Source organism: Oncorhynchus kisutch, linkage group LG4 (assembly GCF_002021735.2).
Source record: "Oncorhynchus kisutch isolate 150728-3 linkage group LG4, Okis_V2, whole genome shotgun sequence".
NCBI lineage: Eukaryota > Metazoa > Chordata > Actinopteri > Salmoniformes > Salmonidae > Oncorhynchus > Oncorhynchus kisutch.
In genome coordinates this window covers 67273279-67345367 of record NC_034177.2, presented here as the reverse complement: position 1 = coordinate 67345367, position 72089 = coordinate 67273279, and the positions used below count along the sequence as shown (strand labels likewise).

Genomic DNA, 72089 nt, shown 5'->3' with positions numbered 1-72089 from the left:
ACGTTGAATTCATGTTAGTTGACAACTCAACCAAATATAAATAAAACTAGACGTTGAACTGACATCTGTGCCCAGTGGGTTTTCTTTAGTCAGAAGTTACATGTTGGATAAATGCAGGCGTGCCAAAACAAGAGACTGAACATAAATTCCCTACAAAAAAACTGAAAACGGATTGAAAGACATAGATAACAATTCATCAAACAGCACAGCGCGAAAACAGTACCCAGCACTCCGTTTGTCCGCCATTGTATTTTTATTATTTATAAAAATAAATGGTAAAAAAAGCACAACCATGCACGTAGCCGGGTACTCAATAGTCCCATGAAATCAAGTGCCACAACATGTATCAAGTCCCAAAACGAATTCAATAAACAGGTTACACTAATGTGATGACATAAAAAAGGTACAGATTTTTGACTTCCCTTTGTTGCCTCCCTGTGAAAATAGCAATAGACGTACCTGTGGGGTGAAAGAAATATCAGTTGCATTTTAGACCAAGCATATACGTTTGCTAAAATTGCTGACAACACAAATATATAATATGCTACATTTCTGGTAATGCTGTCATAACCTATTCAATATTATATATATATATATATATATATATATATATATATATATAGATAGAATAGGTTATGACAGCATTACCAGTAAAGCCATCACTTTAAGTAGCCTTACTTGAGAAGCAGAAATCGACAAGTGATTTTCCACAAAAATACCAGCCCTGTCTCCCCAACCCCTCCCTGACATTGAATTCGTGGCTGCATTTGGAGCCATGGGCAATTTTGGGGGCATGGGCAATGCTGGGGTGCCTATAGACTTCTAAAGCGAAGGCTACACCATTTCAACGTAGGGCGCTAGGTTATTTCATTAGACTTTCGCTTGTCTTTCTGAGATAGTTTTTTATTATGCGGCGCCTATTATGAATTTGGTGACTTAGGCCACTTGAAAAATGAATAGGACCTGTTTTTCGAATCGTCCAATATAGGCTATGAATCCTTGAGAATTATGCGCATTATAGGAAAAGCCTTTCAAGATATTGTTGAGAGGGTGGCGCGAGCAAGACTGTGTAGTCTATATTTATACAGTGAAGATCACCTGTTGTTCAGTTACATGCCACGTTACTTGACAGCTATTTTATTATTTTAATGTCATCCCTATAGGCTACAGCTCATCCCCAAAGAAATTATAGCAAATGTTATAGGCCTATGCGTCTGTGATTTTCAGGCCAACCCAAGATGGGTGGTTCATTTGCATTCACACGTTTTAATTGTTTAACTAATAATGTTAAACAGCTTGCCAGGGGTCTTGGTGAGGTCACATGGAAAAGTAGCGTTTCTACCTAATTAGTGCGTCTTTTCCCAACCTTAAGCCGCCAAATTCACACCCAAGGAGAGGTTGTCATCTTTAATTGCCCCTAACTGAAATACCCGCTCAGTCATGTTTTCAAACTTCACCAGGTGTTTTCTGAATTGGGTATTGATGGTCTTTAAACATGTTTTTTCCAATCTAATCTAATGTTTTGCTCTTAACAGAAAATAATATGCTACATTCTTGAAGCTGTATTGTGGAAAAACCTTCCTCAATTTCTTTCCAACTTGTAATAATTCTTTGTCGACAGTAAATGACTTTATATATATGTGTTTAAGTCGTTTACTGTCGACAAAGAATGATTATTATGAAATAATATTTGTAGCCTATATAGAGCATGTAGCCTAGACCTGGGCAGTTTAGTTCGAAGTCGGTAAAACAATAGGCATAGCTATATATTTACAAATGGTGCTAAGCAAAATGCCCAATACAGCACAAATTGGATGGTTGCTTGTGAATATTCAATAAAATAATACAATATTTTAACTAAGCAAATAAGTTGATTCTGCAATCTTACATGAAGAGAACATTTTAACAAGTGGGTAGTAAACGTTAATTGAATCCTTTAGCCGATCAAACATTTATTTAATAGGATGGTCACCCGAGTGGCGCAGTGGTCATCTCAGTGTAAGAGACAGCAGTCCCTGGTTCGAATCCAGGCTGCATTACATCCGACCGTGGTTGGTCGGCCCACAATTGGCCCAGCGTCTTACTGGTAATTGTAAATAAGATGTTGTTTTTAACTGACTTGCCTAGTTAAATTGTTTTTAAAAAATCTAACTCCATTAACCGAATTTGTTTTCTTTCAGTTCAACTCTTAAAATACAGGTAAAACTCAATGAAAAGGTTGTCATATGTTCAAGGACTTTGTATTTAATAGGCTGTTTGGCTACTTTGTTACTGATTTGATATGCCATCACATGGGACTTGTCACAACATTGACAGAATCCTTCAGCTGATCAAACCGTTTGTATAGGATGGTCACCTAACTCCATTAAAACAGTCTAAACAAAAATGTTTATCATTGCCAAAAGGTTAACTATTTCAAGTCCCTGAAAAAGCCTTGGATCCCATGTAACTGAAACGCATGTGCTAGTAAACTATAAAATGTTGAAGGACCTAGTTGTTTATCACATGATATTCGCCTTTCTATTGTCCTTGCCCCTTCCCCTATCCATTAGATTATGTTTGACAGCTATGCTACGGTGGAAAATGCATACTCATAGAGTGAAAAGGTTAAGAGTTTTGGGCATTTTCGTTAGCTCCAGACGATGACGCAGGAAGAAAGGACAAATATTTCAATATATAATCCTCAGACGTGTTCAGGTACCCGAGCAGAGCAGTTTATGTGTGCCATGTGCCTTTGCATAAAGGCAAATACATGGCCGACCTGTCCGTGAACCCTGTCTCAGTGGGCTTAGCAAAGTGATTTAAACAAGACCTAGCGAACTCATTAAGCCAAGTCTTAAGAGTGTACTTTAAACAAAACCGCCAATCTCCATGTTTTATACTTGCCAACAACAATTGTACTCTGAAACGACACTTGAACCACTGAACAATGTTTCTAATAAGTGTGTACAGTAGCTTGCAGACATCGATCAGTTCCTACATAAGTAGATGACGTGAAGAGAAAAGACATGGGTAGATGATATGGAGCAAGTCTGATTTAACTTATTGTATGGGCAATAATAGGCTATATTGTATAACACCAGGTGTCAAAGCGCCCAAATGACAACTTAATTTGCTTTAGGCTATGTCCAAATAGCATTCTCTTGTTGAAAAGACTTTAAACACGGACGGATAGCCTTTAGTATTGTATTACTTCCGATATCTATCTCGTTTAAGGATTTCAAAGGGAAAATAATTGTCAAAATATTATAGGCCAAATACCTTTGTCACAAAACGCAAGCTTGAAAAATACATAGAAATCCCACACACCATTGTTTACTTGGAAAAATACATAGAAATCCCACACACCATTGTTTACTTGGAAAAATACATAGTTCCATAATATCCATGAATTAAAACCTTGTATCGCTATATCAACACATACAATATGCAACACATATTGCACCATAAACTATCTGACTAATACGTCTATATTGCAAGTAGGCCTAAGTAGCCCAATTACATTATTGTAAAAACATTTTGGGCAACTTTATTGTTTCATATATTGAAGTTCTTTGCATGTTTTTCGTTTCGGCAATAGCATGCTTACTATTCTGAAAACATAACTTTGAAGAGCACATTTAATTCCTCTTTTTGAAGAACACATACTTCCTCTTAGATTTAGAGAACCTTCTCATCGTGCCAGTCATATAAAATAACACGAGATTTACAATCATATCTGGTTCATGTGTATTAGCCTTATCAAAAAAGTTGTGTTTATTCATTATTAATAGTTAAAGATAAGATTGGCAATTTGTACATAAATGAATAGAAATAATCGGACGTATTATTTATGCATAATTTAGCCTAAAAGGTTACATATGCCAAAAGCTGTGTGACAATGGTATAATGGACAGAGCCTGTTTAAATAATTGAACATGCACTGTAGTCATCTTATTCATTATTTTTGTTAGTTCCTAAATATAAGGCCTTGTCTCAAAATGCGAATTCAAGGTCTGTAGCCTATCTACAACAGAAAATAATGATTAGGAACCAAACAAAACAATTCATCCAACTTCTTTATCTTGTGTTACATTGTATTTGGAGTGATTGTGATAGTCACTGAATTCCCGTATCTCACTCAACCTGTTGAGTTGGTTTTACAACTGTAGGCGACAAATGACATTTAATGATATTCTCCACGCACTGTTTGTTTTCCCCTCCGTAGGCTAATTCAGGTAGTTATTATGTTACGCTCGTAAGAGAATGTGTTTCATGAATTTCTTGACCCTCCTGCAGGTGCTCGTTCTCCCATGAACACAGCGTGAGGACAAAAGTGCCCCAAATTTTGACCGTTTCTGCACCGACACTCCCCTCTTGTGGACTAGGGAAGTGGTGGTTTGGTTTCAGATCCATGCATCCAAATCAATGTCTCGTGACACGAGCATTATGCTAACAATTATCTAGAAAGCCTTCAAAGTTTCTGCATGAAACTATAACTTTTATAGCTATTTTGTAGTTTCCATGTGCTTCGGCATGGTAGGCTACTTTATTTCTCCCATTAATGTTATATGATAAGACTGTTTTCATTTTACCCAAACAAAGTTGTTGTCAATGGTATTACGTAATTATTATAGCCTACTGTTGATGTTTTAAAGATCCAGTAAAGCATTTATTTATATAAATTTGTACCAGCCCTGAAAGGCGTTTGTTGGTCATTTGTCACTGTCTGATGCAAAAAAAGAGGGGCCAATTCTTATTCATACAACACATAGATAGTGTAATACAATACAATACACTGGCCTTTACAGTTATCATTTCTAGTACATTTACTAATCCCAATTCAAGATAGTAGTAAATCGACCTAAATGGAAACAAAGAGGCAAGCTAATGGCAAAGAGCAGGCATGAATACAGTGCATCTGCAATCTGAGAAACAGAACCCTTCTTCCCAGTTGGATAATTAGTAGGGACATTTTGTGTTTACCATCCTTGAATATGACTTGTACTCCAGGATTTTGCAAGCATTTTCCAATTAGGCAGATATAAATTGATAATAATAATGCTGGAAGACTGCAACAAGAAACAATGCTCGTAAAATCATTTGTGGTGGAACATGAATCCAGCTAAACATAAAATGTTGCCTGATTCATCCAGGCCTTTATGCACTTTGTGAAAGGAGAGAAGGGCCCTTGTCCCCACAACCAATATACACTTTTAAGGCTCTTAAACCCCATCACAGTGTTTGCTCCTGTGCTAGCATCATTAATGGATGTTGTTTTTTCATTTCTTCTCCTTTAAAAAAGATAATTAACCTGGTTTTGGAGAAGCTCAACTGCATTGCACTGCACGCCTGTACTGTTTGTGCATGCCAGATCTGGGTTCAAATACTATTTATTGTATTTCAATTACTTTCACATACATTTTGAAGTATTTGGATATTTGTTCTTTGGAAAATACAAGAAGCTGAATATTGGAATGTATTTTGAAATATACTTGGAAAGTATTGGCATGTATTTGAAAATACTCCAACACACAGACACGAGTTTTTTCAAATAATGAAATACTCCATGCATTTAAGCCCAGGTTTGTTTGGTCCTATGGGTCTGGTGCATGCACAATGTATTGCTTGCCTTGGAAAATAAATGACAAATAACATCCAAACTTTTAGAAAATTCTTAAACTATGTTGGCTCTTTTCTGGTATGGTAATGGTTTCAATTATTTTACAGTTAAAATTAATGGACTATGGTGGGGGTGTTATGTGTGTTTATTATGTTGTCGTTTGGATGCTTGAGGAAGAACCAATAGTGGAGGTCTTGGCAGTTTTGAATTTGAAGGTAGTGACTGTGTTTGAGTGCATCAAAACTGTGATGCATCATGGGTAAATTGTAACTGACTGATCAAAAGATAGTATTAAGTCGTTATTTATGATGCAAGGTGATTTGTAGATCAGTCAGTTGGATGTCGCCTGCACTGTCGGCTGCAATGTTGAACAAGCCCATTGTATCTATGGCAGGGATTTGCCTTGCTGTGCATGATGATGTCATATTGCTGAGTACACATTCACACAATGTGAGTAAACAGATGACTCCTGATGAAATAACGTGGGACTGTTGTATAGTGTGTGCACTTAACCAGGCAGATAACTGAAATAATGCATTTTAATTAGAAAATAAGGAACTACACCACATTGTTTGCTTACCTCATGTCAGGGCCGGTTCCAGGCATAAGCCACATAAGCGGTCGCTTTTATTTTTAAGAACGCAGTCAGGGTCTCAACTTACTATTGAGAGTAAGAATAGTAAAACACGTTTTGTTGTGCATCAGCAGTTTCTCTGCTGTTATGTCAGTCACTGGCAGTCAATCAATTAGCCATGTCAGTTAACAATTTTTAGATTTGTAGGTAGTCTAGCCAGCTATCTAAACTTGTAGTAATCATGGCTGAATAACAACTGGGAACACAGGGCATGTGCCAAGGGGCCCTGGCCTCCAGGAGGCCCCCATTGGTTTTGTTAATTATATTCACTCAGATATTATATTAACCTGGCATATCATTACAAAATGTTTAGAATTGCAGGAAATTAGCTTTAAAACTACAAAAATGTCTCTCCTCCCCATGGTAAAATGGGTAGAATTAGCTGTGAAATTGCAATGTTTTCTCTCTGCCCCATGGCAAAGTAGCAGAAAACGTGCTTTGAAATGGCAACATTTTCTCTACGCCCCTTGGCAAAAAAGAAATAATAGCAGGAAATTAACTTAAAAACTAAAATGTTTCTCTCCACCATCAAGAGGGGGGAAACTAAAATGTTTTGCCCGCAAGGTGGGGGGCCTCCAACCAAATCTCACTTAGGGCCCCCAAAAGAATACAGCCAGCCCTACCGCATGTGCAATTATCGGTCCTCTGAACCAACATGTAGTACTAACATAATTGACTGACTACCATCATTGTGCTAGTTTGACCAATAATTATATATTGACAAGATAGTTGAATGACCACTCTAACAATGGAAATACATGAAAGGCAGGCGGGAGCTCAGGTGGGACCATTCTAACCAATGAGAGGGCAGATACGCGTGTGAACAACAGGCACAACTAAGTCATTTTTCTCAAAGTTGACGGAATGCCACGTGCCTCCACGTATATCAGTACATTTTTAACAGCCTAAGTAATAAGAAACGTATATTTGTTTAAATAAACCTCACATAATTCGACACTCTCGTAGAGCTCCATACAAAAAAGGTATTTTCTCAGGCGGAAAGATTTTGGGTGGAGTAAATCCACTCCCTTTGCCACTTCCTCTCTGGTTTGACTGTGAAAAAGTCACATAGTAAGTGACCACTAGATGGGGCAAGGAGCTGATAATTTGTGCACCACTGGCTAGGATGCTGTCGTGACCTGTCAAGGTTCTTTTCTCTCTTTTTTTCACCAGTTGCCACAGTAACTAAATATATTTGGATCCCTCTCAATGGGACAATAGTAGAGGGAAAATGTTTGATCTTTTTTTTACTAGGGGGTAGTTCTTCGTCTCTCAAATGACTCCACCTTTCCCGGCTTGAAAGAAGATTCGCCATTCGGCCTCTGATGTATGTGCTGCTTTGGCGTCTGGCTCTGCTCTGGCTGACTTCATTGGAAACTTGTGCTGCATCACTCCTCAGTGTAGCTCTTCTCCTTCCCTGGATGGTTAACATTCACAAGGCCACAGGGCCAGATGGACTACCAGGACGCGTACTCAGTGTATTCACTGACATTTTCAACCTCTCCCTGACCCAATGTATAATACCTACATGTTTCAAGCAGACCACCATTGTCCTTGTTACCAAAAGCTCCAAGGTAACCTGTCTAAATGACTAGCAGTGATAACTCACCAGAACTACCATCATTACGACCAACAATACGACTTCCATGGAGCAGATCCTTTGTTCACTCTCCCCAGAGCAATCAAACTTAATCCAGAGGCTGACCCAAATCATCACCGGCTCCACTCGATATTACTCGCTAATGTCTTTGGATAACAAAGTTGATGCGCTTCGAGCAAGGATTTCTTTCCAGAGAGACATAGGGGCCTGTAACATACTTTGTTTCACAGAACCATAGCTCTCTCGGGATACTCTATTGGAGTCAGTAAAGCCAGCAGGATTCTCAGTACATCGCGCAAATAAATATCTCCGGGAAGCAGAAGGGCAGAGGGGTGTAGAATAGCTCACAATTAAATGCAGACCACATTATCGCCCAAGAGAATTCTCCTCTGTCATCACCACGGCCGTTTACATCCCACCTCAAGCCAAAATCTCAATGGCCCTCAAAGAACTTCACTGGACTTTATGCAAACTAGAAACCACATATCCTGAGGCTGCATTTATTGTAGCTGGGGATTTTAACAAAGCAAATCTGAGGACTAGGCTGCCGAAATTTTATCAACATATTGACTGTCCTACTTGAGCTACTAAGACTTTCGACCATTGCTATTCAAACTTCCAGAACCGCCCTCCCCCGCCCTCCTTTCGGCAAATCTGACCATAAATCCATCTTGCTCCTCCCATCCTATAGGCAGAAACTCGAACAGGAAGTGCCCGTGCTTCATACTATTCAACGCTGGTCTTACCAATCGGAATCCACGCTTCAGGATTGTTTTGATCACGTGAACTGGGATATGTTCCAGGTAGAGTGCAAAAATAATCTAGACGCATAAACGGATACGGTGACTGAGTTCATAAGGAAGTGTATAGGAGATGTAGTACCCACTGTGACTATTGAAACCTATCCTAACCAGAACCCGTGGATAGATGGTAGCATTCGCGTGAAACTGAAAGCACGAACCACCGCATTTAACAATGGCAAGGCGACTGGTAATATGTCAGAATATAAACAGTGTAGTTATTCACTCCGCAAGGCAATCAAACATGCTAAACGTCATTCAATGGCTCAGACACAAGACGTATGTGGCAGGGACTTCAGACAATCACGGACTACAAAAGGAAAACCTGCCACAATGCCGAGAATGACGTCTTGCTTCCGGACAGGCTAAACACATTTTTCGCATGCTTTGAGTATAACACAGTGACACCGACGCGGCCTACTACCAAGGACTGTGGGCTCTCCTTCTCCGTGGCTGACGTGAGTAAAACATTTAAATGCGTTAACCCTCGCAAGGCTACCGGTCCAGACGGCATCCCTAGCTGCGTCCTCAGAGCATGCGCAGACCAACTGGCTGGTGTGTTTACGGGCATATTCAATCTCTCCTTATCCCAGTCTGCTGTCCCCGCATGCTTCAAGATGGCCACTATTGTTCCTGTACCCAAGAAGGCAAAGGTAACTGAACTTAATGACTTTCGCCCTGAAGCACTCACCTCTGACATCATGAAGTGCTTTGAGAGACTAGTCAAGGATCATATCACCTCTACCTTACCTGCCACCCTAGACCCATTTCAATTTGCTTACCACCCCAATAGATCCACAGACGATTGAATCGCCATCACTCTGCACACTGCTCTATCCCATCTGGACAAGAGGAATACCTATGTAAGAATGCTGTTTATTGACTATAGCTCAGCATTCAACACCATAGTACCCTCCAAGGCCCTGGGTCTGTACCCCGCCCTGTGTAACTGGGTCCTGGACTTCCTGACGGGCTGCCCCCAGGTGGCGAGGGTAGGAAACATCACCTCCACTCCGCTGATCCTCAACACTGGTGCCTCACAAGGGTGTGTGCTCAGCTTCCTCCTGTACTCCCTGTTCACCCATGACTGCGTGACCAAGCACACCTCCAACTCAATCATCAAGTTTGGAGATGACACAACAGTAGTAGGTTTGATTACCAACAATGACATGAGCCTATAGGGAGGAGGTGAGGCTCTGGGAGTGTGGTGCCTGGGAAACAACCTCTCACTCAACGTCAACAAAACAAAGAAGATGATCATGGACATCAGGAAACAGCAGAGGTTTTTACCCCCCTATCTACATCAACGGGAACACAGTGGAGAAGATGGAAAGCTTCAAATTCCTTGGCGTACACATCACTGACAAACTGAAATGGACCACCCACACAGACAGTGTTGTGAAGAAGGCGCAACAGAGCCTCTTCATCCTCAGGAGGTTAAAGAAAGTTGGCTTGTCACCTAAAACCCTCACACATTTTTACAGATGCTCAATTGAAAGCCTCCTGTCGGGCTGTATCACAGCCTGGTACAGCAACTGCACCGCCTTACAGCCACAAGGCTCTCCAGAGGGTGGTGCGGTCTGCCCAATGCATTAACGGGGGCAAACTACCTGCCCTCCAGGACACCTACAGCAACCGATGTCACAGGAAAGCCAAAAAGATCATCAAGGACATCAATCACCTGAGACACTGCCTGTTCACCCCGCTTTCATCCAGAAGGTGAGGTCAGTACAGGTGCATCAAAGCTGGGACCGAGAGACTGAAAAACAGCTTCTATCTCAAGGCCATCAGACTGTTAAACAGCCATCACAAGCACATTAGAGGCTGCTGCCCATAGGCATAGACTAGGAATCACTGGCCACTTTAAGGGATGGAACACCAGTCACTTTAATGTTTACATATCTTGCATTACTCATCTCATATGTATATACTGTATTCTATAATGTTTTATGGTATCTTAGTCACTAATGTTTACATATCTTGCATTTTTCATCTCATATATACTGTATTCTATACTATTCTACTGTATCTTAGTCCGTTCCGCTCTGACATCGATCGTCCATATGTATATAGTCTTAATTCATTCCTACTTAGATTTGTGTGTATTGGGTATATGTTGTGTAATTTGTTAGCTATTACTTGTTAGATATTAATGTACTGTCGGAGCTAGAAGCACAAGCATTTCGCTACACCCGCAATAACATCTGCAATTCACGTGTATGTGACCAATAACATTTGATTTGATCACCGCTTAGCACTCACATCTGTAGCCATGAAATGCTTTGAAATGGCTCACATTAACACCGTCATCCCAGACACCCTGAACCCACTCCAATTTGCATACCGCCCCAACAGATCCACAGAAGATGCAATCTCTATTGCACTCCATACTTCCCTTTCCCACCTGGACAAAAGGAAGGAATACCTACGTGAGAATGCTCTTCATTGACAACAGCTCAGCGTTCAGCACCATAGTACCCTCCAAGCTCATAACTAAGCTAAGGACCCTGGGACTGAACACCTCCCTCTGCAACTGGATCCCCCCAGGTGGTGAATGTAGGCAACAAAACATCCGCCACGCTGACCCTCAACACGGGGGCCCCTCAGTGGTGCGTGCTTATTCCCCTCCTATACTCCCTGTTCACCCATGATTGTGTGGCCACGCATGACTCCAACATCATTAAGTTTACTAACAACTGGGCCTCCCAAGTGGTGCAGTGATCTAAGGCACTGCATCGCAGTGCTAGCTGTACCACTAGAGGTTCTGGGTTCGAGTCCAGGCTCTGTTGCAGCTGGCCGCGACCGGGAGACCCATGGGGTGGTGCACAATTGGCCAGGGTCATCCGGGTTAGGGGAGGGTTTGCCGGCAGGGATGTCCTTGTCCCGTCATGCACTAGCGACTCCTGTGGCGGGCCGGGCACAGTGCACACTGTACAGTGTTTCCTCCGACACATTGGTGTGGCTGGTTTCCAGGTTAAGTGGGCATTGTATCAAGAAGCAGTGCGGCTTGGTTGGGTGGTGTTTCGGAGGACGAACGGCTCTCGACCTTCGCCTCTCCCGAGTCTGTACGGGAGTTGCAGCGATGAGACAAGACTGTAACTACCAGTTGGATACCACGAAATTGGGGAGAAAAAGTGGTAAAGAAATGTTTTTAAATTAAAAAGTTGGCCAACAACACAACGATGATAGGCCTGATGGTAGGGCACGACATTGCCTCTCCACAAAAAGATTTGGCATGGACCCTCAGATCCTCAAAGTTCTACAGGGGCACCATGGAGAGAATCTTGACTGGCTCCATCACTGGTTGGTATGGCAATTGCTTGGCATCCGATCGCAAGGCGCTACAGAGGGTAGTGCGTACGGCCCAGTACATCACTGGGGCCAAGCTTTCTGTCATCCAGGACCTCTATACCAGGCGGTGTCAGAGGAAGGCCCTAAAAATTCTCAGACTCCAGCCACCCAAGTCATAAACTCTTCTCTCTGCTACTGCATGGCAAGCATTACCGATGCACCAAGTCTGGAACCAACAGGACCCTGAAAAGCTTCTACCCCCAAGCCATAAGACTGTTAAAGACTGCCAAAGAGCTACCCTGTCTATCTGCATTGACCCTTTTTGCACTAACCTTTTTGACTGATCACATACACTGCTGCTACTGTTTACTATCTGTCACTTTATTTCTAGTTACAGTATATATACATACAGTTGAAGTCGGAAGTTTACATACACTTAGGTTGGAGTCCTTAAAACTCGTTTTTCAACCACTCCACAAATTTATTGTTAACAAACTATAGTTTTGGCAAGTCAGTTAGGACATCTACTTCGTGCATGACACAAGTCATTTTTCCAACAATTGTTTACAGAAACATTATTTCACTTATAATTCACTGTATCACAATTCCAGTGGGTCAGAAGTTTACATACACTAATTTGACTGTGCCTTTAACTTCTTACGGCTGAAATCCCGCTAACGGGATGGATATGACAACAGCCAGTGAAAGTGCAGGGCGCCAAATTCAAACAACAGAAATCTCATAATTAAAATTCCTCAAACATACAAGTATTTTACACCATTTTAAAGATAAACTTGTTGTTAATCCCACCACAGTGTCCAATTTCAAAAAGGCTTTACGACTAAAGTACACTAGTCACAGAAAAACACAGCCATTTTTTCCAGCCAAAGAGAAGAGTCACAAAAAGCAGAAATATAGATAAAATTAATCACTAACCTTTGATGACACTCATAGGACTTCATGTTACACAATACATGTATGTTTTGTTCGATAAAGTTCAAATTAATATCCAAAAATCTCAGTTTACATTGGCGCGTTACGTTCAGTAATGTTTTGCTTCCAAAACATCCAGTGATTTTGCAGAGAGCCACCTCAATTTACAGAAATACTCATAATAAACATTGATTAAAGATACAAGTGTTATGCATGGAACTTTAGAAACTTCTCCTTAATGCAGTCCTTCTCAAATAGTGGGGCGCGCCCCCCTGGGGGGGCTCGGAGCGATGCCAGGGGGGTGCTCGTGTGACCCCGGGGAACATGCTTTTCTTTGCCGCAGGGATTAGTTTTTTTTTGCACTGAACAAGAGCACACAGCACAGAGCAGGAGATATGAAGTGCAGATAACAAATCCTTAAGAGACACCATGGAAAAATATTTAACAGGGATGAAAAGAAAGGCGGAGAGAGACGGAGATAATGAGACAAACCTAAGTCTCCCGAAAGCTAAGACGAGGAAATATGAGGAAGCGTATGTAGCGCTTGGCTTCACTGTGACTACGGTGGGAGACGAGGAGATATGACGAAGCGTATGTAGCGCTTGGCTTCACTGTGACTACGGTGGGAGACGAGGAAATATGACGAAGCGTATGTAGCGCTTGGCTTCACTGTGACTACGGTGGGAGATGAGGAGATATGACGAAGCGTATGTAGCGCTTGGCTTCACTGTGACTACGGTGGGAGACGAGGAAATATGACGAAGCGTATGTAGCTTTTGGCTTCACTGTGACTACGGTGGGAGACGAGGAAAGACCAGTATGTTTACTGTGTCTAAAAATGTTGGCAGCGGACAGCATGAAGCCAAATTAATTAAGGCGTCACTTAAAGACATTACACCCCAATAACGCTGATAAGCCGCTTGAGTTTTTTCGGCGAAAACGTGCCGAATATTGCCAACAATCGTCCCGCTTTGTGAATTCTACTTCAGTAAACCAGCGAGCACTGTTAACATCATATAAGGTGGCATACCAAATTGCTCAGTGCAAAAAAAAAAATCCATAGCAGAGGAGCTGATGCTGCCTGCAGCATTAGACATGGTCTCTGTCATGCTGGATGACTCAAGTGCTGCAAAAATAAAAACTATCCCTCTGTCCAATGACACTGTCGCCAGACGTATACATGACATTGCTAAAGATCTTAAAGAAGAGCTGGTAGATAAACTCAAAGACAAACGTTTTGCCTTACAGTTCGATGAAGCAACTGACAGCAACAAAGACTGTTTGTTTATCGCTTATGTACGTTTTGACATGACAAACTCCCTGTATAAGGATCTAGTTTTTAAAAATATGTCAGAGACAGAGCCACAGCTGAAGACCTATTCAAAATGCTGGACTGCTTCCTGACTGAGAATGGGCTAGAGTGGGAGAACTGCATTGGTGTTTACAGTGATGGTGCCCAGACCATGGCAGGGATGAGAAAAGGACTTCGGGCACTCATCAAGAAGGCCTCACCTAATGCTGAGTGGACACACTGTGTTATACACAGAGAAGCACTGGCATCAAGGCACCTTTCCTCTGAATTAAGTGAGGTTATGACTGACATTGTAGGTGTAGTCAATTTTATAAAGACCAGACCACTAAAAACAAGAGTCTTCTCTGCTATCTGTGAGGAGATGGGAGCTGAACATCAAGCTATGTTGTTTCACAGTGAAGCAAGGTGGCTGTCACGTGGAAAAGTCTTGTCCCGAGTTTTTGAGCTCAGAAAACAGATAATGTTTTTGGAGCAGGAGCAAAAGTATGACCTCGCAGAAAAATTTAGTGATGAGAACTTCCTGGCAAAACTGGCTTACCTGAGTGACATATTTGGAAAGCTAAATGAGCTAAATCTACAGCTTCAAGGGAAAGATAAACACCTCCCTCAGGTCAAAGACAAGATCAGCTCTTTCACTCGAAAGCTTGCAATGTGGGGCAGGCGACTTGATGAAGGAAGTACTGATTCATTCGAGAACCTGCATGAATTTGTTGACACTACTGACTATGATGCCACCTCAGGGATTCCATATATTAAGGAGCATATTCCATCACTGATGGGATTCTTTAAAAAGTACTTCCCTGAAAACAGTTCCCAATATGACTGGGTGAGAGATCCTTTCAATGCACCAGCTCCAACTGGTTTCAGCTCTGCAGAGGAGGACCAATTCCTTGATATGATGTCTGACTCCACATTGAGACTGAGGTTCACATCACAGACACTGAGTGAATTCTAACTGAGTGTAGAGAGGCAGTATCCACTCTTAGGGCAGAGGGCCATGGGCATTCTTCTTCCTTTTGCAACATCTTATCTTTGTGAGACTGGCTTCTCTGCTGTTGCTGCACTGAAGACCAAATACATGTCCCAGCTAAACATTGAGCATGAGTTGAGAGTTGCAGTATCATGCTTCAAAGTTCGAAAAGCTGTGCTTTGCAAAACGTGCTCATTGTAGCCATTAATCCTGACTTCCTCATTTTGATAAAAATAAATCAGCACAAATTGTTTTATTAATTTTTGTTTTATAGGTGTTTCATATATTGTGCTCCTGAGTTAATGTTGCTGATCAATTTGAATGTATTATTTATTTATTTATTATATTTTATTTTTCAGTATCAAATGGTCAAAAAATGTTTACAGTTTAAATAAGTGTTGATTTTTTAAATTTAAATTTCAGGCAAATTGATGCACTTTAAGTCTTTTCTGTTACAGACTAAAAAACAATGTTAATAAAGTTGTTCTTTGTTGTAAGTTGATCTATATTTCTTTCTTTTTTCTTTTTTTGTTATCTTTAATGTTAATAAGGATACAATGTTATGCAGAGGTGTACTTCTAACAATTTTATAGACAAATGATACTATTTACAGTCGCGGCAGAGAGTTGGGGGGCGTGAAATGTTTACTTCTTCCTAGGGGGGGGGCGTAACAGAAAATAATTGAGAAGCACTGCCTTAATGCAACCGCTGTGTCAGATTTCAAAAAAGGTTTACTGAAAAAGCACACCATGCTATAATCTGAGTACAGCGCTCAGAGACCAAAACAAGCCATACAGATATCCGCCATGTTGTGGAGTCAACAGAAGTCAGAAATAGCATTATAAATATTAACTTACCTTTGATGATCTTCATCAGAATGCACTCCCAGGAATCCCAGTTCCACAATAAATGTTTGTTTTGTTCGATAAAGTCCATAATTTATGTCCAAATACCTCCTTTTTGTTTGCGCCTTTAGTTCACAAATCCAAATTCAAGACGTGCATGCCAGACGAAAAGTCAAAAAATTACATTACAGTTCATAGAAACATGTCAAACGATGTATAGAATCAATCTTTAGGATGTTTTAAACATAAATCTTCAATAATGTTTCAACCCGGAGAATTCCTTTGTCTTTAGAAATGTAATGGAACGCAGCTACCTCTCACGGGAGCGCGCCTGAATGAGCTCATGGCACTCTACCAGACCTCTTACTCAATCAGCTCTCATTCTCTCCTCCTTCACAGTAGAAGCCCCAAACAAGGTTCTAAAGACTGTTGACATCTAGTGGAAGCCTTAGGAAGTGCAATCGGACCAAATTTACACTGTATCTTGGGTAGGGTAGGCAAAGAGTTGAAAATCTACGAGATTTCCCACTTCCTGGTTGGATTCATTCTCAGGTTTTTGCCTGCCATATGAGCTCTGTTATACTCACAGACATCATTCAAACAGTTTTAGAAACATCCGAGTGTTTTCTATCCAAATATACTAACAATATGCATATCTTAGCTTCTGGGCCTGAGTAGCAGGCAGTTTACTCTGGGCACCTTATTCATCCAAGCTACTCAATACTGCCCCCAAGCCATTTAAACAGCTTGGAAAATTCCTGAAAATTATGTAATGGCTTTAGAAGCTTCTGATAGGCTAATTGGCATCATTTGAGTCAATTGGAGGTTAACCTGTGGATGTATTTCAAGGCCTACCTTCAAACTCAATGCCTCTTTGCTTGACATCATGGGAAAATCAAAAGAACTCAGCCAAGACCTCAGAAAAAAAATTGAAGACCTCCACAAGTTTGGTTCATCCTTGGGAGCAATTTCCTAACGCCTGAAGGTACCACGTTCATCTGTACAATCAATAATTCGCAAGTATAAACATCATGGGACCACGCAGCCGTCATACCACTCAGGAATGAGACGCGTTCTGTCACCTAGACATGAACGTACTTTGGTGTGAAAAATGCAAATCAATCCCAAAACAACAGCAAAGGACCTTGTGAAGATGCTGGAGGAAACAGGTACAAATGTATCTATATCCACAGTAAAACGGGTCCTATATCGGCATAACCTGAAAGGCCGCTCAGCAAAGAAGAAGCCACTGCTCCACAACCGCCATAAAAAAGCCAGACTACGGTTTGCAACTACACATAGGGACAAATATCTTACTTTTTGAAGAAATGTCCTCTGGTCTGATGAAACAAAAATAGAACTGTTTGGCCATAATGACCATCGTTAAGTTTGGAGGAAAAAGGGGGAGGATTGCAAGCCGAAGAACACCATCCAAACCATGATGCACGGGGCTGGCAGCATCATGTTGTGGAGATGCTTTGCTGCAGGAGGGACTGGTGCACTTCACAAAATAGTTGGCATCATGAGGCAGGAAAATTATGTGGATATATTGAAGCCACATCTTAAGACATCAGTCAGAAAGTTAAAGCTTGGTTGCAAATGGGTCTTCCAAATGGACAATGACCCCAAGAATACTTCCAAAGTTGTGGCAATATGGCTTAAGGACAACAAAGTCAAGGTATTGAAGTGGCCATCACAAGCCCTGACCTCAATCCCATAGAAAATTTGTGGGCAGAACTGAAAAAGCATGTTCGAGCAAGGAGGTCTACAAACCTGACTCAGTTACACCAGCTTTGTCAGGAGGAATGGGTCAAAATTCACCCAACTTATTTTGGAAAGCTATCTGAAATGTTTGACCCAAGTTAAACAATTTAAAGGCAATGCTACCAAATACTAATTGAGTGTATGTAAACTTCTGACCCACTGGGAATGCGATGAAAGAAATAAAAAGCTCAAATAAATCATTCTCTCAACTATTATTCTGACATTTCACATTCTTAAAATAAAGTGGTGATCCTAACTGAACCAAGACAGGGAATTTTTACTAGGATTAAATGTCAGGAATTGTGAAAAACTGAGTTTAAATGTATTTGGCTAAGGTGTATGTAAACTTTCAACATCAACTGTACATATATATACACATATATATATATATATACACAGTGCCTTGCGAAAGTATTCGGCCCCCTTGAACTTTGCGACCTTTTGCCACATTTCAGGCTTCAAACATAAAGATATAAAACTATTTTTTTGTGAAGAATCAACAACAAGTGGGACACAATCATGAAGTGGAACGACATTTATTGGATATTTCAAACTTTTTTAACAAATCAAAAACTGAAAAATTGGGCGTGCAAAATTATTCAGCCCCCTTAAGTTAATACTTTGTAGCGCCACCGTTTGCTGCGATTACAGCTGTAAGTCGCTTGGGGTATGTCTCTATCAGTTTTGCACATCGAGAGACTGAAATTTTTTCCCATTCCTCCTTGCAAAACAGCTCGAGCTCAGTGAGGTTGGATGGAGAGCATTTGTGAACAGCGGTTTTCAGTTCATTCCACAGATTCTCGATTGGATTCAGGTCTGGACTTTGACTTGGCCATTCTAACACCTGGATATGTTTATTTTTGAACCATTCCATTGTAGATTTTGCTTTATGTTTTGGATCATTGTCTTGTTGGAAGACAAATCTCCGTCCCAGTCTCAGGTCTTTTGCAGACTCCATCAGGTTTTCTTCCAGAATGGTCCTGTATTTGGCTACATCCATCTTCCCATCAATTTTAACCATCTTCCCTGTCCCTGCTGAAGAAAAGCAGGCCCAAACCATGATGCTGCCACCACCATGTTTGACAGTGGGGATGGTGTGTTCAGCTGTGTTGCTTTTACGCCAAACATAAAGTTTTGCATTGTTGCCAAAAAGTTCAATTTTGGTTTCATCTGACCAGAGCACCTTCTTCCACATGTTTGGTGTGTCTCCCAGGTGGCTTGTGGCAAACTTTAAACACCACTTTTTATGGATATCTTTAAGAAATGGCTTTCTTCTTGCCACTCTTCCATAAAGGCCAGATTTGTGCAATATACGACTGATTGTTGTCCTATGGACAGAGTCTCCCACCTCAGCTGTAGATCTCTGCAGTTCATCCAGAGTGATCATGGGCCTCTTGGCTGCATCTCTGATCAGTCTTCTCCTTGTATGAGCTGAAAGTTTAGAGGGAAGGCCAGGTCTTGGTAGATTTGCAGTGGTCTGATACTCCTTCCATTTCAATATTATCGCTTGCACAGTGCTCCTTGGGATGTTTAAAGCTTGGGAAATCTTTTGTATCCAAATCCGGCTTTAAACTTCTTCACAACAGTATCTCGGACCTGCCTGGTGTGTTCCTTGTTCTTCATGATGCTCTCTGCGCTTTTAACGGACCTCTGAGACTATCACCATGCAGGTGCATTTATACGGAGACTTGATTACACACAGGTGGATTGTATTTATCATCATTAGTCATTTAGGTCAACATTGGATCATTCGGAGATCCTCACTGAACTTCTGGAGAGAGTTTGCTGCACTGAAAGTAAAGGGGCTGAATAATTTTGCACGCCCAATTTTTCAGTTTTTGATTTGTTAAAAAAGTTTGAAATATCCAATAAATGTCGTTCCACTTCATGATTGTGTCCCACTTGTTGTTGATTCTTCACAAAAAAATACAGTTTTATATCTTTATGTTTGAAGCCTGAAATGTGGCAAAAGGTCGCAAAGTTCAAGGGGGCCGAATACTTTCGCAAGGCACTGTATATATGTGAGTATGTGTATACATACATACACACACACATACATACATGTACTGATAACAAGTTCAAACAGGTGCCATTAATACAGGTAGAGTGGAGGACAGAGGAGCCTCTTAAAGAAGAAGTTACAGGTCTGTGAGAGCCAGAAATCTTGCTCGTTTGAAGGTGACCAAATACTTATTTTCCACCATAATTTGCAAATAAATTAATTAAACATCCTACAATGTGATTTTCTAGATTTTTTTTTTCTCATCTTGTCTGTCATAGTTGAAGTGTACCTATGATGAAAATTACAGGCCTCTCATCTTTTTAAGTGGGAGAACTTGCACAATTGGTGGCTGACTAAATACTTTTTTGTCCCACTGTATATAGACTTATTTTCTACTGTATTATTGACTGTATGTTTGTTTTACTCCATGTGTAACTCAGGTCGCAATTGTAAATGAGAACTTGTTCTTAACTTGCCTACCTGGTTAAATAATGGTGAAATATTTTATTTTTATAAAAATTGAAGACTCATCTCTTCAGTAGGTCCTATGATTGAGTGTAGTCTGGCCCAGGAGAGTGAAGGTGAACGGAATGGCACTGGAGCAATGAACCGCCCTTGCTGTCTCTGCCTGGCCGGTTCCCCTCTCTCCAGTGGAATTCTCTGCTACTAACCCTCAGGGGCTGAGTCACTGGCTTACTGGTGCTCTTCCATGCTGTCCCTAGGAGGGGTGCGTCACTTGAGTGGGTTGAGTCACTGACGTGGTCTTCCTGTCTGGGTTGGCAGCCCCCCCCCCCCCCCTGGGTTGTGCCGTGGCGGAGATCTTTGTGGGCTATACTCTGGCTTGTCTCAGGATGGTAAGTTGGTGGTTGAAGATATCACTCTAGGGGTGTGGGGGCTGTGCTTTGGCAAATTGGGTGGTGTTATATCCTGCCTGTTTGGCCCTGTCTGGGGGTATCATCGGATGGGGCCACAGTGTCTCCTGGCCCCTCCTGTCTCAGCCTCCAGTATTTATGCTCTCAGCCTGTTATATCTGGAGTATTTCTCCTGTCTTATCTGGTGTCCTGTGGGAATTTAAGTATGCTCTCTCTAATTCTCTCTCTCTCTTTTTTTCTCTCTCTCGGAGGACCTGAGCCCTAGGACCATGCCTCAGGACTACCTGGCATGATGACTCCTTGTTGTCCCCAGTCCACCTGGCCATGCTGCTGCTCCAGTTTCAACTGTTCTGCCTGCGGCTATGGAACCTGTTCACTGTGATTACTATTATTTGAGCATGCTGGTCATTTATGAACATTTAAACATCTTGGCCATGTTCTGTTAAAATCTCCACCCGGCACAGCCAGAAGAGGACTGGCCACCCCTCTTAGCCTGGTTCCTCTCTAGGTTTCCTCCTAGGTTTTGGCCTTTCTCTGGAGTTTTTCCTAGCCACCGTGCTTCTACACCTGCATTGCTTGCTCTTTGGGGTTTTAGGCTGGGTTTCTGTACAGCACTTTGATATATCAGCTGATGTAAGAAGGGCTATACAAATACATTTGATTTGATTTATGATGGTGAAAGTCACTGAGCTCTCCAGCAAAGGCCATTCTACTGCCAATGTTTGTCTATGGAGATTGCATGGGCATATGCTCGATTTTATACACCTGTCAGCAACGGGTGTGGCTGAAATAGCTGAATCCGCTCATTTGAAGGGGTGTCCACATACTTTTGTATATACAGTATCTTTCAAAAGTTTGGACACACCTACTCATTCAAGGGTTTTTCTTTATTTGACTATTTTCTACATTGTAGAATAATAGTGAAGACATCGAAACTATGAAATAACACATGGAATCATGTATTTTTAACAAATCTAAATATATTTCATATTTGAGATTCTTCAAAGTAGCCACCCTTTGCCTTGACAGCTTTGCACACTCTTGGCATTCTCTCAACCTGCTTGAGGTAGTCAAGCATTTAAATTAACAGTTGTGCCTTGTTAAAAGTAATTTTGTGAAATTTCTTTCCCTAATTAATGCGTTTGAGCCATTCGGTTGTGCTATACAGAAGATAGCTTATTTGGTAAAAGACCAAGTCCATAGTACAGTTGCAAAAAACTTCAATTGCTATGATGAAACTGGCTCCCATGAGGAGGAAAGAAAGACACAGAGTTACCTCTGCTGCAGAGGATAAGGTCATTAGAGTTAACTGCACCTCAGATTGCAGCCCAAATTAATGCTTCAAGAAACAGACACATCTCAACATTAACTGTTCAGAGGAGATTGCGTGAATCAGGCCTTCATGGTCGAATTGCTACAAAGAAACCACTACTAAAGGACACCAATAAAAAGAAGAGACTAACTTGGGCCAGGAAACATGAGCAATGGACATTAGACTGGTGGAAATCTGTCCTTTAGTCTGATAAATCCAAATTTGAGATTTTGGGTTCCATCCACAGTGTCTTTGTGAGACGCAGAGTAGGTGAACGGATGATCTCCGCATGTGTGGTTCCCACCATGAAGCATAGAGAAGGAGGTGTGATGGTGTGGCGGTGCTTTGCTGGTGACACTGTCTGTGATTTATTTAGAATTCAAGGCACATTTAACCAGCATGGCTACGATAGCATTCTGCAGCAATACGCCATCCCATCTGGTTTGCGCTTAGTGGGACTATCATTTGTTTTTCAACAGGACAATGACCAAAACACACCTCCAGGCTGCGTAAGGGCTATTTGACCAAGAAGGAGAGTGATGGAGTGCTGCATCTGATGTCCTGGCCTCCACAATCACCCGAGCTCAACCCAATTGAAATGGTGTGGGATGAGTTGGACCGCAGAGTGAAGGAAAAGGAGGCAACAAGTGCTCTGCATATGTGGGAACTCCTTCAAGACTGTTGGATAGGCATTCCTCATGAAGTTGGTTGATATAATGCCAAGTGTGCAAAGCTGTCATCAAGACAAAGGGTGGCTACTTTGAAGAAGAACATAAAATATATTTAGATTTGTTTAACACTCTTTTGCTTACTACATGATTCCATATGTGTTATTTCATAGTTTTGATGTCTTCACTATTATTCCACAATGTAGAAAATAGCTCAAATAAAGAAAAACCCTGGAATGATTAGGTGTCCAAACTTTTGACTGGTACTCTACATGTTTTTTTGTACTATTTAAAAAGCCTTGACCATCTAATTTTGTATTGAACTCAAAGTGTTTATCATCAAGGGTCCTCATGAATGTAGCCTACTACAAATCCACAAGCATAGTGCATTTTACCAAGCTTGAAAGATGCAGTACAAGTTTATTGATGCTGTAGGCAAAAATAAAAATATGAGAGGTAGGCTAACCTGAAAACCATTTTATAGATTTGGGAGGGGATCTTATTTGCATAATGAGGAGATGACTAATGAAAATGTGCAAGTGCAGGACAGCAGAAATGTAGATGATGATGTATAGGCTATCTAGTGCTGCATCCTTGCAGCCCCTACTGTCGATTTTTAGCTCTGGATTATTGGGAGACATTCCTTGCCAGAACAACCGTGCGAGCTGACGGGAGGGGCGGGACAGAGGGCTACCTAACGATCGGAAAGTAGCAGCCTGAGTAGCAGACCTCATTTCTTTGGAGGTGCAGATCGGCCAAACTCGACGACAATCTTTCAGTTGAATCGGTCAACCCCGCTGTGCCTCCTTTAAACGGGCTTTTTAGTGCGCCATACATAGCAAGTCCTATTTTCCAGTTTAAAGAACTGAAGAGAAAGCAGGTTTAAGGGGGATAATCCGAGTGAGAGAATTTAGCTTTTTTCCCCCATCAATCTAATGATTCAGACTGGCAAGTAAACAAGGACAAACTGTATGTGTAACTGTTTAGGGGAGACTCAAGGAAAAATAAAACAGCTGGGCATGATGACTGAGAAAGAATCGGCAACAGACAACATAATAGCAGGTAAAATGCTTCTTTCTAACCCTCTTGTGATTCTGAAGTATTCTTCAGAGGCCTCTACGCTTTTATGCAGCATCAAAGCTACACTCTATAGGTGCGCTCATTCAGTGCGCATTCTTAGCCTTTTTGAGACCTTGCCAGGAGACTCCTTTTACGTTTTCACGTTTGATTTGTGCAATAGTCGCCGGGGTTACGTGATGGTGGTAGTATAAAGGTATTCGCTCTTGTTATATTTATGAGAAATTGCAATTTATACAAAGGTTTATAATGAATATTATTGGAAAGCATAGGATATAGGCTATAGTCGTGTTCATGCTGCTTCAAGAGAGCTTTGCCGCAACGTGAAGGAAACAGCCTACCTCTGAGAACCCACCTCGACAGCAACACATGTAATTATTAGAATCATAATATTACTCTGCAGAACATTTCTCCTGTAGTCCCAGAAAATGGGCACACATAATAACGCCCTTTTGCATTGGGCAGGAACACTGTAAATACCCGCCCAGTAGCCTATAGTTTGGTCCTCCATAACCGAGCAGAGTTTGGTCACATGGTCAATCCCACCCGAGGCTTGACACAATGCAGCAAAAGTCTGCGTGCCCTACCACCACCCCAGGTGTCGCATTCGCAGCAATGTGGTTAAAACGTCTGATTAGAAGTGCGCTGATAAATGCAGCGATAGGAATGCTTGGTTCCTCTATTATGGACACAATGTGCGTAATGGGCGGATACATTACTGCATTTCAATTGCCTTCAATCTCAACCAGTGCTCAAGTTTTCATGTTGTTTTACTTATTGAACGTTTTCTTCGAGGTTTTTATGTCTAACATGTCATTTAGGACTAGGACTATTTACTTTTATGTCATATCGGTCCCTCTGCAGGACAAATGGTGCTTTCAAGACAACTGGGAACTCGGGAAGAAAACGAGGTCAAATCATGACGTCAGTGATCTTCAGGTCGGAAAGACAGAGCTCTAGAAAGATGCCAGAGTTTAGGACATGGAATTCCGAGTTGGATGACTGTTCAAAACGAGTTTTTCCAGTCTGATAACGTTTTTCCATATTCCAAGTTGTCATGAACGCACTGGAGTTGGAAATGTCTGATTTCCGAGTTCACAGTTGTTTTGAATGCAGCAAGTAGGCTAAATCATCTGACTCCACTCCTATATGATGTATAATAATTGTGTACAGTAGGCCCTATGTACTTTTGGCTGGATGTGCTTGAAATCCAAAAGTGAAAGTCTGTTGTCCTTCTTGTGATTGCGATTCCTCATTGAGAAGTCAAAGTGAACAGAGGGGTCTGTCATGTCCTATCACACTTCATCGCAGGATGTTGCGCATGCTTGTTATTTGTTGACACCCAGTTGTTAATATGTTAATTACGGTGTTGTCACAATGAACTTGCGGCTGGACCATTTTCCTGTCCTACCTTTGGGGTTGGGTGTTGTGAACGTTTATCGAATGGCTTAACTTTGTTTTGCTCATATGTTCCACAAAACATGTAGCCAACTCTTGGGCGGCAGTGGTTAGAGCATTGAACTAGTAACTGAAAGGTTGCTAGATCGAATCCCTGAGCTGACAAGGTAAACATCTGTTTTTCTGCCCTTGAACAAGGCAGGTAACCTACTGTTCCTAGGCTGTCATTGAAAATAAGAATGTGTTCATAACTGACTTGCTTAGTTAAATAAAATAAAAATAAAGAAACTCTTGTAGATGAGCAGCCATCGGAAAAACCTTTGGCTTTTGGATCAAATCCCAATCCATGCTTGTTTTTCACATTCCCACGGTGACACATTGAAGTTGCTGATAAAGAGACCTTTGTTCATTTTAGGGGCAGCCAGGATGCGCGCACACAAAGGCTCGTTCACCGATTGAGCCCTTTCCTGGGGGACTGATGTCATACAATGACGATGAATGCAGATTGTTAGCTCTTTTGACATCATCAGGGTGAAATTATACAGTAATAATATTAACATACGTTCTGATGTTCAGAGCTGGTTAGATAGATAGTTTTGTTCCACAGTGTTTATAAATTAGGCCTACCCATGTATTATTTTTATGGTCTTCATTGTTGATCCAGATAATTTATGAAGAGTTTATATTTATAAAAAATAGGCCTATATACCAATTTTTCACATTTAGTTTTTTCTTCAAAAATAAATGCTACCTTCATGTGTGTGTAAAATATTACTGTTCACAGATTTTTTTTATTCATCAATTTTAGATGTGTATGAAAATGTTTTTGGGGAAAAACGCTATACATCCATTGTTTAGTTGGAATGGAATGTTGGTATCATGTATATTTGACTGTGATATGTGGTTGTCTCACCTAGCGATCTTAAGATGAATCCACATTGTAAGTCGCTCTAGATAAGAGCATCTGCTAAATTACTAAAATGTAAAATCTAAATGTTTTACATACAGATCTCATATTACCGTATTGAATCATAAAAAATATATATATTGATGTCACAATTGTATCATTTGTACATTTCTTTATAAAAAATGTAGTTATTTGTTACATTTGACTGTAAAACCTAGCAGTACTACATACTATATATACAGTGGATATACAGTGCATTCTGAAAATATTCAGGCCCCCTGACTTTTTCCACATTTTGTTACATTACAGCCTTATTCTAAAATTGATTAAATTGTCCCTACACACAATACCCCATAATGAGAAAGCAAAAACAGGTTAAGAAATGTTGCTAATTAAAACATTTTTTTTAAAGAAATATCACATTTAGATAAGTATTCAGACCCTTTAATCAGTACTTTGTTGAAGCACCGTTGGCAGCGATTACAGCCTCGAGTCTTCTTGGGTATGATGCTACAAGCTTGGCACACCTGTATTTGGGGAGTTTCTCCCATTCTTCTCTGCAGATCCTCTCTATGACAACCATCTGTCAGGTTGGATGGGGAGTGTTGCTGCACAGCTATTTTCAGCTCTCTCCAGAGATGTTCGATCGGGTTCAAGTCAGGACTCTTGCTGGATCACTCAAGGACATTCAAAGACTTGTCCCGAAGCCACTCCTGCATTGTCTTGGCTGTGTGCGTAGGGTTGTTTTCCTGTTGGAAGGTGAACCTTCGCCCCAGTTTGAGGTCCTGAGCGCTCTGGAGCAGGCTTTCATCAATGATCTCTCTGTACTTTGCTCCGTTCATCTTTCCCTCGATCCTGACCAATCTCCCAGTCCCTGCCACTGAAAAACATACCCACATCATGATGCTGCCACCACCAACACCATGCTTCAGCATAGGTATGGGTCAGGTTTCCTCCAGATGTGACACTTGGCATTGAGGCCAAATAGTTCAATCTTGGTTTCATCAGACCAGAGAATCTTGTTTCTCATGGTCTTAGAGTCCTTTAGGTGCCTTTTGTCAAACTCCAAGCGGGCTGTCATGTGTCTTTTACTGAGGAGTGGCTTTCATCAGGCCATTCTACCACAAATGCCGGATTGGTGGAGTGCTGCAGAGATGGTTTTCCTTCTTGAAGGTTCCCCCATCTCCACAGAGGAACTCTTGAGCTCTGTCAGAGGGACCATCAGGTTCCTGGTCACCTCCCTGACCAAGGCCCTTCTCCCCCGATGTGCACTAACGGCACTTACTTTCGTGAGCTCAGCTGCAACATTGGGATGAGGCAGACGCAGTGGGACGTGGCCTGATCTCTCCCGCCATGTCTGCTCTCAGTCTACCCTGGTTTATCCGGACTCTCCCTGAAGAAGAGGAAGATGGGGGAGAGTATGGGTGACCCTGGCCCAGCATGGTTTGCTGCTCAGTCTGTACAGCACACACCAATCATATTTGGGAATGGGAAAGGGGGATAGCTACCTTAAGAATCACTGATATAGAGGTCACCATCACAGTCACTGTGGAATCGATCAGTAGGTACATTTGAGCTTCCCAGCAGAACGGGACAATGGAGTCCCCATACTATTCAGGGTCACAGTCAGAGCAGTAATGTTGTCTTTTTCAGATGATTGATTATTGATATGCAGTGTAATAAACTTAGCAAAAAAAGAAATGTCCCTTTTTCAGGACCCTGTCTTTCAAAGATAATTCATAAAAATCCAAATAACTTCACATATCTTCATTGTAAAGGGTTTAAACACTGCTTCCCATGATTGTTCAATGAACCATAAACAATTAATGAACATGCACCTGTGGGACGGTCATTAAGACACTAACAGCTAACAGACGGTAGGCAATTAAGGTCACAGTTATGAAAACTTAGGACACTAAAGAGGCCTTTCTACTGACTCTGAAAAACACCAAAAGAAAGATGCCCAGGGTCCCTGCTCATCTGCGTGGACGTGCCTTAGGCATGCTGCAAGGAGGCATGAGGACAGGATGTGGCCAGGGCAATAAATTGTCTGTACTGTGAGATGCCTAAAACAGCGCTACAGGGAGACAGGACGGACAGCTGATCCTCCTCGCAGTGGCAGACCACGTGTACCAACATCTGCACAGGATCGGTACATCCGAACATCACACGTGCGGGACAAGTACAGGATGGCAACAACAACTGCACGAATAACACCAGGAATGGGCAATCCCTCCATCAGTGCTCTTCACTGACGAGTTGCGGTTTTGTCTCATCGGGGGTGATGGTCAGATTCGCGTTTATTGTCGAGGGAATGAGCGCTACACTGAGGCCTGTACTCTGGAGCAGGATCGATTTGGAGGTGGAGGGTCCATCATGGTCTGGGGCGGTGTGTCACAGCATCATCGAACTGAGCTTGTTGTCATTGCAGGCAATCTCAACGCTGTGCGTTACAAGGAAGACATCCTCCTCCCTCATGTGGTACCCTTCCTGCAGGCTCATCCTGACATGACCCTCCAGTATGACAATGCCACCAGCCATACTGCTCGTTCTGTGTGTGATTTCTTGCAAGACAGGAATGTCAGTGTTCTGCCATGGCCAGCGAAGAGCCCGAATCTCAATCCCATTGAGCATGTCTGGGACCTGTTGGATCAGAGGGTGAGGGCTAGGGCCATTCGCTCCAGAAATGTCAGGGAACTTGCAGGTGCCTTGTTGGAAGAGTGGGGTAACATCTCACAGCAAGAACTGGCAAATCTGGTGCAGTCCACGAGGAGGAGATGCACTGCAGTACTTAATGCAGCTGGTGGCCACACCAGATACTGACTGTTACTTTTGATTTTGACTCCCCCCCCTTGTTCAGGGACACATTATTCCATTTCTGTTAGTCACATGTCTGGGGAACTTGTTCAGTTTATGTCGCAGTTGTTGAATCTTGTTCTGTTCATACAAATATTTACACATGTTAAGTTGCTGAAAATAAACACAGTTGACAGTGAGAGGACGTTTATTTTTTTGCTGAGTTCATTAGGTTCTTTAATTGTGTGCAGTAGAATGTGAAGGTAACAAATTTACATCAATTGATTTTACACTCAGCTGATTACCTTAGCTACAGGGACCATCTCATCATGAGAGCTGATTATTAGCTCAGCTCAATGCCTCAAGTACCTATTAGTGTGCTGATACAAATCCCAGGGATGACACACCCAAAACTGCAATGACTTGTTTCAAATTATCATTACTTCTTATTCCCGACGTCACTATCATAACTTGCAATGCACATTTAAAGAGCAAAAATCAAAAACACATTTTTGAAATATTTTTAATTGGCTTTAGCCAAGTGGGAACACCCAATGACTGCACTAACGGAGAGCTTTGTGTTCCCTAAGGGACAGCCACACATGTTCTACACATTTATAGCAGAGAGAGAGGGAGAGCTCAGATAGGGTGGGGGAGTCATACTCAAGAGATTAATTTAGTTTGTGATATTAATATGATTGCAGATTCCAAAAGCACAGATTAATCCTGTATTTCCTTTGTAGATATCATTGGCAACAGCTTGATGCAACGAGGCATTAAAATAGAATGCGACATATAAAAGTAATCTATCACAAGCTAGTTCGTTTCCATCTGAAAGCTCTTCAATCAGACCAAGTGTTTTGCTGTGGGTGGATTCTCTAGATTGAGTATACTATGATCTAGGAATTAAATCAGATTCACTGTGATAGACAACTTTTAGCCCTGTTGCTAAGCCCAGTTTTCCTCTGGTCTGCTGCGCTGCACAAAGTGGAGCTCATCACTGGGTTATTTTCTGTGTGCTCTGTCCAGCTGTTCTACAAGTACTTACGTACGCTCCCACACGTGGCTCCAGCCATCCAATGTGTGATTCCTCCACAGCAATCATCAATGAGAGGATGGAACAGTTGCAGAGTGTTTTCAAAGAATAGGGTCAGCATTGCACATTCCATGCATGCAAGGAACCTAATTTGAGTATCAATGAACAGAGGAGTGTAAATGTGATGAGGTCAGGTCAGACGACAGTTCAGAGGTGACATTGAAATGCCTTGAGTTAAGGAGACCTTTTACCATAAGATAGTGATGTATGACTCACTACAATGTCATCCAGCTCATAAACCAGCTGGCTAACGAATAGGTGGACAGTGACGACTGACGAGCATTGAAAAAGGACTTTACAATGTATTACAATACCTCAATGTGACTCAGCACACCATGAGCAGACAAATTGCACCACAGGTGTGCTGTCATGTCATTGCACTCACTCACACATAACACACGACATTGTAGGTTCCCATAGCAACCAACACATTATTGGCTTCTTGCTGAAGTAAGCGGGGCACCAGTAGTGTTACAACAGAAGTTCAGCTGCATCTACCACAGTGATAAAGCGGTTAATATTAAACACGTACAGCCTCTGTACGAGACCCTTGAGCTCTAGTATACAATTGTCTTTTTAATTTACTTCAATGTATTAAAGCAAATTGCCTCACTTGCAGCCATCGTTGGCATGTATTTGTGAAATGGATGGGGCGTTAGGGGTTGGAGGCTGGGAAAGGAGTTCAGACCAGGGGAGGGGGTAAGGCTGCAGTCAGAGGTGATTTAAGGCCTCAGCCATTAGCATTTCTGTTTGAGGTCAACCCAATAACTGGGAGTTCTTGAGACAAAGTGGTAGGGGGGCTGAACCTGATGAACCAGGGCCAGCAGGAAGTTGTCGTTCAGAGGCCCTAAAGGGCTCCACACAGTCTACGCAACAGATCCGATGGAGCTTCTTTTGCGTAGCTCTCTACGTAGTTCTACCGAACGGAGCTGTGAAATCACTGTGGCGAGCCCTTACTGTCAGAAAAATCCCATCGCCACTCCTAGACAAGACACACAGCAGAGAGCCCACCACAACACAGGTGTGTCCTCTCTATCGAAACGTTAATTAATGTCGTGACTAGGTGACAATGGGTTACATTGATCACATTATGATCACCTTTTTGTTGCATGGAAATAGATGAGTTGAATAGCTATTCTATATGCAACCCTTTTGGATAACACATTACATTGTTGGTCTCATACCAGTGTAATAATGCTGTAATTACTACAGTAATAACATGGTTGCTACGTTTTACACGAGAAATTGCTCAGACAAGTGGAATAAGGAGCATACTAGTGTAATTACAGTGTTACTACACAGGTATGAGAGCAACTTCATGTAAAGTGCCACCCAATTGGATAGTTGACCAATATCCCTGATAAGCTCTAGTATTTTATCATGGAACATGTACTTTGAGAGAATACACCCTCTCAGCAAGGGATGTTCCTCTTTACCAAAATCAAGGTTGAAAATGTGAATTGCGATGCAAGTCAACGGGCAAGGTACTCCCATCTCTCACTCCCATCCTATGCTCAGCATTTACGTCATGACTAAGATATTGGCTGTGTTTACCCTCAAGAGGAGGCACCCATTCTGTTGAGAAGTACGAGGGAGGCGCTTTTCACAAGACATTGGATTGTAGAGTAAGACTTAAACAGCCGTTAGACATCGGCAGTATAACATATTTTCGATTACCCAAGAGGCCCTTCATGAAATTACTGTAAATTACTGCTCTCCTCCATCAAACTCAATTTACTCCACAGAAGGCTATAGTCTTTGTACTCTCACCAGTTCAATGTTAGAAACCAAACACTGACTGTGTTTGTGTATTCTCTTGGTCTTGGTTTTGTCACATCTCTCACTCCCATCCCAATGCTGTCAGATACAAGCTCTTCCAGATACCACAGCAATGTACGCTAAGTATACAAAACATTAACGACACCTGCTCCATGACATAGACTGACCAGGTGAATCCAGTTGAAGGCTATGATCCCTTATTGAGGTCACGTGTTAAATCCACTTCAATCAGTGTAGATGAATGGGAGGACATTGGTTAAAGAAGGATTTTTGAGCCTTGAGACAATTGAGACTTGGATTGTGTATGTGTACCATTCAGAGATTGAACGGGCAAGACAAAAGATTGAAGTGCCTTTGAACGGGGTATGGTAGTAGGTGCCAGGCGCACCGGTTTGTGTGAACAACTGCAACTCTGCTGGGTTTTTCATGCTGAACAGTTTCCCACGTGTATCTAGAATGGTCCACCACTCAAAGGACATCGATCCAACTTGACACAACTGTGGGAAGCATTGGAGTCAACATGGACCAGAATCCCTGTGGAACACTTTCGACACCTTGTAGAGTCCATGCCCCGACAAAATGAGGCTTATCTGAGGGCAAAAGGGGGGTGCAAATCAATATCAGGAAGGTGTTCGTAATGTTTGGTATACTCAGTTGTGTCCATCCCATGGTTATAAGGGCACAAGGCGAGACCCAGATGCAGACACGGGAGGCAGATGGTTTGAGTCTTTTGATATTTATTAGTATCCAAAAGGGTAGGCAAGAGAATGGTCAAGAGGTCAAAATCAGTTCATAGTCCAGGCGGTACAGAGTGGCAGGCAAGCTCGAGGTCAAGGCAGGCAGAATGGTCAGGCAGTCGGGTAGAGTCCAGAAACAGGCAAGGGTCAAAACCGGGAGGACTAGCAAAAGAGAATAGAAAAAGCAGGAGCACGGGAAAAACACACTGGTTGACTTGAAACATTCAAGACGAACTGGCACAGAGAGACAGGAAACACAGGGATAAATACCCCGGGAAAAATAAGCAACACCTGGAGGGGGGTGGAGACAATCACAAGGACAGGTGAAACAGATCAGGGCAATGTCTACATCCACCTTTCATAGTGTTTGGGACCTTTTTAAGAGATTTACATCAGAACCTTTACTGAATGAAGGTGTTGCTCCTCGTTACCTTATTTCAAACAACACAAAGCACCAAAAATGCAACCTAAAAACTTACAGCAGTTGAATACATGGTGTCTTGGTGGAAATACTGTAATAAACACCTGGGCAGATTCTCAGCCAGATTTAACTCAATGCACCATCGCTATGTGTAACCATGATGAATTATATGCTCTGGTAAAAAATGAAGCTTAGAATATTCTACTGTGTTAAATTATTCAGCTTTAGTTCTGCCTTCAGAGCATCTGGGGCCAAGAAAAGCATGGGAGGGGATCCGAAAACACATTGGCTGTTTAGTTTGACACTGAAATGGACGATAGCATGAAAGCACTGATGGGTCATAATTACGTAAAGTTTGATATCTTGATCATGAGCCAAATTCATGTTTTTGATAGAGGAGGCTTTTGAACGTGCAGTGTTGTCATGTCTGCAATATGTACATAATGGGTAGCTATTTGAATCTGTTTTGTGTCAAATTTAATTTCGCCGTGATTTTGTTGTTATAAGGGTCTCTAGCGTAAAGAGAGAGAAGAAGAAGGAGAAAGTCTATTGTTTGGAGAGGTTTTTCGGGAATTTCCTTAGGATGACCTAAATGCTCTGCCCTTGTAGGAAAAAAGACTCACTCTTTCTTTCAAATGCCATCGGCCACAGGCCGATTGTTGACGGAGTGGATGGTCGTGGGGCTGGAATATAATAATAATAATAATAATAATGATTTTGAACACTGCAAATTGACCACAACTAAGCCCCAAAATATAACAACAATTGAATACCTTGATTAAGTTGAGACAAAATCACGTCTCTTTTTTTATTCGTGGGGATACTTGTGAACCGATTCATTTTCCTAAATTTAAACTCCTTTTAAATTTATTTTTACTAAAAACTTTGGAGTTTCGCCGACCCCCTGTTATAGGGTGTTATGGGGTGCAGTAGACTGTCCCACGTAAATCAAGTATATTTGGGCAAATTTAAGAGAAAATATACTTGTCAAAATGACAGAAAGTAAATATACGTTTAGCCAGCCTTGACAAATTGACAAATGTGTTTGTTTATTTTTGCTTCCCTGTACCCACCATCTTGTCATTCATAGGTCATAGGTTGTACTGGCATACTATCTGGGTTTCCCAGCCACTCCCCTGCTCGGTGGGCCAGTCAAAAGCACAAGGTGTATAGCCACTGAGCTGTGTACTTTGAAACTCCTCAGGCAGATGTTGCGCGGCTGTCAAAATGTCACACTGATTTACCCCCAGACTGATCTGGAACGAGGCCTTTTCTCGCTAAACGATCCTTCTGGGAGACGCTAGCGGGACATGTTTATTATACAACAGTTGAGCAGATATCCCTACCTCCCCGTCTCCTCCACTCTGTTTGGAGGATACCTGACACCAGAAGGACTCTCACACTCACAAGAGGGCATTCATCCTTCCTCAGAGAAACCATGTGGTGTCTGCATTGACCTTGATTATTGAAAACATGCAATAAAAGTCATGGTTGGAAGCCCCTCAATTTCTCATCAGTTATATTCCCTAGTTTTTCCCTCCTCTCATACACTCTTAGAAGACTAGTCACTATCTAGAACCTAAAATGGTTCTTCAGCTGTCCCCATAAGAGAACCCTTTGAATAACTATTTTTGGTTCTAGGTATAATACTTTTGGGATCCATGTAGAACCCTTTCCACAAAAAGGTTCTACCTGGAACCAAAAAGGGTTATTCTATGGGGACAGCCGAAGAACCCTTTTGGAAGCCTTATACCATAGGGTTTATATTACTTAACATATGCCAGGAAAACCTATGACCTATATTATCTGCAGATAATATAGAGGAAAGGTTGAGCTATGCATGTCTACAGCACTATCTATAGTAGGTGAGGATATGCTGATCAAGTTGAACCTAGTTGTGTTCTATGGTAATCAGTTCATGCTTCACTCAGTGCAGCGGAGGTGGTGTATTTCTGTCTGATCTGCACATTCTCCACTGCTGGGATATCGTTTGCACTAGACACAGATCTATAGATTGATTTCTTCTGCCGAAGTCGGTTCCTCTCCTTGTTCGGGCGGCGTTCGGCGGTCGACGTCACCGGTCTTCTAGCCATCGCCGATCCACCTTTCATTTTCCATTTGTTTTGTTTTGTTTTGTATTCCCACACACCTGGTTTACATTTCCCTCATTACTTGTCATGTATTTAACCCTCTGTTCCCCCCATGTCTGTGTGTGAAATTGTTTATTGTCAAGTTTGGCCAGTTTCCTGCTGGTTTGCGCCGGGTTTTGTTTTATTCCCCTGCTTTGTGGCAGCCGGTACTTTGTACTTGGGTTTTTGTACTTTGTGACGCGGTTGCGTTCTGTGCAATTGATTGCCTTAGTAAAGTGCTTTGTCCACTAATCTCTGCTCTCCTGCGCCTGACTTCTATGCACCAGCTACACTCACCCCTTGACAGGCAGGTTTAGAACCAGCACCTTCCTCAGCACTTCTTGCTACATGTAGTTGAATGGCTACCCAGACTATTTGCATTGCCCTCTCCACACTACTGCCACTCTGCTGTCATCTCTGCATAGTCACTTTAATAATTCTACCTACATGAACATACTACCTCAACTAACCGGTGCATTGACTCTGTACCGGCACCCCCCTGTATATATTTTTATTTTTTATTTTTTACTGCTGCTATTTAATTACTTGTTACTTTTATCTCTTATTTTATCCTTATTTTTTTTTAAACTGTTGGTTAGGGGCCCGTAAGTAAGCATTTCACTGTAAGGTCTACTACACCTGTTGTATTCGGCGCATGTGACTAATACAATTTGATTTGATTTACATAAAGTCCTAAGTATTTCAAAAACTAAAAACATTGTATTTGGGGCAAATCATTCACTGAACCTCAACTAAATCTTGTAATGAATAATGTGGAAATTTAGCAGGTAAATGAGACTGTGAAGAGACACACCGGCACAGACACACTCATACACACACATATGATAACATACGCACTATACACACACGTACACATGGATTTTGTGTTGAGTAGTGACCTGAGGGTACACACTTAATGTATTGTGAAATCTGCTGTGAAATGTATTGTAATGTTTTTAAAATGGTATATAACTGCTTTTATGTTGCTGGACCCCAGGAAGAGTAGCTGCTGCCTTGGCAGGAATGGAGGTCCATAATGGAGGTCCATAATGGAGGTCCATAATGGAGGTCCATAATAAATACACATACAGTAGGAGGACATGGAGGGAGAATATGTACATTTTCCTAATATACATCCCACTGGAATTGCATTTGTATTGACAAATGATGTACATTTACCCACTTAGAGTGTAAATTATGACTTCATTATTATTATTTTGAAACCAGTTGCATTTCTCACCAATTAGGCAAAATCTTCTCTGAAACATCATGCCGAATTACCTTCCACCGCTATGCATACAGTTGTGTTTATTTTTGATAATCAGGCCTTATACAGAAGCAGTTATAGTAGGACACATGAAAAGCAGGTCTGGAATCAGTTAGACATAAGTGTGTGTATATGCATGCAAGTGTGTGTGTGCGGACAATGAAGGGTGCTAGAAACTCAGTCGGCTAACAGCTGTTGTCAGGCTCCTGCCCTGCACTGTCTGTCTGGGCACTTGGCCAGCTGGATGCAGTTGGAAAAGAGGGAGGGAGGATGAAGGGGGCCCCTCTCTCTCTCTTTCTTTCTCTCAATTTCCCTCTGACTGCTTGCTGTACTAGCTGATACATGGCATGATGGGGGAAGAAGTGGGCCATTCTCTCAAAAGGAGAGCCGCCCAGTCTCATTTTCCCTTCATCTACATGAATGTAGCCCTTTGAAAGGAATGTTTTGTGTGGCACTGAATCTTTTTGACAGTGAATGTAATGGGGCATCTCTTTGCCTTTGAAGGTGTTGTTGATTGCGGCATAAATTGTGTCTGCTCTGCTTCGTTCACGCTGGCCCAATCAGTGTCCGCTTTCCGGAGAAACTCTGTTGATCCTGTCTGTCAGCATCACCACATTCTCTGATGTTTACAGATTCTATACATGCCACTATAACATACATACAACTATGTATTGAATTGATTACATGCACAATGCACATGCACCTGTCCTATCATTGTTGTCATTTAAGGATGAAGTAATAAGTCTGAGTGCCTATGAGGCCAACCTTGAGATCTATTCTGGAACTTGTGCAACGGCTTCCAAGTATTTCTAATCAGACATGCAAAGAGACAAGAATCTCACTTGTATATTGTTTTAAATTGGCCTCGGTGTGGACTGTGGTATAGTATTAACATGCACTTGCTCAATAGTTGTTAGTTACTTAACTACAATTTGGTGTTTCTTTTTGCGCTAAATGTAAAGCATGTTTTGAAAATGTTGTTTGTTGCTCCAGTGACCTATTTCAACTAGCTTAAAGAAAAACTCCACCCAAAAACTATCTTTTGGAATTTGTTTCATTAGTCCATTGTTGATATAGTCGCCAAATGTGTTGCATGTCAGCAGTCAAGTTTTCAAGATATATGACTTTCAAAATACAGAAATACAGCCGGTAAAGATGCAAAACGCAAAGTTTGCACTGTGAGGTATTGAGTCCTCTACTCCTGCCGTTCATGAAGGCATTTTACACTATGTTTGTCTATAGAGCATGCATTGTGAAGGATGGGTTTCAACACAGACGTGCATATGGTAATGCACCAATCGCAAACTCACTACTTGATAAACCGGGCAGATGATACTAGATGAAGGTGTGTTTTCTTTTATGAATCAAAATGTATGCTAACCCACTACTGTAGGTTCTTTACTCATAGGACCAGTATTTGGGGATTGCGTGCGTCTCTGAACTGCAACAGCGTTGCAAGGAATGTGTTTGCCCGTCGTGTTTAAACATCTTTTCTCTTTTTCTCTCATACCAGCAGGAATGATATTTCTGGCCCTGTAATCTTAGTATGAAACGATGAGAAAATCAGAGAGGATGTGAAGGACGTTTTATGTGCAGACATTTCTTCCCTTCCCCTCACACTTGCTGTATTGAGGAGGCGGTGTGAGCCTAGCTATCGGGGCAGAGGTGGCAAGAGGAGGCTCTGACCTCATTTCTCATGGTGCCACAGGACCAGAGGTTCAACGCTTGGATTGGATTATTAGCCTCAAATTACTATTAGTTTACAACTTGTTAGTGTGTGAGTGTGTGATAGTGTGGTCGATATATCAGACATATCAAAACTCTGCCTTTGCCTCTAGAATACCATATTCTCACATAGGGTAATACATTGCTAGTGTGCTAATGCCTAAGATTATTTATTTCTATAAACTTGTAATGAACTTTAACTTCGAGTTTTAAATTCCAGTTCTTGCTGCTCATATGTGTTATTGAAAAACCTCCATTGTGCAGTCATAAATTGGGGCCTAGTTCTCCTGTAAACACCCAGTCTGACATCTGCACTGAGGGTCTGAAAAATGTAAAGAGTCGTCTGGGGAAACAGAGGAATGTGACGAGAACAGGAAGTAAAAGCCTCTCCTGCAGAGAGGAGAAAAAAGTCCAGGCGCAAAAAATGAAAGCCTCTCTTTCCACTCAGTTCAGCTCCAGCTCATGTGCTCACTCAAGCAACATAGTTTCTGTATCGCAATGCACCAATGAATTGAATATTTTTTTGCCACCTGCTGAAATCCTTTTCTGGGGGTCGGGGGAGTCTGAAAATGTTTTCAACTTTATAGACACAGCACACATAAAGGTAATTCCAAAATAAAGGAAACACCAACATAAAGTGTATTTTTTGTTTATTTATTTTACCCCCTTTTTCTCCCCAATTTCAATCTTGTCTCATCACTGCAAGTTCCCAACGGGTGGCGAAGGTTGAGTCATGCGTCCTTCGAAAACATGACCCGCCAAACCGCGCTTCTTAACACCCGCCCGCTCAACCCAGAAGTCAGCCGCTCCAATGTATCAGAGGAAACACCGTTCATCTGACAACCAAGGTCAGCCTGCAGGTGATTGGCCCGCCACAAGGAGTCACTAGAGCACAATGAGCCAGTAAAGCTCCCCCGGCCAAACCCTCCCCTAAACCGGACAAAGCTGGGCCAATTGTGCACCGCCCTATGGGACTCCCGATCACGGCCGGTTGTGATACAGACCAGGATAAAACCGGGGTCTGTAGTGACACCTCTAGCACTGCGATGCAGTGCCTTAGACTGCTGCGCCACTCAGGAGGCCCCGAACATAAAGTGTCTTAATAGGGCGTTGGGACACCACGAGCCAGAACAGCTTCAATGCACCTTGGCATAGATTCTACAAGTGTCTGGAACTCTATTGGAGTGATGCAACACCATTCTTCCATGAGAAATTCCATAATTTGTTGTTTTGTTGGTGGTGGAAAATGCTATCTCAGGTGCTGCTCCAGAATCTCCCATCAGTGTTCAATTGGGTTGAGATCTGTTGACTGAGACGGTCATGGCATATGGTTTACATCATTGTCATGCTCATCAAACCATTCAGTTACAATGGATGGGGGCATTGTTTTCCTTTCGGGGCATAGCCATGGTAGCCAAAATAATGGAAAAAATAATGGCCTGCCCAGCATTTTTATACATAACCCTAAGCATGATGGGATGTTAATTGCTTAATAAACTCAGGAACCACACCTGTGTGGAAGCACCTGCTTTCAATATACTTTGTATCCCTCATTTACACAAGTGTTTCCATTATTTTGGCAGTTACCTGTATCTGGCTGTTTGGCCTTATGGAAGAGAAATGGCCCCCTCCTCTGCTTTCTGCCAGAATGTTTTGTGGTGGACAAATGTTTATTTCTTCACTTATTGTTGGCGGGAAATGATATTGTGTTGTTGGGACTTGATTTTATTTGGACTATTAGAATTCAGGATTCTAAACTATTCTAGGGCTTCTCCACTTCAGAGATATGTATGGATTGAATAGTGAAGTACGGTACCTTCATTGAAACATTTGATTCCCTAGCACTCATTATGAATAAACTTTTGTGGCTGTTGATAGGTTGAGCAGGAGCATTGTTTGGTTATTTCCATGTCTCACCTTAGTATGAATACACATAAAGTAAACCTTTATAGACCCCTTTTCAGAGCCCAACATTACCAATAGGATTTAAACACAATAGATGTTGAAGGAAATCATTATACTGTATATTGTTAAAACACTACATATGTTTTGTAAGTGCGAAGGCACCACACTATTCAATAAATTGATGTATTTGCTGTTGCCAGTTATGTAAATTACTTACATTTATATTGCCATATCCTTAATGAGATTGTGAGTGATTGATCGACTTCAACAATACTGTAGTTTCTGGTTGACCTGTATTACATACAGTTAATGATTTCTTGGGTTATTCAAGGAAATTCTAAAGAAATAAATAGAAAATTCTCACTCAGATGCCCAAATCAACTTGCACAAATTAGTCAGAAAAAACATCTGCATTGACATTTTGCAACTGCTTGTAATGAACTCAATACAATTGAATGACATCTCTCATTAAGCATAGCCTAGTGGTTAGACCATTGGACTAGTAACCGGAAGGTTGCGAGTTCAAACCCCCGAGCTGACAAGGTACAAATCTGTCGTTCTGCCCCTGAACAGGCAGTTAACCCACTGTTCCCAGGCCGTCATTGAAAATAAGAATGTGTTCTTAACTGACTTGCCTGGTAAAATTAAAAATTAAGTATTTTATACTGTCAGGTTAATAATAAACTACACAGACTGCACTGGAACACATTTACCACTAGAGCCACAAACAGTAACAAAGCGTATACCCTGTGTAACGATCTGGGTGTCGTGGGTCAGGCGCAGGAAACAGAGAGTTCGATATAGTGCTCTTTTAATGCACACACGGTGAACCACGGCCACCCCACAAAACACTGGGTGCTCAAAACAAATGCCTCAAACGTGGGGACGAAAACAGTCCAGCAAAATCCACAAACAGAAACAAACACGTTTGTCTCCAACATACACAAATGTTACAATAATTAATCCCGCACAAAGAAACAGGTGGGCTGGCTGTCTAATAAAGCCCAACTAATTACCACAAACTCATAACAGGTGTAACCAACAAACACACAAGGAGGGGGAGGAAAGAATCAGTGGCAGCTAGTAGGACGACGACCGCCGAGCGCCACCCGAACGGGAAGAGTCTTGACACCCTGCTACTGTTTTTTGGCAAACAGCTGAGGGATGGGGCTGGAGAAATGTAACCACTCTCGATCAAATTCATAGACAGAGCTATGGATACAAGGACTGACCATGCATGATATCAAAATGATTGTTTTAACCATGTTTTGAGGCTTTTTTTAAATTTAGTTTTTACAAATAATTAAGTTAAACATGCTTATATTCTGGGTTCTGATGGGGTAAGCTCATGCGGCCTTTATAAGTTATATTCTCCCCAAGAATCAAATGGGTAATTATCATTCATTTAAAAATCACAAAAATGTATGTAGCAAATACAGATTGCCCCTTTAAAATAAGACTCAAGGTTATGATTTAAAGGAGGGGGTATGTGGGAGGGGGTGGAGAAGATGGAGTCTATCCACAGGTGGTCTGTAATTCCACACAGTAATTACCAAGCAGTACATTGTGTGGATTCGGACCACTCAGTCACTCTGGAAGGGCGAGAAAAGGGCGAGCGTTGTGGAAAACAGACCGGTAGCGAGATGTCCCGTTGAGACTGAGACCATCCCCAGACACTTAAAAACACAGAGGAAGCACTGTTATTGTGCATTGTCAAAGGGCCTTTTCACAAGCACTATTAAGTGAAGCTAATGAAAGTGGTGGCAAATGGACACACTTTCATTCAATTCAAATGCCACTGTGTTTAAAAGGCAGGTGCATCAACCGTTTTATCTTAAAAGAAGAGTTGTTAGATAGCCAGGAGTTTCAAACGAAAGGTTAGAATGGTAACATTCTTTGTAGTGCATTATCAGAGGATGACTGAACAATCAAAACTAAGATCACAGCTGCACAATTTATTTGAATTGTTGAGAAATAGGGATTGGCAGGGTACTAATGGACATAAAGTATGTCCTAAATCAGATGATTTTGATGAAGCTTTCTGTTGTTTGTTGTTGCCAAGCTAAGTTGACTCATGTTGTGTCTACTTGTTTCTGTCTCCTCAGATGCAATGGCAACTCCCTCTCCGGCAAAGAGCATGGGTGACCCTGGCATCACCCCACTGTCACCCTCACACATTCAGGTAAAAAACCCACCATGGAATATTCTGCATGGAGATGGATCCATAATAGCCGTATGAAGTCTGTATAAACAACTCCATTACCGTGGAATGAGAGATTGTTATGAGAGATTCACCACACAGTCCTTTTAAGTCATTAAACTAGCCACCAGCTTTTCCATCAAGAATAAATAGCACATCTCCTTGAACGTTGTTGACTCCAGTTTTCTGTCCTCCCCACCAGCAAAATGACACGGACTCGAATGCCCACACGGGACCTTCGTTCATCGTGGTGGTTGCTGTCGACTTTGGCACCACTTCCAGCGGCTACGCTTACGCCTTCACTAAGGAGCCAGAATGCATTCACACCATGAGGTGAGCCAAGTCAACGCTGAAATGCAGTCGCTGGGAGCAGGAGGAGAGAGAGAGAGAAAGAGATCGAGATAGATTGAGGGAGTCATGGGGAGGTGCACTCAGGTCAGGTTGTTCTGTAGCAGAGTCTTATTGAATATTCCCTGGCAGGTGATGCAGGAGACATTGAATGCATGGTGCTGCTTTCTGTTCTTACTTAGGTCTTATTTAGGCGTAACCATAACAGAAGGGTTGTTGATAGCCAGGTAAAAGGTGTTTATCAAATGATTGCTACTCTATTTCATTGTCATCCTTTTGGGGCATAGCCATGGTTGCCAAAATAATGGCCTGCCCAGCATTTTTATACATAACCCTAAGCATGATGGGATGCTAATTGTTTAATTAACTCAGGAACCACACCTGAGTGGAAGCACCTGCTTTCAAAATACTTTGTATCCCTCATTTACACAAGTGTTTCCATTATTTTGGCAGTTACCTGCATCTGGGGCGGCAGGTAGCCTAGTGGTTAGAGCGTTGGCCTAGTAACCGAAAGGTTGCAAGATCGAATCCCTGAGCTGACAAGGTAAAAATCTGTTGTTCTGAACAAGGCAGTTAACCCACTGTTCCTGGGCTGTCATTGAAAATAAGAATTTGTTCTTAAATGACTTACCTAATTAAAATAAATCTGGCTGTTTGGCCTGTCAGTCACTTATGGAAGAGAAATGGCCCCCTCCTCTGCTTTCTGCCAGAATGTGTGTAGAACGTTCCAGGCAGCAGGACCACTCTGCTAGGATGTAGGGAAAGAGGATACTCAATCTATGGCTCTTTTTGTGGTGGATAAATGTTTATTTCTTCACTTATTGTTGGTAGAAAATGATCTTGTGTTGTTGGGACTTGATTTTATTTGGACTATTAGAATTCAGGATTCTAAACTATTCTAGGACTTCTCCACTTCAGAGATACAGTGCCTTGCGACCTTTTTCCACATTTCAGGCTTCAAACATAAAGATATAAAAGTGTATTTTTTTGTGAAGAATCAACAACAAGTGGGACACAATCATGAAGTGGAACGACATTTATTGGATATTTCAAACTTTTTTAACAAATCAAAAACGGAAAAATTGGGCGTGCAAAATTATTCAGCCCCCTTAAGTTAATACTTTGTAGCGCCACCTTTTGCTGCGATTACAGCTGTAAGTCGCTTGGGGTATGTCTCTATCAGTTTTCACATCGAGAGACTGACATTTTTTCCCATTCCTCCTTGCAAAATAGCTCGAGCTCAGTGAGGTTGGATGGAGAGCATTTGTGAACAGCAGTTTTCAGTTCTTTCCACAGATTCTCGATTGGATTCAGGTCTGGACTTTGACTTGGCCATTCTAACACCTGGATATGTTTATTTTTGAACCATTCCATTGTAGATTTTGCTCTATGTTTTGGATCATTGTCTTGTTGGAAGACAAATCTCCGTCCCAGTCTCAGGTCTTTTGCAGACTCCATCAGGTTTTCTTCCAGAATGGTCCTGTATTTGGCTCCATCCATCTTCCCATCAATTTTAACCATCTTCCCTGTCCCTGCTGAAGAAAAGCAGGCCCAAACCATGATGCTGCCACCACCATGTTTGACAGTGGGGATGGTGTGTTCAGGGTGATGAGCTGTGTTGCTTTTACGCCAAACATAACGTTTTGCATTGTTGCCAAAAAGTTCAATTTTGGTTTCATCTGACCAGAGCACCTTCTTCCACATGTTTGGTGTGTCTCCCAGGTGGCTTGTGGCAAACTTTAAACGACACTTTTTATGGATATCTTTAAGAAATGGCTTTCTTCTTGCCACTCTTCCATAAAGGCCAGATTTGTGCAATATACAACTGATTGTTGTCCTATGGACAGAGTCTCCCACCTCAGCTGTAGATCTCTGCAGTTCATCCAGAGTGACCATGGGCCTCTTGGCTGCATCTCTGATCAGTCTTCTCCTTGTATGTGCTGAAAGTTTAGAGGGACGGCCAGGTCTTGGTAGATTTGCAGTGGTCTGATACTCCTTCCATTTCAATATTATCGCTTGCACAGTGCTCATTGGGATGTTTAAAGCTTGGGAAATCTTTTTGTATCCAAATCCGGCTTTAAACTTCTTCACAACAGTATCTCGGACCTGCCTGGTGTGTTGCTTGTTCTTCATGATGCTCTCTGCGCTTTTAACGGACCTCTGGGACTATCACAGTGCAGGTGCATTTATACGGAGACTTGATTACACACAGGTGGATTGTATTTATCATCATTAGTCATTTAGGTCAACATTGGATCATTCAGAGATCCTCACTGAACTTCGGGAGAGAGTTTGCTGCACTGAAAGTAAAGGGGCTGAATAATTTTGCACGCCCAATTTTTCAGTTTTTGATTTGTTAAAAATGTTTGAAATATCCAATAAATGTCGTTCCACTTCATGATTGTGTCCCACTTGTTGTTGATTCTTCACAAAAAAATACAGTTTTATATCTTTATGTTTGAAGCCTGAAATGTGGCAAAAGGTCGCAAAGTTCAAGGGGGCCGAATACTTTCGCAAGGCACTGTATGTATGGATTGAATAGTGAAGTATGGTACCTTCATTGAAACATTTGATTCTTTAGCACTCATTATGAAGAAACCTTTGTGGCTGTTGATAGGTCGAGCAGGAGCATTGTTTGGTTATTTCCATGTCTCAAATGGAGATATAAAGGGCCATGGAGGCTTCTAACTAGATTCCAATGACTGTCCTTAAAGGTCAGAAGAAACAGTGTTTGCTCCCTCTCTCAACAATGCCTCATTGGCAGTCATCATGTCATGGCCCCAGCAGTGTAATGCTCTTGTTAGCACTGGTAGGAGGAGCTGGTTCCTTTAGCTGAGGAACCAGCTAGACTGCCATCCTGAGACCTGTAGGATCCTCTGACCCATAAAACACACAGGTCAACTCTTTTCCCTGTGTGTGTCAGGCACCAGGGCCAACCTCCATACCTTGCAGTCCCTCACAAAACAGACCGGTTTTTATATGGTTTCATGCACTAGTTTTAAGGGGCCCTATCTGAACTTTGATGATCTATCTTAGAGCAGCAGCTGTGGCCAATCTTATACGTAGAAGGTCAGTGTGGTTGCAGGTTTTTGTTGATTTGAATAATTGTTCAATTTATAGTTAAACTTGTTGATACTTAACTGGCAATCAACAATAGTTCTAAGGAGTTGTCCATAGAGAAAACATGTCTGGAAACTCTATATACGACATGTTACAGTTTTATGCATGACTTTCGACCATAATCTGCATTTTCCCTCTTGCAAAATTTCAACAGAAAATGGGTAACACTTTGTAACATCATAAAATCTGTCAAAGGTGAAACTCGTCAATTCTGTAATAGTAAAAAAAAAAATAATGTTTGTCAGTTAGACTACTAGGTAGAACAGTTATACTAGCCCCTACACTGAAATGTAGCAATTATGTGCTTAATAACACAAATCTTTCTGTGTCTTGGACATTTTTCTGAGAATGAAGTTGTTTTGTAGGAGTGCTAGATAAAATGGAGTATTATTAATGTCACATCCTTAGGGTGATGAGACACAGACTGGGAGAATTGTCTATTGGGGAAACCTCTCCTGTCATGGGTCATTAACTCCAGACATCAGGTAACAGTTTAGTAAGATATTTTTACTGGTGCTGCCAGACCTTGCAGTGAAAACAGCCGGAGCCCCAAGATGATTTACTTTGGATTGAACCATCTGCTCTCTAAATCCTTACAGAAACAATAATAAGCCCTCCGAATGGATCTGTAAAGTTTGCCCATACCCCGAGGGAACTGTTTTGGGCTGCTTTAATGTTTTAGTTCTCTTATGATAGAGATTTCAGTGTAGAACACCTCTTTGAATAGAAGAGGAATGCATTGCTGTATTGATAGTGAGCATTAGCCAGTTGCATCTCTATGACATAGACATTAGCATTCCTTCCCTGTCCTCACTGTTGCTGGCCCTCACAATGGAGCAGGAATCTCATTGCCGATAGAAGCCCAACCTGAGATGAAAACAGCTATTCGGGCCATGGCTGCCAGTTCCTCTGGAAATTGCCAACACCCTGACAATATTTGTTATTGTGTGTATATTTTTTAGATATCATTTCTGTTCTTGCTACATTTTGCAGTAAGCCACCCTTTTAGTACTATGTAGGCTACCGTGCATTAAGGCTTTTGGTTGGTGATTGTCAGAGGTCTGAATATAAGCTTGTCTGGCCTCCCACTGCACTAAATGCCTGTCTTACAGACTACGCACAGTGAAAAGAAATGCATCATTTACAGACCTTCACTCCTTTATTTTCCGTGAGGCATATTCCATTCCATCTACGGTCGTGTTATACAGTAGGCTAGCTATTTTTCACCCGTCATGTTCTTACATGTTAACCAGTTTAGCCATACTGGGGAGCTATTTGCATTCATCGACAGTTTGAATCACAACCATGTTTTAAGTTCTGTTACGACGACTTACTGTCACATTGTCAGTTAGCCTCAATGTGACAGTTACAACGACCTATGAGTTTTGAATAAATAGGCTACAGGTTTAGATTTTTTGATTGTGTCAAATGATCATGTTAATTAGGGTATATGTTTTAACCAAACATAGATCATTAAAAAAGATTGGTGAGTTGTTATATAGCGTGATCATGCTGTGATGTGATTAGGAGAAGAATTATCCCTCTATTATCCATCTATTAAGTGGACATACCATACTCCGTCTATAGGGCTGTGGACATACCATACTCTGTCTATAGGGCTGTGGACATGCCATACTCCGTCTATAGGGCTGTGGACATGCCATACTCCGTCTATAGGGCTGTGGACATGCCATACTCCGTCTATAGGGCTGTGGACATACCATATACCGTCTATAGGGCTGTGGACATACCATACTCCGTCTATAGGGCTGTGGACATGCCATACTCCGTCTATAGGGCTGTGGACATGCCATACTCCGTCTATAGGGCTGTGGACATACCATACTCCATCTATAGAGCTGTGGACATACCATACTCCGTCTATAGGGCTGTGGACATACCATACTCCGTCTATAGGGCTGTGGACATACCATACTCCGTCTATAGGGCTGTGGACATACCATACTCCGTCTATAGGGCTGTGGACATACCATACTCCGTCTATAGAGCTGTGGACATACCATACTCTGTCTATAGGGCTGTGGACATACCATACTCCATCTATAGGGCTGTGGACATACCATACTCCGTCTATAGGGCTGTGGACATACCATACTCCGTCTATAGGGCTGTGGACATGCCATACTCCGTCTATAGGGCTGTGGACATGCCATACTCCGTCTATAGGGCTGTGGACATACCATACTCCATCTATAGAGCTGTGGACATACCATACTCCGTCTATAGGGCTGTGGACATACCATACTCCGTCTATAGGGCTGTGGACATACCATACTCCGTCTATAGGGCTGTGGACATACCATACTCTGTCTATAGGGCTGTGGACATACCATACTCCGTCTATAGAGCTGTGGACATACCATACTCTGTCTATAGGGCTGTGGACATACCATACTCCATCTATAGGGCTGTGGACATACCATACTCCGTCTATAGGGCTGTGGACATACCATACTCCGTCTATAGGGCTGTGGACATGCCATCCAGCATGATGATGACAATGATGATAAAGGGCTGTTGAATGATAAACACAGATTGTGCAAAAAAGAGCCTAAAGTCATATTTCTAATGTTAAAGTTTGTGAGAAACAAATGTGTACTCAGGGCACCATTGGGAATGAGTCCCTGGTCTCAATTTGGCTACCCTGAATAAATAAAAGTGAATTAAAAAGAAAATAATTCTTAATTTAGATTAGCAGTAAGCATCCAGTGGTTTCCCCCAAATCTTCCAAATGAGTCCCTCACAGCAGGCTTATCCCCCAGTGAGACTGACCAATAATCTCATCAGGGCACTTAGCAAACATATTCTCATCTTCAAGGGAACCAAACTAATTATAGTAACTAATCCTTAATTTATCCAGAGCTAGTGTAGCACAATTAGTGTGTCGGTCATGTTGTGGCTCTTTTGTTTTTATTCATTTTAAATGTTTAATTGAACCTTTTATTTAACTAGGCAAATCAGTTAAGAACAAATTCTTATTTACAATGACGACCTACTAGAAGGCAAAAGGCCTCCTGCGGAGACTTGGAGCGACCCAGTACGTGTGTGCTTTGGGGACCTTTAACAGAATGTGACTGGCAGAACGGATGTTGTATTTTGAGGATGAGGGCTGCAGTAGGTATCTTAGATAGGGGGAAGTGAGGCCTAAGAGGGTTTTTGTTAACAATAGCTGGTGCGCAATCTCTAATATTAAGGAAGTCTCGATGTTCTGCTCGCTTGAGTTAGAATACCTCATAAACTGTAGACCATACCAAGAGAGTTTCATCTATATTTTTTTGTATCTGTCTATTTACCACCACAAACTGATGCTGGCACTAAGACCGCACTGAACGAGCTGTATAGGGCAATGAGCAAACAAGAAAATGCTCATCCAGAGGCTGTGCTCCTACTGGGCGTGATTTTAATGCAGGAAAACTGAAATCCGTTTTACCTCATTTCTACCAGCATGTGCATCTAGAAGCGAAGAAACTCTACATCTCCTTTACTCTACACACAGAAATGCATACAAAGCTCTTCCTCGGCCTCCATTTGGCAAATCTGACCATAACTCTATCCTCCTGATTCCTGCATAAAAACAAAAGCTCAAACAGGAAGTACCGGTGACTCGCTCAATACGGAAGTGGTCCGATGAAGTGGATGCTAAGTTACAGGACTGTTTCACTAGCATAGACTGGAATATGTTCCGGGATTCATCTGATGGCATTGAGAAGTTTACTACATCAGTCACCAGCTTCATTAATAAGTGCATCATTGACGTCGTCCACACAGTGACCGTAAGTACATATCCCAACCAGAAGCCATGGATTACAGGCAACATCCACACTGAACTAAAGGCTAGAGCTACCTCTTTCAAGAAGCGGGACACTAATCGGTAAATTTATAAGAAATCCCACTATGACCTCTGGCGATCCATCAAACAGGCAAAGCATCAATAGAGGACTAAGCCTGAACCCTACTAAGTTGGATTGGAAACTCGTTGGATGTGGCAGGGCTTTCAAACTGTCATGGATTACAAAGGGAAACCCACACGCAAGCTGCCCAGTGACATGACCCTACCAGATGAGCTAAATGACTTCTATGCTTGCTTCAAGGTAAACAACACTGAATCATGCATGAGCGCACCAGCTATTCCAGACGACTTTGTGATCACGCACTCTGTAGCTGATGTGAGTAAGACCTTTAAACAGATTAACATTCACAAGGCCGCAGGACCAGACAGATTACCAGGAAGCGTACTCCGAGCATGCGCTGACCAGCTGGCAAGTGTCTTTTCCCTGACATTTTCAACCTCTCCCTGACCCAGTCTGTAATACCTACGTTTCAAGTAGTCCATCATTGTCCCTGTGCCCAAGAACGCCAAGGTAACCTGTCTAAATGACTATCACCCCGTAGCACTCACATTTGTAGCCATGAAATGCTTTGAATGACTAGTCATGGCTCACATCAACACCATCATCCCAGACACCCTGGACCCACTCCAAATTGCATACCCCCCCAACAGATCCACAGATGACGCAATCTCTATTGCACTCCACACTGCCCTCTCCCACCTGGACAAGAGGAACACCTATGTGAGAATGCTATTAATTGAGTACAGCTCAGTGTTCAACTCATCACTCTTAACTAAGCTCATTACTAAACTAAGGACCCTGGGACTGAACACCTCCTTCTGCAACTGGATCCTGGACTTCTTGACCGACCGCACCCAGGTGGTGAGAGTAGACAACAACACATCTGTCACGCGTAGTCGCTTCCGGTTCTCCCTGTTCACCCACGACTACGTGGTCACGCACAACTCAGACTCAACGGTAGTAAGCCTGATCACCAATGACGATGAGACAGCCTATAGGGAAGAGGTCAGAGACCTGGCAGTGTGGTGCCAGGACAACAACCTCTCCCTCAATGTCAGCAAGGCAAAGGAGCTGATCGTGGACTACAAGAAACAGAGGACCGAGCACGCCCCCATCCACATTGACAGGGCTGTAGTGGAGCGGGTTGAGAGATTCAAGTTCCTCGGTGTTCACATCACTAAGGATCTATCATGGTCCACACACACCAACACAATCGTGAAGAGGGCACGATAACACCTCTTCCCATTCAGGATTCTGTAAAGATTTGGCATGGGCTCTCAGATCCTCAAAAAATTATACAGCTGCACCATTGAGAGCATCTTGACTGGCTGCATCACCGCTTGGTATGGCAACTGCTTGGCATAAGGCACTACAGAGGGTAGTGTGTACGGCCCAGTACATAACTGGGGCTGAGCTTCCTGTCATACCACACGGCACCAAGTCTGGAACCAAAAGGACCCTGAACAGCTTCTACCTGCAAGCCATAAGACTGATAAATAGTTAGTCCGGGTAGCTTTTTGGTTAACTTTTTAACTATCTGCTACTGTTTATTATCTATCCTGTTGCCTCGTCACTTTATTTCCAGTTATATGTACATATCTACCTCAATTACCTCGTACCCCTCGACTCAGCACTGGTATCCCGTGTATATAGTCAAGTTATCACTACTCATTGTGTATTTATTATTACTTTTATTATTATGTGTTATTGCTTTTGTATTATTTCTCTCTTTTCTTTCTCTCTGCATTGTTGGGAAGGGCCTGTAAGGATTTCACTGTTCGTCCACACCTGTTGTTTATGAAGCATGTGACAAATAAAATTGGATTTGATTTGATTTGAGGTTCAGAAAGCCATTAATGACTGACAACGAGGGACTGATGAGGACACACTACTTTAGTTTGTGTGATTGACCTTAGATGTGTCTGTTGTCTGCAGACATTTTTGTTCAGGTTGTAATGTCGACAGGATACATTAATGCTTTTAAATGCATTCTGCCTTATTCAGACATATTGAGCCATTTGACACAAATAGAGAAAATGCACTGCAGGGAACTGTCTGGTGGTTTCAACAGATTAAAGATAGATGAAACTAAGATAAAAAAGTAAATAGATGAAAGATAGAGGCCCACCCACAACCAAATTGGAGAATGTCCCCCTAATAAAGCACAAGATGCCGAAATATGCTCTTTGTAAAAAAAAATGATAAATTAGCTGCCATAACTCAGTTGTTCATTGGTTTAAATGTTTTGTGGTCTTTCCTAGACGCTGGGAGGGCGGCGACCCCGGAGTATCCAATCAGAAGACGCCTACCACCATCCTCCTGACCCCGGACAGGAAGTTCCATAGTTTTGGCTACGCAGCACGTGACTTTTACCATGACCTGGATCCAACCGAGTCCAAGCACTGGCTCTACCTGGAGAAGTTCAAAATGAAACTCCACACCACTGCGGTAAAGACATACATGCACACACACACACACACACACACACACACACACACACGCACACGCACACGCACACACACACACACACACTTCCCTTATTACTGTCTGCCCTTGTGCAGGGCTGGCAGCTTGGCTGCCCTGAGATGACTTTGCAGCAAGCTCTTGAAGTTCTGTGCAAAGTAGGAGGTAACACAGCCAGTAACTGTTGGCTCAGGCTAGTGTTATTGCACATATTTCACCATAGAATTATGAATGGACATGATTTGGATAAGGCTATTCAAGTATGTTGGCTCAATCTGTCTTAGTCTTTATCAGTAGATGTCTGTTTGGTGTTTCAATTAAAATATTACGATAACATGGAACTTGTGTTTTCTCTGTCATCGTTTCTTTCCCCCAATCAGAATCTCTCCATAGACACAGAACTCCATGCAGCCAATGGGAAGCGAGTAAAAGCTATTGATATTTTTGCATATGCTCTGGCGTTCTTCAAGGAACAAGCACTTAAGGTAAAGTATTATCAGGTTCTACTGCACGGTATATATTTTATGCAAAACAATACACTGAGTGTACAAAACATTAGGAACACCTTCCTAATATTGAGTTGCACCCCCTTTTGCCCTCAGAACAACCTCAATTCATCAGGACATGGACTCTACAATGTGTCGAAAGTGTTCCACAGGGATGCTGGCCCATGTTGATTCCAATGCTTCTCACAGTTGTGTCAAGTTGGCTGTATGTACTTTGGGTGGTGGACCAGTCTTGATGCACAAGGGAAACTGTTGAGCGTGAGAAACCCAGCAGTGTTGCAGTTCTTGACACACTCAAACCGGGGCACCTGGCACCTACTACCATACCCCGTTCAAAGGAAATTCTATATTTTGTCTTGCTCATTCACCCTCTGAATGGCACACATACACCATGTCTCAATTGTCTCAAGGCTTAGAAATCCTTCTTTAACCTGTCTCCTCCCCTTCATCTACACTGATTGAAGCTGATTTAAGATTGAAGCGACATCAATAAGGGATCATAGCTTAGCTCATGTTTTGTACACTCAGTGTATATTGAATACATGTATCTGTTATGAATTAGAAATAGCTCTTAATACTCAGTGATAGTGCTGATGTTATGATGTGTCAGGCAAAACAGATATCATGTTTAATTTGATCCCGTGCAGGAGTTAAGTGACCAGGCGGGTGCAGAGTTTGACAACACAAATATCAGATGGGTCATCACAGTGCCAGCCATCTGGAAAATGCCAGCCAAGCAGTTCATGAGGGAGGCAGCCTACAAGGTGGGTGGGCCCCTGTCAATCAACACACGCCCATGTTCACTCGCATGCAATCACACAGAGAGGCACGTACGCTCATGCATATACACACACAGACACACAGTCAAATATTTAATTTGAAAAACTGTCTGTCTGCCGTATGCTGCTCTCAACATTTCAAACGACAATGTTGTTGCAGATCAAACCATCTATACCCTTCAGGGTAAATGATGCTCCCGCATAGTCTCACCACTAGCTCTTAACAGGAAAGCCATCTGTCGTTTGACAAAGGTACTGCAGGTACTTGGGAGAGAAAGTGATGACGGGGCATGATTAGCTTTGTCGCTGCTGTGATGTATTGCAGATAGGAGAGAGGTGGGGGAATGCTCTGGGCCTGCAGTGGCAGACCACCCTCCTCCCTCTCTCCTGCATGGGGGCAGACCACCCTCCTCCCTCTCTCCTGCATGGGGGCAGACCACACTCCTCCCTCTCTCCTGCATGGGGGCAGACCACACTCCTCCCTCTCTCCTGCATGGGGACAGACCACCCTCCTCCCCCTCTCCTGCATGGGGCAGACCACCCTCCTCCCTCTCTCCTGCATGGGGGCAGACAGACTGGTCCACGACTGCGGTAGAGGAGAGGGAGGAGAGCTGGAGGGAGCCAACAGGGAAAGGGATTACTTCATCACTATGAGTCGTCCCAAGAGAGAGAGATAATATGAGGATAGGACAGTGGGACAAGGGATAGCAGGTAGTGGGTGCATACTGAGGATGAGAATAGAGGAAGAGAATGAAGTGGCTATTGTGAGAATTCTCAATAGACTGTGAGAATAAATATTATGACAAATCGCTTGGTACTACAGATCATTAGACAGTATAGTGAAACTCCAGTGTATACTATTCCTCGATACAGACATGCCAGCTCACAGCATCACAGCATAGTGACACAAGCAGGGTTGTTTGTCCACACCCCCCCCCCCCCAGAGGAGAAGAGTGGTGGGAGGGAGCTGCAGAGCTGTATGGTGGTATAGGTGTGGTACTCTGTGGCCTGGGGGAATGGGTGTGTGTGGGGGGACGGGGGACGGGGGGGTATAGTACATGGGAGAATGTCAAATCCCACCGGTCAAAAACTGGTTGAATCAACGTTTCCACGTCAGTTCAACAACAAAAATGATACTTGATGACGTTAAAACAACTTGGAAAACTGATTGGATTTGCAAAAAGTCATCAACGTAAGGGAAATGTATGCACTCACTGGATAAGAGCATCTGCTAAATGACTTTGGTATTTTTTTTTACCCAACTTCTAACCTAAATCCAATGACATGGTGACATGTTTTGTTGATTTCACATTGAATTTACGTTAGTGGACTCAAATGTGCAAATGTAAATCAGAACTAGACATTGAAATGACGTCTGAGCCCAGTGGAATGGGTGTGTCAGTCTGTCTGAGGCTGCAGTACCGGATAGAGACACCACCCTCCCCTCTGCAGTGAACAAAGAAGATGGGCTGGGGAGGGAGAAGGGAGAGAGAGGGAGAAGGGAGGGGGAGAGCGAGGGAGAAGGGAGGGGGAGAGAGAGGGAGGAGGGAGAGGGGAGATGGCGAAGGAGAGATGTGAGATGGAAAGGAGAGAGGCTTTTTAGATGGCTTGACCACTTGATATCTGCAGTGGGGATTGAGGTACAGTAAGAGGGGGAGGATGTTCGGGGGGATGGCAGTGGTGGTGGGGGAGGCTGCGTATCTGCAGTGACTCAGCATCCTCTGGCTTTATAATTTATTATTGGCACTGGGGGAAGCAGGCACACCTCTCCCTTACCCGCTCCTCCCTCTTCAACTTTCCTCCTCCCTCTCCTCCGCTCCTTCACCACAACATGCAGATCTCACAGAGCGGAGGGATGTGATGCAATGCTCAGATTTTATACGTAGTCTGTCTTTTTCTGTGTGTATTGTGGATAGAAACACAAACCAGCCTGCACAGCATGTGTTCACTGATTGGTTTCCATTGTTCTGTTGATCGATAGGTCTCTGTTGTTCGATAGGTCTCCATTGTTCTGTTGATCGATAGGTCTCTGTTGTTCGATAGGTCTCCATTGTTCTGTTGATCGATAGGTCTCTGTTGTTCGATAGGTCTCCATTGTTCTGTTAATCCATAGGTCTCTGTTGTTTCGATAGGTCTCTATTGTTCTGTTGATCGATAGGTATCCATTGTTCTGTTGATCGATAGGTCTCCATTGTTCTGTTGACTGCTAGGTCTCCATTGTTCTGCTGTTCGATAGGCCTCCATTGTTCTGTTGATCGATAGGTCTCCATTGTTCTGTTGATTGATAGGTCTCCATTGTTCTGTTGATTGATAGGTCTCCATTGTTCTGTTGATTGATAGGTCTCCATTTTTCTGTTGATCGATAGGTCCACATTCTCTGTTGTTCGATAGGTCTCCATTGTTCTGTTGATCGATAGGTCTCCATTGTTCTGTTGATCGATAGGTCTCCATTGTTCTGTTGATCGATAGGTCTCCATTGTTCTGTTGATTGATAGGTCTCATTTGTCTCTGATGTTCGAATGCTGCAAAATCAGTGGTTGCTTGAGGAAATGTAATAGCTTTTGGAAATTCCTCTTATGTTAGGATCATATGATTTAGTATTTTCCTGTTCAAATCTGTGGCTTGTCCAGATCCCCATACTTTCCTAAAAGCTATTTATCATTTAGTAGTGAACTAGATTGTTTTATATTAATTATGGTTGTGTTAAATGGTTCCAGCTATAGATGGTATTTACACAGTATTGTATAAGTGTATGTAGACAGTATATTTGCTTTTACAAAATTAATTATTTGAGTACTGATGGCCATATTATCTTACTTCCTATTTGGAGGTATCTTGAATCCTTAGCATACCCTGAATACTTAGCAATGAGGGTTGACCACAGCAACTTACTAGGACAGTTATTCACAATGCTAGTTTTATTCGGATCCTGTTAAGGAAAAAGCAGATGTCCTGTATTTCCTGTCTGTGCTCTGCTTTCCTCTAGGCTGGTCTGGTTCCCCGTGACACCCCAGAGCAGCTGATCATCGCCCTTGAGCCTGAGGCAGCCTCCATCTACTGCCGCAAGCTCCGCCTCCACCAGATGATTGACATTGGCACCAAGACCACCCAGAATGGTTTCAGCCCCAATGAGAACGTGGGGGCAGGGATGACCCAGGGTAAATCCCACCCTGCGACCCCTAATTTGACAGCATGCGAATCAGCAATAGCAAATGACTCCCTCAAGGCTTTCCTCTCTCTCACTCATCACTCTTTTTTGTTTCGGGAAAGAGTTTTTGTTCTCCACAGATGATCTAAACTATTGACTGGGGATATGACTGAATGCCACTCACAGTAGCATTCACTTGCATGCATGGCAATTATTCATCTCCCCTTTCTTTTAGTTCAACAGCTCATCAGCAGGGAGAATGTGTATTACACCTATGTTGGTTCAATTGATGTCACAGGGGCACGTGCCCCCTCAGATTTGTCCTGTTTAAAAATGAACAATATTATTTTCTTCTTTTTCTTTCTTTCTCTGTAATACTACTAGCCACCTAGCAATTTTATGAAGTTGTCTTTAGCCTGGATACATTCCCAGTCTCTCAACCTCATAACTACTACATTTCAGGCTATCCATCGAGTAGCAAACAATTACGAAACGTACTACATAAGACTCCCAATCCTTTCAGTCCTTTACCCAGATTTTAGCAGAGGTGCAGAGAAAAAAATAACCACCTGTCCTTTAAAAAAGAAAAATAACCTCCAGTCAGGAGGATACAGACAGCTACATTTTTGGGGTTCATGACGCCCCTGATTGAATCAATTCTTCCAGTTGTCTGTGACCCTGGTGAGAGCCTGACATTTATCCAAGGTGTCAATTCAAAACTATATGCTCCAGTCCTTGAATGCCATGTATTTTATGACAAACATATCATTTCTACCATCTGTCTAACATATTCCCTGAATGTGATTCACTTGTTATAGTAGTACTGCAGCTTTAGTTTAAATTCAATAGGATTCACCCACACATTCAGTAGAGGAAACGCTGTAAGACAACAGTGTACATGGTATACTGTCTTTAATAAGAACTGAGATGAGAGATGATTTACTGTACTGTATAGACAATTATTGTTGATTCTGAATACTCAGTGCAACAATAAGAAAACAGTAATCGCTCTTTAGCTGGGCACTTGTTGCCTTGCGGTTCTTGGATGAAGATCATTGCATTGATGGAATGGTCACTGCCTCCGTCATGGTTTACAACACTAACCGCATGCTGTAAGACTGCTGAAGGCTATTGGTGTCTCTTTGGAGCAGATGTGTTCCTATGTTTTTCCTTTATAGACTCTGTAATGGCCAGTTTCAGGCTGTGTCTGGTAAGCTTATGAACACATACTGTACGACTAGCAGAGTTTGTATGTTTCCTGTATATCTCTACATTCCTGTAAAATGCTTAGTTTGTTGTCCAAAATGGTGCTCAATGTGTCCCAAGGCCATATACAGGATTTCAGAACTAGTGAGGTCAATGTAGCGCCATCCAACGGATATATCTTTTACTAATAATAATTATGGAATATTAAGTTGGTTTGAAATAAACCCTGTGATGAATAGTCAGATTGTTTGTAGGCCTAGCGCCTTGCCTCCAGTAGTAATGCAGAGGTCAGAGAGAGGTCAGAAAAAAAGAAGAGGGTGCAAGTCAATATCCCCAAGTCTAATGCTGGGGTTTCCAACAGGATGTTACAACTCTTTTTGTTTTGGAAGAGAAGTGTACTCTCTGTCCAGCTGCTGCTGTTTCCTCCTTACATGAACTTTCCCATAATGGCTGCCCCTCTACTCGAGCAGCTTCCACCATCACTAACTCACAACATTCTCACAGCGTTCCTGGAAGTTTATTTCTTCATTTTGTTGTCTGTGTTTTGACATGTTGATGGAAGAGGTAATGCTGCCATAGATCGACCCCACTCTCACGCCTTCCTGAGAGCTAATAGGAGTAGAAAATTCCTCTTTCCTCTTTGTGCTTCCCAACTGTTGAAGGAAATGTCCTTCTGACGTCTTGATCGCTGTGGTCATGCTACTACTACTGTCTCTTTATGTTTTCAGCCAGTGATTACAAGGTCCGTATGTGATTAATCCCATCATTAGCCCATAAGTACTGATCATAAGAGCATTCTCCAGTTTTGAACATTGAGCGTAAAATGTCCTTGTTCTTTCATCCCTTTGCAACTAACACATTTTTTCCCCTGTGTAGGAATACTATTTTCATCAGTGACACACTGATAAAGCACAGTTTCAATATGAGTACATGAATTGAAACACTAGAAACTGTCAACCCAGAATCTCTGAGATGGGTACCTGTGGTGAAGCCATAGTCTAGAGTTCTATCGCTGACTTCACATCTAGACATCATGTAACCCTATCATCCTGTTGCTTGACTTACATTGTATGACCCACACAGCTTCACCGAAGCGCTTTCACCCTTCTCACACTCGGTCATTCTCTCTCTGTCAATAACCAGCCAAGGAGCCTGTCCGGAGCAAACGGCAGAGCCGCACCTTTTTGGTGGAAAATGTCATAGGGGAGCTTTGGTCGGAGCTGGAAGAAGGTAGAGTCTCTTTCTCTCTTTTACGCTTCGGTTTCTCTCTCCTTCCTCTCTCTACATTATTTGCTCTTGCTGTTTCTTATACTGCTGATCATGCATTGTGCTGGTTATTCACTACCCTAAAAGACAACGACATGCCTATTGAGTGGGAGGATCTTCTCTACTTAATGTCTTTCTAGTTTTTTGCTTATAACCTCATGCTTTTACGGTCTAATCGGTTACTTTTCTCTACTAATCAAATGCTTCCTGTAGGTTTGGCTGGATGTTGACATGTCAGGGATCATATGGTTGTTTTACATCAGTGGTTCCCAACCAGGGGTACTTGGACACCTGGGGGTACTTGGCCTATCCACAGGGGGTACTTGAAAAGACTTATGAGACCATATGTTTACTGGTAAAATGCACATGAAGGGGTACTCCAGGCAGAGCAAAATTCAGTTGGTGCTACAGTAAGCAAAAAATGTTGGGAATCACTGGTTTAAATGACCACATAGTGATTACTGACCACTGTGACAGTGTGGGCATGGTGATAATATAAGTTATTCACTGTATGAAAGGACTGTAATCCAGTATAGCAATTGGTTTGTCCTCTATCTCCCTCCGCCATGCCCCTGATACAGTATAGTAGCTACACTGTATCTAGGTCGCTACTACCCACTTGGGATTTTAGGGCTTGACAGTATCATGACTACTCGTGTTCAACATCCTCTGAGTGTGTCCCAAAAACAGAAGCTGATTTTAGAGGAAAATGTTAGAAGTCATGCTTCAGAGGCGCTATTGGCTACCGCTATAGTCTTCTGCCCCTTGTCCTCCAATGACATTTCTCTCGCTCCGTGTCGCCAGGTGACCGCTATGTGGTGGTTGACTGTGGTGGTGGAACGGTTGACCTCACGGTCCATCAGATACAGCTCCCCGAGGGACATCTCAAAGAGCTCTATAAGGCCTCAGGTACAGAGACCGCTCAATGCTCATATAGCAGCTCTTGCTGTATGCATGTTACACTGAGATGGATCTAGGCAGTGTCCTCAACACAACAACAATCACATTATTCTGGCTGTTATATTGCATTGTGGGGTGGATGCTTGGAGCCCTAGACTAAAAAATACTTTCATAGCAGAAGTGTAGCGGTAGGCTTAATCAGGGTCCATGCAACCAACTCTATGAGTTCTATGGACTCTTGAGTCATTTGAGCTGTTATTGACCGACACTCATTTTCGCCTTCTCAGGCGGTCCTTATGGCTCCATTGGTATTGACTATGAGTTTGAGAAGCTCCTGTGTAAGATCTTCGGGCCCGACTTCATCGACCAGTTTAAGATTAAGCGGCCGGCTGCCTGGGTGGATCTGATGATCGCATTTGAGTCCAGGAAACGGGCGGCGGCCCCGGACAGGACCAACCCCCTGAACATCAACCTGCCCTTCTCCTTCATTGACTACTACAAGAAGTTCAGAGGTCACAGTGTGGAACACGCCCTGCGCAAGAGCAAGTGAGTGTGTGTGTGATTAGGGAGAAGGGTTAGAGGACTGGTACAGGATACCGCGCACACCGAAAGTCTAGAGCTCAATCAACTCCCTATTGAGTGAATACCCTATTACCCAAGCATGTGTCTGAATGATATGTCCTAGCTGTCAGATGTAATATACACGGAGGGTACAAAAAATAGGAACACCTGCTCTTTCCATGACATAGACTGATGTCATATGCTAAATCCACTTCAACAGCCGGAAGCAGGTGAAAAAGGTAACTCAAATAACCATATTCAACCAAGCTAATTTCCAATTCCTATGAAATGTTTTGATTACAGAGGTAGCAAAACTGTACTTCTCCCCCACTTAACATACTACTTGACCAGTTGGGCACAAGCTTGCTGTACAACATTAAAACCCATTCAGTCTGTCTGCAAACAGGCTCTCAAAGTGCTTGATAGGAAGCCCAATAGTCATCATCACTGTTATATCCTCAGAAAGCATGAGCTCCTGAGTTGGGAAAATCTTGTGGAATACACCTACGCATGTCTCGTATTCAAGATCCTAAATGGCCTGGCTCCCCCTCCACTTAGTACTTTTGTTAAACAGAAAACCCAAACCCATGGCAGCAGATCCACAAGGTCTGCCATGAGAGGTGACTGAATAGTTCCGTTAAGGAAGAGCACCTTTAGTCAATTGCTTTTATATATTTTGTTTTGTTGCTTTTCGTGTTAGGTTCCTCTGTCTGTGTGCTACGTGTTGCTTGTTCTATGTTGCTCTGCATGTGCTCACTGTTTTGTCTGTATTGTTATTGTAATTGTTTTTAATAACCTGCCCAGGTATTGCAGTGGAAAATTAGCCGGTTGGATACACCGGTACTTTTACAGAAACGTTTATTAATGTGCACTGTCCCTGTAAAAATAAACTCAAAAATAAACTCAGTGTAGATAAAGGGGAGGAGACAGGTTAAATAATGATTTTTAAGCTCATTCTTAGGAAGAAACTCACTATTAGGAAGTGATTCTTTGTACACTCAGTGCATGTTTACTTGGTGTATGTATCCATTTGAATACACACAAGCTTCCTCTGCACAGATTTCATTTTTATTACAGAAACATGTAATGACCAACTTGCGACATATTACAATATATTTTCCATTATATACCAGGGAATTCAGAATTCACCACCTTTCCCCCTCCACTACCTCAGTCAGCTCATTAAGAGACAGCAGGGTTCTCTATACTCAGCCAGACTAGAGAGTGATATCAGAGTGATACAGGGTCTTTATGTAAGCAAGCTTTATTTGAATGTTATTCAGTCATTTTTTATGAATTCAAGTGCACAATACTGCACCAAACATTAATTTGGGTAAAACTACTACTGTCCATACTACCGTGTGTAGGCAGGAAGAAAGCATTTCAGACTTGTGTCTTGGCTGAAATAATTTGAACTGAATGAACCTGAGTGAGAATACTTAGTCAGCTACTTACACTAGTCTAGTGTATTGTACATACACTAGACTAGTATCTCACTTTGATACCACCCTGTAGTCTGGGTGTTAACAGTCGTGTCTTGCATGCGTACAGTTTTTCATCTCTTATTAAAATCATGGGACCCTTAAAGACATTCAGATTCCCGAAACCTGAGACTCCAGTGGGCCTGTGGGCCCTCTGACTCACAGTCATAACTGTAAATCATTTAGTCTGTCTCAATCTGCTGGAGAAGCCTTTGTGTGAAAGAGTGTGTGTATGTGTGCACTGGCAAGCACACACACTCACAAACACCTGGGAGAATACTCAAACGATACCAGATGGGTTCTATACACTCCTATAAGATATGTTATATGGGTTCCCGAGTGGCGCAGCCATCTAAGGCACTGCATCTCAGTGCGAGAGGTGTCACTACAGACCCTGGTTCTATTCCAGGCTGTATCACAACCAGCCATGATTGGGAGTCCCATAGGGCGGTGCACAATTGGCCCAGCGTCATCCAGGCTAGGGTTTGGCTGGGGTAGGCCGTCGTAAATAAGAATTTGTTCTTATCTGACTTGCCTAGTTAAATAAAGTTTAAATAAAATGTTACCACAAGAGCAGAGTGAGGGGAAGGAGTATACAGTACATACATACAGTGCCTTGCGAAGGTATTCGGCCCCCTTGAACTTTGCGACCTTTTGCCACATTTCAGGCCTCAAACATAAAGATATAAAACTGTATTTTTTTGTGAAGAATCAACAACAAGTGGGACACAATCATGAAGTGGAACGACATTTATTGGATATTTCAAACTTTTTTAACAAATAAAAAACTGAAAAATTGGGCGTGCAAAATTATTCAGCCCCCTTAAGTTAATACTTTGTAGCGCCACCTTTTGCTGCGATTACAGCTGTAAGTTGCTTGGGGTATGTCTCTATCAGTTTTGCACATCGAGAGACTGACATTTTTTCCCATTCCTCCTTGCAAAACAGCTCGAGCTCAGTGAGGTTGGATGGAGAGCATTTGTGAACAGCAGTTTTCAGTTCTTTCCACAGATTCTCGATTGGATTCAGGTCTGGACTTTGACTTGGCCATTCTAACACCTGGATATGTTTATTTTTGAACCATTCCATTGTAGATTTTGCTTTATGTTTTGGATCATTGTCTTGTTGGAAGACAAATCTCCGTCCCAGTCTCAGGTCTTTTGCAGACTCCATCAGGTTTTCTTCCAGAATGGTCCTGTATTTGGCTCCATCCATCTTCCCATCAATTTTAACCATCTTCCCTGTCCCTGCTGAAGAAAAGCAGGCCCAAACCATGATGCTGCCACCACCATGTTTGACAATGGGGATGGTGTGTTCAGGGTGATGAGCTGTGTTGCTTTTACGCCAAACATAACGTTTTGCATTGTTGCCAAAAAGTTCAATTTTGGTTTCATCTGACCAGAGCACCTTCTTCCACATGTTTGGTGTGTCTCCCAGGTGGCTTGTGGCAAACTTTAAACGACACTTTTTATGGATATCTTTAAGAAATGGCTTTCTTCTTGCCACTCTTCCATAAAGGCCAGATTTGTGCAATATACAACTGATTGTTGTCCTATGGACAGAGTCTCCCACCTCAGCTGTAGATCTCTGCAGTTCATCCAGAGTGATCATGGGCCTCTTGGCTGCATCTCTGATCAGTCTTCTCCTTGTATGAGCTGAAAGTTTAGAGGGACGGCCAGGTCTTGGTAGATTTGCAGTGGTCTGATACTCCTTCCATTTCAATATTATCGCTTGCACAGTGCTCCTTGGGATGTTTAAAGCTTGGGAAATCTTTTTGCATCCAAATCCAGCTTTAAACTTCTTCACAACAGTATCTCGGACCTGCCTGGTGTGTTCCTTGTTCTTCATGATGCTCTCTGCGCTTTTAACGGACCTCTGAGACTATCACAGTGCAGGTGCATTTATATGGAGACTTGATTACACACAGGTGGATTGTATTTATCATCATTAGTCATTTAGGTCAACATTGGATCATTCAGAGATCCTCACTGAACTTCTGGAGAGAGTTTGCTGCACTGAAAGTAAAGGGGCTGAATAATTTTGCACGCCCAATTTTTCAGTTTTTGATTTGTTAAAAAAGTTTGAAATATCCAATAAATGTCGTTCCACTTCATGATTGTGTCCCACTTGTTGTTGATTCTTCACAAAAAATACAGTTTTATATCTTTATGTTTGAAGCCTGAAATGTGGCAAAAGGTCACAAAGTTCAAGGGGGCCGAATACTTTCGCAAGGCACTGTATATAAAATTTTAAAAAACACTCGTCTCATGAAAGAAACTCACGTGAGCTAATGTATTGAGGCAGACACCACTTATCCAGTGTTCTCCTACAGACATACAGACCCACCAGCTCATTTTGGGTCTTATTTAGCAACATTTGAAATTGTGTTTTTTCACACTGGATAAAATAAGATACTCAGAGCCACAACATGGTATATCATACACTGAGAAAATGGCCCCTGAATGTTTTCCTACTTGGGAGCTCGTCTTTGTCTACACCCCTTCAGCATCGTTCACACCCTCTTAAGCCTTGGCCTCATATGGGAATCTGGAGATAGATGGGGCTATGTGCTAAACAGTAGGCTATAACTAGCAATGCAAAGGGTTTTCTGAGCTACAACTAATATTACAACACAGCGAGCCAGCAAACTAACGTTGGCTAGCTAGCTAACAGTGTGCTTTAACTTCCAATTAAAGCGACTTTCTGACTAAATTAGAAACGGATAATATCTGACTCTTTCCCATATACATGGATGAATGGTTGTTTGGGCCTGTTGTGTCAAGTCATTCCGGTTCACACTGACGGTGTACAGAAAGTAGTCCAACACAACTTTTCCCCACTGAAATTCAGGGCAGCAATGTTGTTGAGAGCAGTAGCAACACTTTTGCAGTTCTCCTTGGCTAACATATCTTTCATAAAAGCCTCAGTAAGCAAGGACACATATGTTCAAATGTCTCTCCTGTGAAGTAGGGACATGTGACATATGCCCAGCTTCCTGAAACGGGTCACCAATATATTCCATAGAGAGCTCACTGTGTTAAATCTCCATATAGATAATATACCAAGCACAAGGGGTAAAACGTAGTGGAAGACACAGTGATTTCCTTATATCCATTCAGGGGACTGTAAAAACAGGTTTTGTTTCCTAAAGACATCATAGGTCACATACTGTACTGACAGAGAAGGAAGACTGGTTCATGGTGCATTGTATCAGTGCTTTTACAGTAGCCTACCAATCTACTGGTAATCAGAGCAGGGTCAATAATGGCATGCTTATCTCTCCCCTCTTGTCTCTGCAGTGTGGATTTTGTGAAGTGGTCCTCCCAGGGCATGCTGAGAATGAACCCTGATGCCATGAATGCCCTCTTCAAGCCCACAATAGACCACATCATTCAGCACCTCAGTGAGTAGCAGCTCTTACTAATACAAACCCCATTTTTGTTAAACACTGAGGGACTACATATACAGTCGTGGCCAAAGGTTTTGAGAATGACACAAATATGAATTTTCACAAAGTCTGCTGCCTCCGTTTGTATGATGGCAATTTGTATATACTCCAGAATGTTATGAAGAGTGATCAGATGAATTGCAATTAATTGCAGAGTCCCTCTTTGCCATGCAAATGAACTGAATCCCCCCCAAAAACATTTCCACTGCATTTCAGCCCTGCTACAAAAGGACCAGCTGACATCATGTCAGTGATTCTCTCGTTAACACAGATGTGAGTGTTGACGAGGACAAGGCTGGAGATCACTCTGTCATGCTGATTGAGTTCGAATAACAGACTGGAAGCTTCAAAAGGAGGGTGGTGCTTGGAATCATTGTTTTTCCTCTGCCAACCATGGTTACCTGCAAGGAAACACGTTCCGTTATCATTGCTTTGCACAAAAAGGGCTTCACAGGCAAGGATATTGCTGCCAATAAGATTGCACCTAAATCAACAATTTATCGGATCATCAAGAACTTCAAGGAGAGCGGTTCAATTGTTGTGACGAAGGCTTCAGGGCGCCCAAGAAAGTCCAGAAAGCGCCAGAACCGTCTCCTAAAGTTGATTCAGCTGCGGGATCGGGGCACCACCAGTACAGAGCTTGCCTAGGAATGGCAGCAGGCAGGTGTGAGTGCATCTGCACGCACGTTGAGGCGAAGACTTTTGGAGGATGGCCTGGTGTCAAGAAGGGCAGCAAAGAAGCCACTTCTTTCCAGGAAAAACATTGGGGACAGACTGATATTCTGCAAAAGGTACAGGGATTGGACTGCTGAGGACTGGAGTAAAGTAATTTTCTCTGATGAATCCCCTTTCTGATTGTTTGGGGCATCCGGAAAAAAGCTTGTCCGGAGAAGACAAGGTGAGCGCTACCATCAGTCCTGTGTCATGCCAACAGTAAAGCATCCTGAGACCATTCATGTGTGGGGTTGCTTCTCAGCCAAGGGAGTGGGGCTCACTCACAATTTTGCCTAAGAACAAAGCCATGAATAAAGAATGGTACCAACACATCCTCTGAGAGCAACTTCTTCCAACCATCCAGGAACAATTTGGTGACGAATAGTGCCTTTTCCAGTATGATGGAGCACCTTGCCATAAGGCAAAAGTGACAACTAAGTGGCTCGGGGAACAAAACATCACAATATTTTGGGTCCATGGCCAGGAAACTCGCCAGACATTAATCCCATTGAGAACTTGTGGTCAATCCTCAAGAGGCGGGTGGGCAAACAAAACCCCACAAATTCTGACAAACTCCAAGCATTGATTATGCAAGAATGGAATGCCATCAGTCAGGATGTGGCCCAGAAGTTAATTGACAGCATGCCAGGGCGGATTGCAGAGGTCTTGAAAAAGAAGGGTCAACACTGCAAATAGTGACTCTTTGCATCAACCTCATGTAATTGTCAATAAAAGCCTTTGACACTTATGAAATGCTTGTAATTATACTTCAGTATTCCATAGTAACATCTGACAAAAATATCTAAAGACCCTGAAGCAGCAAACTAAATTAATATTTGTGTCATTCTCAAAACTTTTGGCCACGACTGTACTGTAGTGTCTGAGAGATGTAGCCTGTGATGATTATACAGTAGGAAGCTGTCAATGTGTTTGCCTGCAAGGGTTGAAACCTGAAAGGCAAATCAGCGTGAGTGAAAGACTCAGTGTGGAAATGGTATCAGTCATCCATTTTTATGAGCTGAGGTTTCTGAACTTACAATCAAAATGGCTGAGGTTCCCAATGTTTCCTTGTAACTCGCAAATCTAAAAAAATTGACATTTTACTTCACATACTGTAGAGTAGAACTCCTGTTGAATAATAACTCTCTTCCTTTCAGCTGACCTCTTTGATAAGCCGGAGGTGTGTGACATCAAGTTCCTGTTCCTGGTGGGCGGCTTCGCTGAGTCGCCGCTGCTGCAGCAGGCGGTGCAGAACATGCTGCATGGCCGCAGTCGCATCATCATCCCCCACGACGTGGGCCTCACCATCCTCAAGGGGGCCGTCCTCTTTGGCCTGGACCCCAGCGTCATCAAGGTGCGCCGCTCGCCCCTCACCTACGGCGTGGGCGTCCTCAACCGCTATGTAGAGGGCAAGCACCCACCTGACAAGATGCTGGTGAAGGACGGCACGCGCTGGTGCACCGATGTCTTCGACACCTTCATTGTGTGCGACCAGTCCGTGGCCCTGGGCGAGACGGTGAAGCGCAGCTACACGCCCGCCAAGCCCAGCCAGCAGGTCATCATCATCCACATCTACTGCTCGGAGAAGGAGGGCGTGGGCTTCATTAGCGAGCCGGGCGTGAGGAAGTGCGGCACGCTGCGGCTGGATGTGACTGGTACGGAAACCAGCGCCGCACGCCGTGAGATCCAGACGCACATGCAGTTCGGGGACACGGAGATCCGGGCCATGGCGGTGGACGTGGCCACCTCGCGTACTGTCAAGGCTAGCATCGATTTCCTCGCTCAGTAAATAGGGTGACAGAACCAGAGGGTCAAAAGGTCATAGGAAGTGAAATCTCCAGCAGCACAGCACACAATGAACCAGAGGACAGTGGCTAGAATACTGTAGCAGTATATTGATCTTTAGGCCTGTTCAAATTCCCTGTAGCATGATAAGTGCTAGTTTGTTTCTGCTTTAACTAACTCCTTGGTCAGAAACAAACAAGCTCTCAGGTTTTCTACCATCTGTGTATGTACTGTGTCTAGTCTTAAATGCAGGCTATATTGATGTGATCTGCTCTAGAGATTTACACAGACTTGCAGATATTGCTACTGATACATGCAGCCTTGTTTCAGGTTCATTGTGTGTTATCTGTAGTTGTGTGCTGTAGCTGTTTTAGGTCATGGTAGATGGATACTGTAGTGGATACTGTAGTACTCCTCTTACAGCGACAGCATCATGCTATGACACAATGCTGCACAAACCTCAGTGTCCTCTTCAACCCTGGCTCATGGGACCGTCTTTTCATAACTCCTATGATTATTAAGACATTTAATACCAAACCCCTGGGGCTTCCATGAACATGCAGTTATATACATTAGCATTCAGATACTTAACCAACTCATCAGACCAGAGTTGTGAGTCATGGTTGGAGACCACCTGAGATGACAAGGGAAGGCAGTCGTTCTCCAACAAAAACACTCCATTTGATCCGTTTTCAACAGTAAAACGTTACAGCAGGGGTGTCAAACTCATTCCACGGAGGGCCGAGTGTGTGCAGGTTTTTGGTTTTTCCTTTCAATTAAGACCTAGATACCCAGGTGAAGGGAGTTCCTTACTAACTAGTGACCTTAATTAATCAATCAAGTACAAGGGTGGAGCGAAATCCCGCAGACACTCGTCCCTCCGTGGAATAAGTTTGACACGTGCTTAACAGGGTAGCTTTCGAATCTGTATTTATCTCTACCGTCTCCTGTGGTTCGGCCCAAGATGTCATAAAAAGGAGTTATATTACCATACGAAAACAAACTTGGTGCATTAGCTTTAAAAATGTTTGGTCAAATTTAGTCAGACAGTCTCCTATCCTGTCAACAATATATGTTTAATGGTTTATTGTGTACTGCGAACAAATCTGTGTTGGAAATATAGAGAGACTAACAGCCACCTGTTTAGACACCAGGCTAAAGACATGAATTTCTCACAAACAACGTAAAAATCCACCTCACTGTTTAATATGTTGCGCTGATCCACAGCCAAATATATATCCTTGAATGTGAAAATTGGCAGAGTTGACAATGCTGCTAGCTGAACCTGCAAACTGATTTGAATATAACCATTGCCATGTGCTTTGTTGTTGCCTTCATTTGTTATGCTTATGATTCAACGGAGGACAAAAAGCCACTTAATTTCCTTTTTGAATATTTCATATTCCGGAGATTTCTGTACAATTGCAGGCCCTTAAAAAGGAAAGATTACATTGAAAATATGTTTATTTCTGTAAATACAGTATTTAAATATTGTACAGATGTTTTGCGTTATTATTTTAGCAGCTTTAGAACAGCGAGTGTGTGCTTTCACGCAGACACCTTATTTCATTATTCTCACCAGCCATGCATGGCATGTCAAGGCAGAATTTGAATGGCATATTCATCGACAATGAGTGAAAGTGAACGTTGCCTGTGTGTTGCTCTGTGATTGAAAAAAGAAACTTGAATACCTTTGCCCTTAAAACATGAGTGGTTATTGTTATGGAACATGGAGTTTCTTTGGGTTGGGAAAACCCTTTTACATTTTTTTATTTATTAAATGTTTTTATTGTTATTGGTAAGACAGGTACACATGGACAAGAAACAAGTGACAAAACCAAACAGGACAAAGATTTCCCCTTTCACAGAACTTCCCTAACCCATAGTATGGTTAGTGGTTCACAGTAGCAGTCTACAGAGTCATGCGCTGATGAAAGAGCAATTACGTTTCTTTCACTACCGATGTAGGATCTTAATTTGATCCCTCTTTTGTTGATGAGAATTTTCCTGCACAGCAGAAAGTGCAAACTTGTAGTATATTAAAAGTTCAAAAAGGCTTCTAAAGTTTGTAATTTCCACTTTAACATTTCATTTGCCCTAACTTAAAATGTATCATACCCTACTAAAAAATGTCCATTAATTATAATCCACATAATAATTCACATTTCCTGTTGCTGCTGGATTATTTGACAAATTGTCTCAAATTAAGATCCTACATCTGCAGCCTCATGCATACGTGTACAGATATTTCCATGTGGGTAAATCATTTTGTTTGCTGTGCAACTGTCAATTTGTATTTAGTTTAGATTACATTTTTTTAAATGGTTTGGTTTATGAAAAACCTGCATTCTGGTTTATGAAAAACCTGTATTCTACATTCAAATGATCGATAGTAAATCTTTGTTGGCTCTTTCTAACGACAGTAATTGCCAATTCAAAACTATCCTTCAACCACTCTGCAAATAATATAAAGTGACAGTTCCAAATCTCTGCCCTTCTCTCCCAAACAGTAGTAATACAAGAGCAATAACAACTTGCAATTACAAGGTGTTGTTCCTTACCACGATTTAACACAACCATGAAACATTTTTGTGCTGTGCTTCCATTTTAAATTTGCTTCAAGGCTGCAGCTACTGGAAGCTGCTGTTGAAAGTATTATCCCCTAAATCAAGTATCGATGGAAGGAAACAGCTAAATAAAAACAACTTGATATTTAAAGATTGTGAAAATCTATAACCTTGTTCAATGAAAAATAAAGATACAATTAATAGCTTTGCAAGTTATAGCGCAGACAATGCAGGATAACCTTATTTGAAGGTTTATGGTCTTTCTTCAGTGTTCCTCTATGAGAACCCTACACTAAGGGGTTTAAAACTCATTTAAATGAGATCTTCATGGAAAACTCTGAATTTAGGTTGGTCTCCGTTGATTTGTTGATGTCAAAAAGTGCACAAGCTTTGATCTATGATGCTGCCTATGGCACTCTCCTGCAATGCACGTTTTGCATGAGTAACTCTTTACGAATGGTGAGAAAACATAATTTCTAACAACACTTTTTTAGGTTTGAGGTTTAGGTGTGGTGATAATGTTACACCACCATGTGTGGAGAAAAGTGTGGCCTTTTCAAATCCAGATGCAAGTACAAATGAACCATTAACTGTGAAGGCAACGTTTGTACATGTCCCAATCACTCATCTCACCCACTGTTATCAGAGCAGATCTGTTCAATCTATGGAAAGCCCTGAAGTGCTTTCTCCATCCTAATAACTAATATCATATTAATCTATATGTCATGTTAATCTAGCTGCACCTTCCCCATCCCCACCATTATATGGAGTTCAATGTATGACTACTAAGTTGAAGGAAATAAAAATACATCATTTTGTTTCTTTAATGTATTTCTACTTTGATAAATACCATGTATTTTGTGCAGCCTCCAGTATATTGTAATGCACAAGATGCTGTATGTAGCTGCTTTACTGTATACTCAAAGCTATGTCAGAATTGTATGTTTAGCTAAAGTTTGCATTGTATGTAGTTTATAATGCAGAAGAAGATGACAGCTGGCACGCTAAAGAGAGTAAATATGTTGAATTCTATGGTAATTTATGAATCTGGAGTTGAATGGGTGGATAGGCAATTAAGGAGCATAATTGTAGCTTGCTTCTGCATACCAAAATAGAAAGTGCTTAACTCTTAATCTAGATTTTACAATATTACAGGACATACAAGTTCACTGCTACTTGATTCTGTGCTTGTTGTAGAACAAGTGACTTCACTATTCTGCCAAATTTGACATTCTTACTTAATGTTTCACAAATCACACATTTTTCAGTTTATCTTTGGGTTGACGCACATGTGATTTTTCTACTGTTGAGTTACAAGTCTCCTGCTCTTACCATTTTAACTAAAATGTGTTGTATCCACAGCCAAACTGTCATCCAATAAAATGTAGGTGTATTTCAAAGAATATCTGACGACCTGTTGTTATTAGTTTCTGGTGTCACGACGGCCCGAGGGCATGCTGGTTTTATGACATACAGTACATGATACACATCAAAAACACATATGACAACCCTTCACACATAAATAACAGGAAGAAAGGCAGAAAACAGACTATATAATACTTTTACATTTTGCCAGTGCAGTGTCTGTAACCAGTCAAATGTGTTTTATCACTAATATTGGAAACAACAGCTACAATGTATTCTGCAATAAATCAAAAGTTTGGAAATCCAATTCAAGCTAATTTTATTTGTCTATGTATTCTCTTCAGTGTTAGGAACATTTGATGAGGAAAGTCCAACACAGCTGAAGATCTTTAAATGGGTGTGACCAATTTGGATCTGTGCCCTCGGGAGCCAAAAACGAGAATATCTGAAAAGCAACACTGCTCTCCAGTGGATATTTTTAGAAACTACAGTACCTGAGACACGTAATAGCATTGAAA

At 42.2% G+C, this 72089-nt stretch overlaps 1 protein-coding gene across 1 annotated transcript; it reads left to right on the top strand.

Annotated features, from left to right (window-relative positions):
- The first annotated feature begins 22840 nt into the window (after positions 1 to 22840).
- On the top strand, positions 22841 to 71609 carry LOC109889892 (heat shock 70 kDa protein 12A-like). Its single transcript, XM_020481684.2, has 12 exons — positions 22841 to 23667; positions 41948 to 42024; positions 42245 to 42375; positions 51644 to 51830; positions 52226 to 52330; positions 52999 to 53115; positions 56117 to 56288; positions 58628 to 58714; positions 59555 to 59659; positions 59938 to 60196; positions 64992 to 65095; positions 67012 to 71609. Exons 1-12 carry the CDS (start codon positions 23577 to 23579, stop codon positions 67641 to 67643), a joined length of 2067 nt encoding a protein of 688 aa, XP_020337273.1. The 5' UTR covers positions 22841 to 23576; the 3' UTR covers positions 67644 to 71609.
- Positions 71610 to 72089: the final 480 nt, after the last annotated feature.

What these genes read in the sequence shown, in the direction of transcription:
- LOC109889892 (XM_020481684.2), top strand. Translation starts at nt 23,577, where the DNA reads ATGTGTAACTGTTTAGGGGAGACTCAAGGAAAAATAAAACAGCTGGGC. An exon ending in AACAGACAACATAATAGCAG is followed by an intron (nt 23,668 to 41,947) that starts GTAAAATGCTTC and finishes CTGTCTCCTCAG; the next exon opens with ATGCAATGGCAACTCCCTCT. An exon ending in AGAGCTCTATAAGGCCTCAG is followed by an intron (nt 59,660 to 59,937) that starts GTACAGAGACCG and finishes TCGCCTTCTCAG; the next exon opens with GCGGTCCTTATGGCTCCATT.